The sequence below is a fragment of the Enhydra lutris genome, unplaced genomic scaffold (genome assembly GCF_002288905.1).
Source record: "Enhydra lutris kenyoni isolate GAN:26980312 unplaced genomic scaffold, ASM228890v2 scaffoldscaffold12, whole genome shotgun sequence".
NCBI classification, from domain to species: Eukaryota; Metazoa; Chordata; class Mammalia; order Carnivora; family Mustelidae; genus Enhydra; species Enhydra lutris.
Genome location: NW_019154096.1, coordinates 62,930,803 through 63,002,025, shown reverse-complemented (window position 1 = coordinate 63,002,025; position 71,223 = coordinate 62,930,803). Strand labels below are relative to the sequence as shown.

The window sequence follows — 71,223 nt, the reverse complement described above, 5'->3', positions numbered from 1 at the left end:
CTACCCCCTCATCAGATCACCAGTTTTGAGCAATTGCATGTCCTAACTGCCTCCATGCCACCCACCCGTCTCCGTTCCCCTGGATAGCACCCTGGGGCAGTCCCTCGGGTTCCTGCAACAGCCTCCTAGCCTTCCCCTAATCCTAAGTCCTCCGGATGGCTCCCAGCACCCTCCATGATAATCTTGCCTGCCCTTTATTTATTTATTTATTTATTTATTTAATTTATTTATTTGACAAACAGAGATCACAAGTAGGCAGAGAGGCAGGCAAAGAGACAGGGAGAAGCAGGCTCCCTGCTGAGCAGAGAGCCCGATGTGGGGCTCGATCCCCGGACCCTGAGATCATGACCTGAGCTGAAGGCAGAGGCTTAACCCACTGAGCCACCCAGGCGCCCCTTGCCTGCCCTTTACGACTCTGTCCACCTAGAGTCACTTGCCCTATGCTCTCCGCCACCAGCCATTGGCTCCTGCTCTTCTTGTGGCCGGAAACACTCCTTTGTCAGATTCCCTTGGGTGACTCCCAGCTGATCTTTAGGTCTCTCTATTTGGGAGGCATTTTTTCCTGCTGATTTCCTTGCCCCATGGTTTCTGGCTCAGGTTGAGATTTGTCCTCCTGTGCTACCTCTGATTATCTGAAGGCATCTTCCTGGGATGCTAGTTTGGGGTTTTTGAGACCAAGGTTTGTGGGACAGAGAGTGGTTTGAGATGTTTGCAGTAGGAGTGAGTGAGTGTGTGCGGGGTGAGAAAGCTCAGCTATCCCGGTACAACCCTTCCTCTCTCCTGGGTCAGGCCTATTCCTCCCCCATGGAAGCCTCTGACCACTTCAGCCCCAGTGATCTTGGCTTCCCCAGACACCTTTGTATATAATCAGTGCCACACCACTTAGCCCTGATTTCTTCCCTAATTGTGTTAGTTATTGTTTCTGGTTCTGGTCCTGGACTGGAAGCTCCCAGAAAAGAAGATTTTCATCAAAACCTTTGTGTTCCCGTCCAGCAGGACGGAATATAATGGCTGATGGCTGGGTAGCTGCTCACAACCCTTTGTTCTGGCTCGCTGGTAGCCCGATGGTGGCCATCTGTCCCCCTCCCTACAGCTTCTGAGAGGCCCTGCTTCAACTGCTCCCATCCTCAGCTGCTGCCTCCCTACATCACACTTGAGCTTCTCATGGCTCCCTCCTTCCTGTCATTCTGGTCTCCCCCCAGATGTCACCTCCTGCAAGACCCTTTCCTCACTACCCACCCTGTTCCTTGGTGACTCTCTAGAACCGCACTCTGCTTCATGTTCTCTAGAGCATCTGTCCACTTCCTCGAAGTATCCATTGATGCGTTTCCTTTTTTCTTATTTTCTGTCTACCCTCCCCCATGTCCTCCAAATATAAGCTCCCTGAAGGCAGTGTTTAATCTGTCTTGTTCGCACTATACCCTCGGGCCAGACACTCTTGCCAAATGGATGGATGAGCCAGTAAATGCCTAAGGAATTGGCTGTCTCTGAGGTTGATCCAGTAGGAGAACCCTTTTACCAGATGATTAATTTTTGGTCTCTGGGATTATGGCCTCTTGCTCTGCAAATTCAGGAGACTTCTAGATGACCTCTTGTTTTCTGGGAGAAAGTGGACTGTTTACTAGAAAGAAAAACAGCAACACAAGGGAGAGAGAATGACTACTGGGTTGTACGCGGACCCGTCCATCTGAAAGGCCAAGGACGGTTAGCCATCTTTCTGCTCCTAGCTTCTCCAACCTCCTGGGAAGAACAGAGGCCATGAAAAGGCCCTTCCTGTGGCCATATTTGCTGGAAAACAATGAGACACGTTTCCCAGCTGACTCACCAGGAAGAAACAAATACCCCTCTGTGGGTCTCTGAGCCTCAGACTTGAGAATCCCCTGAAGAATGTTAAGGGGGTTTAATGTTTCTCAGCAGAAAGTGCTTTAGGAGAAGGGAAATAGGGACAGAGGGAGGCATTTTCCTGTATCCTTTTTGGACTTAACAAACAAGGCCTGTTCCTCAGGAGAATGTCTTGTTCTTTTTTTCTTTTTCTTTCTTCTTCTTTTTTTTTGGCTGCAATTTTCATGCTCAAAGCCTATTATTCAGTGTGTCAGTGTATGCCCAAGGGTGCCTCTCCTCCAGGCCAGGTGCAGAAACTCTTGCCCATGGTTGCTGTGTGTTCTGAAGAGTCCTTAATGGGATCCACTTGGAAAAGACCCCAAAATGGAAGGGAAAAAATGAAAACATTTTGTATTTCTGACATTCAGAGGCAACTCTCCAGGTTTTTGCTTCTCTCATGTGTATATATATTATGTTTTTCTTGTATGTATTTATGAAAATTGGGACCAGATCTATACTATTTTTTCACTTGATAGCATATCATAAGCAATGATCAAGGTTCTTTAAGAAAACTTTTTTGTTTCCTGACTGCAATATAATATACTTTGGTTACAGAAAACTCAAAAATAAAATGAAATTAAAAAAAAAAAAAACAACCCAGCACACTGGGTTGCCTGAGTGGCTCAGTCATTAAGCGTCTGCCTTTGGCTCAGGTCATGATCCCAGGGTCCTGGGATCAAGCCCCACATCAGGCTTCCTGCTCTGTGGGAAGCCTGCTTCTCCCTCTCCCATTCCCCCTGCTTGTGTTCCCTCTCTCACTGTGTCTCTCTCTGTCAAATAAGTAAATAAAATCTTAAAAAAAAATAACAGCACAGGAAATAAATTTTTTAAAATCTATAATTTCATTATTTGGGGATAATCGCTATAAAGTGTTTACCTAACTATTCTTTAAAAATATATTCTTAAAAACATAATTACTTTTAAAAGCCTACTCTTAAAAAGATAAAAATGGGGCTTTATTGTACATTCAGTGAGTTCAGGGACATCGTCTATTATAATATGACTATTTAAAATCAAGGATAGTTCATACATTATAGGTTCCGTGAAACCTATTTAAATCACCTTCTCCCTGTGTTTCTCTACTATGAAGCCTGGAAAGTGAAAAATACTCAGATTCCCTTACAGCTAGGAGTGGCCATATGAGTTATTCTGGTCAATGATATGAAGGCAGATACTCAAGGAAGGCTTCTCTTCCTGAATGAAAAATGATTAACCTAAAAAGAGAGGATTTGAAAAAGAAGACTTTGCCATTTATACTTCCTTCTTTTTTTCTTCTTGGAAAGTGGATATGATGTTTGGGGTAGGGCGGCCATTTTGAAAACATGAGGACAAAATCCACAAAAGACAGTATAGCAAGGAAATAATAGAAACTGTTGATGATTTTCATGACAACTTCTCCAGCTCTGAGCCGCCTACCTTTGGAATTGTTACTTAGTGAGGAAATACATGCCCCACACTCGTCTAAACCACTATTTGTGAGTTTTCTGTTACGTGTAGCTGAATGCCTTTTTAACTATTTGAGATGCATCTGAAATCCAGCATTATGAATGTCTGTCCTTTATCTTTGCTCCATGTAAAATTACCAACTCTCACATTAGAGTTGGTGGGTCTGTTTTAACAATAATATGCCTAATCCAACCACGGACCTGTTTCAGATGTTCATTTCAGTGTGAGCTCATAACATCTGGCTATATTCACGTTATCATTTTTTAAAAAGATTATATTTATTATTTTAGAGAGAAAGAGAAAGAGGATGAGGCAGGGAGAGGCAGAAGGAGGAGAGAATCTCAAGCAGATTCCACACTGAGCGTGGAGCCTGGTAGGGGGCTTGATCTCACAACCCAGAGATCATGACCTGAGCCAAAATCAAGAACCAGACATTTAACTGACTGAGCCACCCAGGTGCCCCCTCGCTCCATCATTTTTATGTAGGTTTGTAACTTTGCTGTTCCCAAAACCTCTTCAGTGACCAACTCACATCCACAAGTCAAGGTCTGAACTCTATATTTCAACATAGCTCTATATATCAACATAACACAGTGTTGTGTGAGTGGTAGATACTCAATAAATAACAAAGGTTTTATTGTCTAATTTTAACTCTGATTTCTTGATTATAGAACATGTAAACAATTCTGAGACTATTGATTTAGATATCTTTACGGGACCCACAAATACAAAATGATGCTTGTTTCTTAAGTGCTAGGCACAATAGTCAACAGGATACTGTCATACTATTTTGTTTATGGAGTATTTTCAGCTGCCCATCACTCTTCATTTGCTTATTGTCACCAACACCTTATCTCTGCCCAGTGGTAAAATTCCTTTTGAAAGAGAGGATGTATTTCAACAGACTTGAAAATGATTAGTGAGGAGGCTTTGATACTGTTCCTATCATCTCATGATTGCAAAGGGAATGTGGTTAATTAGTTGCCCTATGCTCGGTGTACCCAGACCCTTGAGGGGCTGGTGTTCTTGCCTGTTTGAGCAGGTGGAGCATCAGCAGGGAGCCTCATGGCCGGGCAGACAAAGAGGGAAGAGAACAGTATGGTTGCCCAATGAGCCTTTGAAATCGATCCAGACTGTGGTTCCAAGTGCCACTGGGTACTTGGCATGCAGTTCACCTTGGTATGTAATTGGTCAGTGGTTAGGGTGGGGGGCAGGAACCTTGACCTCTGCTTGTCCACTGCAACAGCAGATTGAGAACCAATTGCTTAATGAGTGTCTTCAGCTTGTCTTCATTTACCTGCTTCAGCCATGGGGACCCGCACAATGAAGAAAAAGTCACTTGAGACCATAGCTTTGTTGGCTTCTCCCCAGTGGGAGGCCAGAGGGCCAGAAGCCAAGGCCTCGGTGAGTGCAGGAGTCTACTAGGCCTTGGCCTCACAGCCAATCAGATAAGTCACTTGAGCAAGAGAAGAACCAGAACCTCCAGTGGCTGAGCTCCAGGATGGAGAGGTGCCAGAGGAGAAGGTAGGGCAGGAGAGCGAGCTCTGGGTTAGTTGGAAAGAGTAGAGGAGAGAAATCACTGATCTCTTTTATTCTCCTTCATTCTCTAAACTCATTTTCCTTAAGAAGAAAAAGTTCAGGTTTAATGGACCCTCCCTTATGCAAAGATCACATTTATGAAAACACCATTAGGTCATTTTTCTATAAGGAGACATTAGAAAAGGGTCCACAGGAAGTGAAGGAGGAAGATACTGTGTGGGTGAGAAAGGATAATAGATGTTTGCACATAAAGAGGTTTGGAGATTGTTTGGGCCACCACTTGCCTTTACTGAAGTGAAAATGCCAAGGGAAGAGTGGCATACCCAAGGTCACATGGTTCTGGGTGTAAGCTGGCTTCTTTTCACCAGCCCTGGTGATCTTGTCCTACATCCCTTCTAAGCCTCCTTTTTTATTTCCAATGGGAAATGGCTGCCCACTCCCCTTCAGCCTCTGGGTCCTGACTCCTGTGCTCTGCAAGGCCCTTCTCGGTTCCTCTCCCGTCACCTGCCCAATGATGACCCTCTGCCCAGGGCCAGGCCCCATGGTTGCAGAAGAGCACGTAACATGAGACTGGGAGTGTGCTGGTGTACAGCAAGGTCAGCCTTCTCCCTTCTTCAGCATCCTCTTGCTTGTTGGGGAGAAAAAAAATATCAGGAAGCAATTGGAAACCCAATCTGGATGCTTTGTATGTATTAAACGACGTTGCAAACTGTTTGATGGCAAGGACATTCTTTAGTCTCTCCTGTAAATCCAGGACCCTGGCATGCCATGGGTGCTCATTACGAACTTGTTGAAAAAAAAAGAATGAATGTCTATAAGAAAAATGGTATGATTCTCAGAGTAGTCAGAGGAGGGTCCCAGAGAAGGTAGAGCCTAAGGCAGGCTCCAAAAACATGGCTACCAGTGATGCCTTTATTTATTTCCCAAATGTATTTACTGAATTATTTATTGGGCCAGGAATTCTTCTAGGTGGGGAGGGAGTTGCCACTGTTTACACAGAGGTCAGCGAAGGCTTCACTAACGAAGCGAGAAGTCATGTCTGTTCTATGAGCGATCGCAGTGCCAGGGGAGTCCTACTGAGGACCCTTCCGCCCCCAACCCATCGCTTCCTAGAACATTCTTTTTCCTTCACTTCTGCACATAGACATCCCAGTGTGAATCGGGCTGGCTGGCTGACAGCGCTGGGAGAGTGAAACAGTGGAGTGCAAAGGTGTGTCAGCGACACCTGGGCCAGGTGACTCAGTGTCATGAAGCTTTGAACCTCAGGCCCTGACTTTCCCTGGAGTCTCTTCCCTAAGAGCCAGTGGCCTCCAGATGGCTCATCCAATACGGGGCTCTCTTCCAGGATGAAGAAGTTGTGGACACATCTGTGCTTGTGAGCAGTGGGAATCTGGAGAGTGCCAGCACATTCTGCATTCTAGATGAGAAGCTGAAATCTGTTCGAGGACAGCATCTGCCTGGTCTGGGAGGGATTGCCGAGCACTACTCTGTCAGGCAGCTGTGAGGCTGGCAGCCACACAAGATCCCCAGGGAGGTCAGAAACAGGCAAAGTCATCCTGAGGCACGTGCTCCAACCTGAGCTGGGGAATGTTCTGCTTAATGACGCAGAGGACTATTTGTGTTCTGTGGAAATGATTATGTTATTAATGAGTTTGGGGCTATAATTTGGATATACGTAAAGAGGTGATCCTGGAGACTGGGGAAGTTGAGGTGACTACCGTACATGTGTCTTTCCTATGGAGAAGGTCCATGGCTATTGTCAGATTCCCAAAAGGGTAGCTGATCCCAAATGCGGAGTCCATCATTCACTGTGTGTAAGGAAACTTGGCTTCTCAGGGGTAGGTGTCCATGTGGGCCCTGCTTTGAACAGACCCTTGCTGGGAGGGAATCTAAGAGAGCTTGCAACCCTGTTCCAGCATCTGTGTGGTTCAGCAGGGGAAAGATCAAGACCTGTCTCCTGGCTCCAGCCCAGGGCCCGGGGAGCCCAACCTGTTTCCTGTCAGTGGAAAAAACAGCAGACTTTTATCTTTACAAACTAAGATGGTGAATCCCTACTTTCCATGAGATAGGAATAGGTCAATAGAAAATTCCAACCCAATTATTCCTGCTTTGGAAAATCATGATCATTTTGTATGTAATGATTTAACTTATTGTTACTTAAATATTATTTTAAATGGCTGTTTTTTAGCCCCATATAGGTACATTTTGCATTAGAGAGGATGGTACATATTTTAAAACACTTCTATATGTATTGTCATTGAATCACTGGCCTCAGTTTTCTCCTTTAGGAGTTATGGGGACTGAACAAGTTCAGAAGGAAATGATAGACATCACTTTATATACCAGCCCCACTTGATCTATAACCCTGTGTTAAGAAGGATTCTGAGGCCTCCGGTGAGCACTGTAGGAAGAGGCTTCCTGATTGGGACACTCTGCCAGGAATGTAGGAAGAAGGTTGTTGGTACCCTCAACCTCACAATGTTTGTTATCTTTTCCAACCATAAGATTCCATGACTGTAGGGCAAGGGTCAGCAAATTACAGCCCTTGGACCTGAGGCAGTCCCCTACAAGTTTTTCTTTAAATAAAGTTTTATTAAAACACAACCCCATTGCTTTTACATATTATCGTGTCAGCTTTCGCCTACATGGCTGTTGAGTAGCTGTGACCGACACCATAAGACCCATAAAGCCTAAAATATTTTCTATTTAGCTCCTTATAGAAAAAGGGTGTCAACTTTGTTTTAGGGCACTCAAGACATGTTTTTTAAATGTATACATCCAGGGAGGTAAGTGTTAACAATGATTGAGACAGTTCCATGGATACAAACACATTGGTTTAACGTTTCATGGAGCAGGCAGTCTCTGTTCCCATAGGGCCAGAGAATGGCACGATGGGGTAAATGGATAGAATAAGGTATAAGGTATAAGACAGAGACAAATAGAAAATGAATAAGGGACAAGAAAGTAAGTGTGAGCCCAGAGTTAACTTCACACTTGGTTCAGTGGATATATTATGTTCATTTATAGGGAAATGAATATCATCTAAGATTGTGTTTGCTGAGGTGGCACCTTGGACAGGAATATCTCCATCCGGGGCCTAGAAATGTCTTTCAACCTCAGGAAGACTTATTAGCCTTATTAAGCAAACAAGGCAGCCCGACGGAGAGGTCCTTGCTCAAGATCACAATGCCATGTACAGCCACCTAGTTCTCCCATGGGCCCCAGTTCGTTCCACTGCCACTCCTGGCTTCACAGAAGAGAACATCTTAGTCGAGGGCAGAATTCCCTTCATTGGTTCTAAGGTAAGAATTTCACACCACGTTTTTGAATGTAAACTGGGAGGCCAATGGATTTTTTTTTTTTTTTTTTAAATGTGCAAGAAAGGGAGCGTGGAAGTCCCCAGCTGCTGGTGGAGTTCAGGCACTTTGACTGTTCAACAGTTGGAGCTTTTCTCCAAAAAGCAGGTGCTGAAACAGGAGTAGACATGCAGGGGATTTGTTAGGGGGAAATGCTTTTGGAGGATACAGAAGGAGGGAGCAGAAGTAGGTAGGCCTTGGATGGCGATGCTGGTCTGTGCCCTGTGAGGGGAGAGAGGGGAGGAAAGAAGAGCTTCAGACCACAGTGCGGTTCTGAGAACCTCACGGCTGGGCTGATGGAGCCATGTCACAGGGGCAGAAAAAGACTGGCTCTAGTCTGCTGTCATGCCCAGCCACTGACCGGCAGCAGCCTACTGAAATGCGGCCTCTGCTGACACGTGTCATGGATCCAAAATGGCAGCATCCAGAGGATGTTCATCAACTACATCCCTGTGGCAGGTTCTCTTGAAAGGGAAACTGAGTGACACATCTCTGTGCTGGCATGACACACATTGCATGACACACATTGCTGGCATGACACACATTGCTGCACACCCTTGCCAAGTGCTGTTCCAGGCCTAGAAACTATTGGGATCTGAGGAACATTGTTCCCATACGAGGGAGCTCATGGTCTAGCCAGGAAGAGTAATCTGCGCACCTGGACAAGGGAAAGTGCATTAAATCATGGAAAGATAATAAAGGAGAGCAATGGAGCAGTCTGAGGTTGCCAGGAACAGTGTGTGGTAGTGGTTCAAAGAGGCATCCTTGGAGGAGAGCTTGGAATGTTCTCATTAGGCATGATGAGGATAGGCGTGTGTACTGGGTGTTCTGCCTCAGTTCAGCCCTGCCCGTGCCCACGTGTCTCCGCCACCTACTCAACATTTATTGAGTATCCGCAAGTACCAGGCTCCGTGCCAGGGGCTGGGATTGTGTGGGTCCCTGGCCACAAACAAGCTGAGGACATTGAGGGGCCTTAGAGACACGGATGAGTCATTTAGAAATAACATCTACAGAAATACGTGTGGGTTTGTGTGGGACTCCTCATGACTGGAATCCTGCTGCTGTTTACAGTGGGGCACCAACAATGTGTAAATCCCGGTTTCTCTCCCTAGGACCTCTAGAGTGGTGTCTGGAGATCTGTGTGCTTAGTAAGTACCTGGAGACTTCTGATAAAGGCGTCCTCTGACCACACTTTAATTACTCTAGGGAAGAAAGAGCGAGAAACCCACAAGCCACTTGGAGGATTGGCTCTTACAGTCTATTTAGAAACTTCGGTCACTGTGAAAGTAGTAGTAAGTAAATGTATGTGAATGTGTATTTTGTCTACATGATGAGGAAAACACTGACAGCCCCATGGCTGAATTTATCCTGAAAATCTATGGGGACTTCTTGGCATGAACTGTCGTCCAATTTTTAAAAGTTTTGGGGATTTCACATTAAAGTTCATATTTCCATCCTCTCTTGAAGATAAAGAGATCTGACAACACAGCCTCCATTTTCCCATGCAATATTTGGCCAGAGATGATGTCCTTAGATGGGATTATGTACCCTCCATTTGACCTCGGTCCCCACCACTCCCTAGTAATTATGCTTAACTCATTTTTCTCATTTATATTACCTGTCTGGTGCTAAGATGCTTTTTGGATATATGATATATTAGACCATCTCCCCAACTCATTTGACAAGTGTGTGTATCTCTGTGTGTGTTCCGTCCTTAAGTAGTACAGATAGAGCCCAAATTAAAGAGGGTTTTTATTTGGCCGTGACACAATCATCAATGGTATGTGTCCTTAATTGGGCACTTGATTAATGGAAGTTTTACGGATCTCTGGGATGAAAGACCCTTCCCAGGACCAGGTACTCAGAAGATGGCTGCAGTTGGAAAACTTCCCTGGTCAAAGGAGCCATTTTCTCTACTGAAGAGCTGACATAAATAGGAAGACTGTCCATCAGCCAACTATTTAAGGTCAAACTTTGACATAGCCTTGAGGAAATGAAAACTAAAGCCACCTGCACCCTTCTCTGAAGGCAACAGAACAGAGACAGCTAAAAGCAAGGAAGCACACACATGAATATGTGCCCAGATATGTCTTCCCACAGATATGTATGAATATGGATCTAGAGGCATGTATGTTATATGTCAACATATACATGGCTTTGGGAATGCTAGAAAAATCCCTGAAGGGAGAATGGGAGTAAGTGGCAGCTTGTAAGAGACAGAAAGGAAATGAATCTAAGAACTCTCTCTCTCTTTTAAGATTTATTTATTTGGGAGAGAGAGAGGGAGAATGTACATGCTCACGCTGGTGGGGGGAGGGACAGAGGGAGAGGATCTCAAGCAGACTCCCCATGGAGCACCCCATTTCAACATGGAGCTGGATCTGAGGACCCCCAAGATCACAACCAGATCTGAAGCCAAGAGTCGGATGCTCGACAGACTGAGCTACCCAGGCACCTCCTAGGAACTCTCTTATGAGTGCTAATGTGAAATCACAAAAAGATCATTTGTGGGTTTTGGAGTCAGATGGCCTTAGGCTTAAGTTCCAGCTTCACCACATATTAACTGTATGACTTCAAGCATTTTAGTAAACCTCTCTGAGCTCTACTATTTCATTCTCTGAAATGGGTGTACATATTCCTACCCTATAGGGTTTTCTAGGACCTGACCCATGGTAGATGCCAATAGATACTGTTTCTTCTCACCAAGTTGAACCTACTGATGGGTCTTGCCTTGTTTTGCCTCCTGGTGCCCAGTACTCTCTGGTACTCTGAAGTGGGAGCAGATCTAAAGTTACCCTTTCATTTTCCATAAGTGGGTCTTGTAGACAGCTTAGAGAAAGAAGGGACCTGGTACTAACTTGGAACTGTTTCATACTCAGAGAGTTTTCTTTTTAATTTTTTTTTCTTAGAGAGTTTTCTAACCAACTCTTTTGGGCAGTGGTTTTCCTGGTGTGTACTATATTCTGCAAATGATGGGCCCAAGGAAACCAAATGCAGTATGCATGATTTTGGTGCAATGGGTCAAGACCTAGGAGCCTTGAGACAGCTGGCTGGTTCCAGACTTCCAGTACTTTCACGCCCCTTCTGTCCATCCCATGTTCTCTACTCCCAGGTGAGAAGCCCTTTGCATGGAATCTCCACTTCGGAGTTGAGCTGTGGCCATGCCCATCACCTGTGCTCTTCTGGTATGCCAGGCCTCCTTCTCCCCAGGGGGATCCCACTTTGCCCTCCTGATTCCAGGAGGATCCCTCATGGGTGGTGTGCACCAGGTCTGTGCTCTTTGGTTGGGGCTGGACAGGTGATCAGAAGCTGGGTGGATTCTGTAGCTCTGACCCCACTCTTGCTATCCCTGGTTCCTGTTTTTCCCATCCCATTCCACCGAGCCTCTGTTTGCATTATTTATCAGACCTTAGGGATTGGATGAAACATTGTTGGCCACAGGACAAGCTGGGAACATGGTCAGCCTTTGAATAGGACTCTCCCCACAGTCTCTCTGTTATTTCTTGCTCTTCTTCTCTTCATAGTCATCTTTCCTGTCTATCTTCAGACTCTGGCATTCCTTACTCCCCTGCGAAGCATGGCATCTTCTTCCCTTGTCTCTCCCTTACGTGCAGTGCCTCCTCCAAGGTTACACGTCCTCCCATCTGAACAACCGGGACTTCAACAGCTCTCAGTTAAATGTTAGCAAGAAAGTAAGCTGACCTAGCCCATGTCTGGGAGTCACATATTTGCCTTTCAGTTATCAATGTGTGGCTTAGTAGGTCTGTGTCTTTAGAAATGAGATGTAATCTTTCTGGGTTGAATGTGCACATTTTTAACGTGCATACGATAACATCTATTTTGTTGGGCTCACTGTCGTTTTCTTTTTATAAATAATAAGGAAATTCTTTTTTATTTCTTTATCCTTTTTTGTCTCCTTGAACTGTACATCCTAGAAGCCAAGACTGAGTATGTATGAAAGATTAAAGATCTGTCTTGTGTGTGAAGAGCCCAAGTAGAAAAAACATAGGACTTAATTCTGGCTTCAATTTTTGGATGGGTGACTTTTGGCAAGTTACTGAAACTTTCTAATTTTTTATGGTATCATCTTTAAAATGACAATAAAAATAATATCTCCCTCATGCCTAGGATTGTGAAGACAATTATATACGAGGGAATGTGTGATGGTGCTTCTGCACAGTAAAAATCTATACAAATATCAGAGTCAGCTACTGCTGGGGTACTCCAACTTGTGGCTGGAGAGCCCTTTGAAGCCTCTCTGACCTGCTCTCTGACCTGCTTTGTCGCCTTCCTTCTCTTCTGCTATGTGGTTGTGAATTTGTGGGCAAAGGGAAGTGGAGGCATGTACATGATTCTCCATAGCAGCACTATTCCTAACAGCAAAAACGTGGAAACCTTCCAAATGTTCATCAAGCAATGAATGGATAAACAAATCATGACGTATTTTTGCAATGGAATATTATTCATCCATAAAAAGGAATGGAATGGACCTTGAAAGCATTATGCTAAGTAGAAGAAGTCAGGTGCAAAGGCCACATAGTGTTTGATTCTATTTACATGAAACGTTCAGGATAGGCAAATCCATGGGAGACACCAAGTAAACCAGTGGGTACCTAGAGCTGGTAGAGGTGGGGATGGGGGATGGGAGGCAGAATGACTGCTAATGGGGAGGCGTTTCTTTCTGGGAGGATAAAATGTTTTAAAATTGACTCTGTTGCTGGCCACACAACTGTGTGAATACACTAGAAATTGTTGAATTATATAATTTAAATGGGTGAATTGTACGGTATGCAAATTATATCTTAAGGAGGCTGTTATATATATATTTTTAAAATGGGGCGCCTGGGTGGCTCAGTCGGCTAAGCATCTACCTTCAGCTCAGGTCATGATCCCAGGGTCCTGGGATCGAGCCCCGCATGAGGCTCCCGGCTCAGCAGGAGCCTGCTTCTCCCTCTCCCTCTGCCTGCCATTCTGCCTACTTGTAGACTCACTTGAACTCTCTCTCAAATAAATAAAATCTAAAAAAAAAAAAAAAAAATGGAGATAAAACCTTGCTTTTCCTCTTTTCCCCCCATAGTTGGAGCCCTGCAGGGGACCCACTGACTTGCGTCCGCTTCCTGCTCATCACTGCTGGTTTCCCCCTGTCTGCTTTGGACGGGTCCAAACACTCTCTAACAAGCTGCCTTGACTGGCCCCTTTGGTTTGACTGCACTGAAGACTAATATCAAACTCCTGCCTTCTGTGCTGTGAGAGTTTCAAAGGACAGGGGACTCAACCTGGTGCTCCTTCCCAAGCCCATCTCCTGCCCCCACCTGCGATTACCTCAGTGTCTGATAAGGTAGATACAAAATCCATCTCTATTGCATAAAGTGTTGATGGAGAAGGTTGGGGTGGAGGTAAGAGGAAGTGACTGCTAATGGGAAGGGGTTTCTTTCTGAGGTCCCTTGAAATGTCTTAAAATTGATTGTGCTGGTGCCTATGTGTTATTTGCATAACAAAGGGATACTGAAGTTCCTTTACAGAAGGGTTTCTTTACTTTCCTTAGGGCACGTAGAACCTTACAGGGACCTGGCAGAGTTCTCCCACTGATTCCTTAGCAGCTGCTTAGCCGAGAAGGGGCTGAGGGACATGTTCAAAGTCAGAGGGCTACAAGGCTGCCTAGCTGCCAACACCCACCCTCCTCCCTCCTCGTGATGCCTCTGTGACCCCACAGAGCACAGACAGCATGTGAGGGGAAAGTGGTGGGGAAGGATGAAGACTACGGAAGCTCTAAGTCACTGTCAAGGAAATGTAGGCAAAGCATCTCCAACACGTGACAGCAAGTCCCTAGAGACTCCATGGCCTCTTTGGGGACACAGCCAACAAGCTGCTCCTCTGGTGCCAAATACACTTACCACCTCCCCCACCCCCACGGTGACCCAGCCCTGCTCAGCCCCACTCAGGCTTGCTTTCTTAGCAGCAGTGAGAACTCTCTTGGCCTTGGCAACATGGAAACATCCAGGCTGGGAGCTGAGCGCCCCACGTGATTGCTCAGGATACTCTGCTGCAGGGCTCCCCACACCCTGTCCCCCCGCCCCTTCCCCTTCCCCCTCCCTGCCGCCCCTCCCCGCTCTGCCGGGTCAGGCTCCTCCACCGAGAATGAGGCTCTGAGCTCCCAGCTTCACTCCCTACTTAGAAAATCCCCACCAGGCAAAGCCAAAAAGACACCACTTACGGCATCATTAAATTATAACGAGCCCTGAAACTCACTCCAAAAGCCCGGGTCTGTTTGCCCTTGCGGTCCGAAGGGAGCAGGCGATTGGTTGGCCCTGTTCGCCTCGCAAGCCTTATCTCAGGCTGGTTATTATTTGATTAAAGAGGCTTCCTCCTCCTCTGGTGTTTCAAAACTGTGCTGGGAGGGTTTGCTGCAGCCTGGGGACTTTTTCTGAGGTTACTCCCGAGCACTCAAAGTCCTTCGGCCTTCAGCAGTACAAACAGACAGCCAGACGCCGCCACACACGGGGGCTGTCTTCCGAAAAGTTTCCATCAGCTTTGCACATCAGCTGGTTGAACATAATTCTTCAAACACTACAGAGTCAAGGATACAGGTATTAAAGGTAATTTTTTTGGGGGGGGCGCCTAATTTCTTAGGATGCCATGACACTCGAAATGGGGATATGGTTGGAGCTCTGGGCTCAGAGTGGAAAGCAGGAGAGGCGGAGAAAGTGGAAAAAGGAAGTGCAAGAAAAAAAAATTCAGAATCTTGGAATTCTACAGAAAGGCAAGGCCAAGGGGTGAGTTATTTGCAGCTGGAGAGAGGTGTGAGCACGATCAGCAGGTCTCATTGGCATCTGAGCGCTTTTGCTCCCATGAAGCCCTTCCTGAGGTCTGTCCCCTTGGCATGTCCGTCATCCTCCCCACTGGCTCAGAACCCCAAAGTCCTTACAGGGTTTTGGACGCTGTGTGAGCAGTCCAGTTGCTTTAGCTTGAAACTTATCCGATCTGACTTGCAAATGGGACATGGCCCTCAGAGGGTCTACTTGACGCGCCAATCCTCTTGATGCTGACCGCAGAGAGGGGCAGAGTGGGGCTGAGCCCCGCATTTATGAGAATTTCTTTCCCACCTTGCAAAGATCTCTGTGTGCTGTGCATGGCCTGTTCTCATCCGGGCCATGCCCCCACCTCAGCTGGGCGGGTAGGGGACAAGTCCGAGGACTTCCCCTGCTACCCATGCAGGCTGGGCTCCGTGGGGTGCCAGCAGGGGTTTAGAGACCTGGACCGAGGATGAGGACAGGAGTATCCTCTCTCATGGTGAGGTTTGGTTGGAGCTGGCCAAGGAGGGGAGGAGAGGATGCAAAACAAGAAAAACATTTTATTTTGCCATTAAATAGAAAAAAAGGCTTTTGGGGTAAATTGGTATTAAAACTGGTTTTTCCCTCCACATGTTAGATGACTGCGTCTCCTCTCTCTAGTCATGGCAGTTCTTTTAACAGCCAGATGCTTCCATTCGGGATGTCTTAATTCTGAATGGGCTGTGTCCAGGTTGTTTGTGCTTTGCTGGCGTGGGATGGGATGGGATGTTGGCATCACTGCCCCCAAAGCTTCTCCATGGGATGGAGAGCCCTTCTTCCTGCTGAGGACTCTGCCACCCCCCAGGAATTTTCTCTGCCCAGGCCCCCCACTGGATTTCCTGACACTCTTTAGAGTAATGGTCAGAGGAGTTCATCAAAGTAAATCCTGATTCCCCCTCAAAATTTTAAGGGAAATCACAAGAGGGAGGACAAGCTCAGAGCAGGGGGGCTGTACCTCTTGGACCTGATTTCTTTCCTGCTCCTTTGGGAACACCTCCACCCTTTACCATCGTCTGGATGGTGTGGATCTTCCTCTCTCCCCATTCTCCATCTCTGTCCCACCACATGGGGACTCGTTCTTCGCACCCACCGTGGTGTCCTTATTTCATGCTCTCCTTTCTGCTTGGCGCACTCTCCCCCCTCCCCTGCCCCCTGCTCTGGCCAGGTCAACACATGACTTGGGTCTTTGAGTAAAGGCTCTTCCTCTGGTACTAGGTTCGGGTTCCTTGCACTTTGCCTCATCGGATCCCTAATCGCATTGTCTTATGATTGCTGTGTCTTCATCCATGGCCTCCCCTACACCGGCAGCTCTGTGAAGCCAGGGGTTTTACACTTGTTGACTCAGTTCTCATAACATGCCTGTGAGGTGAGTGTCAACCCATTTAACAGACGGGAGAGCTGGATTAAGAAACAAGTTCACCGGGTAAATGGTGGGCTTCAGAACCCGTGCTTCCACTCCTGTGCTGCGTGCCAGTCTGGTTCTGAGTGAGTCCATGCGAAACAAATGACTAGTGTCAGGGTAATGAGCAGAGCATGAGGCAATGCTTCCATCTGCTCCGCTGAACCGTTCCCTCCACTGAGAGGACAGCTCAGGAACCACAGTGCAGGTTGTGGGCAAGGCTTTGAGGACGTGAGGACGTGGGAGTAAGTGGGCACAGACCCTGACCAGAATGGGTCTTCGTTTCGAGCTCTGTCCTCTGTGTCAGGATCGGCTTTCCCCATCAGTCTCTTGCCTACCTTTGTAGCCAGGTTTAATCCCTTCTGGGCTCCATCCTGGAGACTGAGAAGGGCTCCAGATCAGGAATTTGGCCAGCCTTGAAGGGGGTCCTTCAGGAAACCATCATGGCCAGATGCTTGGAGTCCATCAGATGTTGTGCTGAGGGCTCTCCTGCCAGATCTCATTCGTGAGGGAGGGGGTCAGGATCATCCTGTGTCTTAGAGGAACAGACTAAGGCTGGGAGAACCAGCTTTCCCAAGCTGGTAAGTGCGAGAGCTGAAACTCAATTCCCGATGTATCTGACCTCAAAGCCGGTGCCCTTCCCACACACCAGGGGCTTTCACACGCACTTAGCTTTGAGCTCACTGGATCCCCTCTGAAATTCCCGTCAGGCAGATAGTCCTGCTCCACTGTCTGCCTTCCCAGTTGCTGAGTGCGGATCCCCTCACTGTGGTGTGGTCCTCAGCGTTGTCTTCCCTGCCCGGACCATGGTCGAACATGGGGCTTGACAAGACCAGGGACTGTTTGGGGGCATCTGGTCCAAGAACATCACAGCCAAAAAAGCCTCAACCAAGGTCCCCAGCCTAGGGGGATCTACAAAGTCTGAAAACCTTTGTTAGAAGAGTAGTAAAACATTGGGAGGGTCATTCACTGCTGAATTTCTCTTTTTCTACTTGTTATTTATGTTGTCTAAGTTCTAGTCTTCCTCATCTGGAAAATAGGTATAACGTATCTCTCTTGGAGTTACTTGGAGAATAGATATTCTGTGTTCACTGAATGTGGGTGTGTGCCTGCCATGTGTGAGGCACTGGGATACAGTAGAGAATCAGGCAGAAGCAGCTCCCTTCCCTTGTGGAAGTTACAGTTGGATGGGGGGCAATAGGCATTAAAAAAAAATTACACAAATAATTAGTTCCCGTTGTGGTGAGAAAAAGAACAAAGGACCTCATTTAGATGGGGGTGGCGAGCTAGTCAAGAAAGACTTCTCTGATGGACCAGTAGCATATGAGCACCTATCATGCCTCCAGAATGTAGTAGGTGCTCAGTATGTGTGACCCTGGCCAACTTCCGGCAAGTCTCTGGGACTCAGAGGCTGTGAGTCTAAAGTGTGTGTGATGGGGGGTGGACTGAATAATTCCTCAGGCCGAGTTGCCCCTATCCAGTATTTAAAATTCCCTTGATCCATAGCAAGATAGAGACAGATTAAAAGAGACTCTCCTGACTCCTTGTCCAGTGCTCTTCTACCCAGCCATCTCCATGGATGGAGAGAGTCCAGGGCATTGGAGTCTAAATCAAGGAGGCCAGGAGGAAGACTTGGCTGATTCTGTCTCCTGGAAGTCTCTTTCTCTAGCACCTCCTTCCACTCCCCAGCTACAACTCAACATCCTTGCTCCCTGGGGGGTCACTCCTTCTAGATGGAAATCCCTCAGCCCCTTCCCAGGCCCAGAAAACAGGTTCTCTGTGTCTTTGCCCTCCAGGTTCCTGCATGTCCAGCTTGGATGATTAACCCTCCTGTGGCCATCCTCTCTGATGGTGAGATCGCAAGCACAGGCAGGCTGGGAGGGGGAGCTGTGAGTTGAGGATTTGGGGAGGGGCCCATCATCTTCCTTGGCTGCCCATGAGTGCTCCCAAGGCGGCCCCCTTCCCCCACCCACACAGCCTACCCCAGGAGCACCATGTTCCTTTTGCATTGCACAGAGTGTCTTGTGTAAGCTCTCTGGCCAGGGTTTCAGTGACAGCCCTTGTGAGGAGCTGGTTAGCATTTTTTCCAGACAAAGCCAGAAACTGGGGGGTGATGGAAAGTCTAAGCTTGCCAAGCATGATGAGAGGAAATGATCAGTTTCAGGCTCCTGAAAGAATGGTCTTTAATTCTCTCCCACCTTCCCCATGTGGGACCCTGTCCCCTTGTCCTCCAGGGGCATATCAACTCTCTATCTCCTCTTCCTTACCGGGGGCCACACTCTTGCCTTCAGCTGTCTGTTAGCCGATCCCTACCTACTGTTTGCTGGTCATAATGCTTAGTAGGACCTCCCAGGGACATCAGTGTTTTAGCCAGTGATGCCTAAGGGAGCAATAATGGCAGGAAGACAGGCTATAGGATTGATCCTTCAAAGCATACCACTGTCTTTATATGAACTCAGGATTTGAAAACCTTTCTTTGGTGGTGGTGGTGGGGTTGGTCAAAGAAGATTGGATGGATATTGAGAAAGGAACAAAAATGCTGTATAATAAATGATACATTACCCCAAGAGCATTTCCAAAGAGACTTTGAGTAGCAAGTTGTACCCTGAGGCAAATCCTCCCCAGTGGGTCATAAAAGGAAAGTGACAGGATATTTGCAATGGAAAGCACACCCTCCCCATTCAGTTCCCAGATCTTGCAGCCTTGCTGATCTTACCAGGGTGAAGCTGGCTTCTCTGGCCATGAGCAGCATTTTAGGTGTATAATGGGGCTCCAAGCTGCCATGCTGAGCCAGTGGTAATGAAAATCCTCCATGGCTTCTGAGTCCTCTCCCCTCCCCATGCTCCCCATGCTCCCCTCCCCAGCTCCCCATGCTCTCCTTGCCTCCAGGCACTTGCTTCATGAGCTTTGCATTTGACCTCCAATCTGCCCTATGGGTCTGGCAGGAAGTTTAGCTGCGGCTGGCTCTGTGCATTGAGCTTCAACCTCTTGCCAGAAATCAAATCGGCTAAAAAACAAACAAACAAACAAACAAACAAAAAAAAGCAACTACCCAAAATGAGTTTTCAAAGAAAGCAACATCATTTCCCCATGACTTCTTCTGCAGAGAGGAGTGGTTGCTGTGGAACTTAACCAGAGGGCTGCTTGGTAACAGCACAGATGAGGTTTGCTTTTTGTCAGTTCCAAATTATAAGTGACTGTGAGGAACAGGGACCTGGGAAAATGGAAAGCCTTGGGACTGAAAGCTCTTCTCTGACTTGGCAATGGGAAAACCAGGGGGATCAAGCAGCAGGTGGTGGGCAGGAGATTGGCTGCTCTACACCCAGCCCCGGTTTGGCCCAGACAGTTCAGGGACACAAGAGAGGTGCTGAGCCTTCACTCATCGGTCCCCTGGCATCTCCCCTGGCATCTCCCCGGGGCGGTAGCAGTTCTAACCCCCATCGCACTCCCCTTGGGGCTCATTTTAATGATCTTGTGGGATGATGCCCAGGGTGAGCCTGCTGGGTAGGATGGAGGTGGGGCTCTCCATCCATTGCACCAGCCAGAAACAGCATGCATGATTAGACGATAGAAAATGTGCCCTCTAATCGTCACATTGTCTAAGTTCACGAAGCAGCACTCTGTGTTCCTAGTGCTTTGCCATTGCTCCTTGGAGTGCCCTCTTCCTACACTGTCACCCCTGCCCCACAACTAATTAGCTCCGTGACTCAGGGTAACGAGGTACAGCCCCTGCTCTCAAGGAACTCAAAGCCCAGTGGAAGAGATGGGTAATTAAACAAATAATTTAGGGTAGCATTACCACATGGAGATTGCCATCATAGAGCAGAGAGGTTTATTCTAGGGGCAAGTTCTATCCCTCCAACCCTACCCCTCACCCCTCCTTGTCCTTGCCCTGCAATACCTTCCCTGTTCAATCTGGGTCTCAAACCTAATTCTTCTCCCAGCAACTCCAGTGGCTATTCGCAGTAGCCATATTCCAGACTGCAGACCAGTGCTGGTCTATGATGTTTTTCTAAGAACTAAGGACAAAGTAGCCGGTCTTTAGTACAACTGTGTGTATTTCCTTGGAGGAACCTGCTTTCCTTCTGAGAGTCTATCCCTCCTGTTTGTCGGGATATTGAGACATTCTTTCTTATGAGATGATGATGTTTGTAGGTTATCAATTTATGTTGCATTTAATTTTCATATTATGACTGGGCAGAAAAAATAGCATCCATTGTTTACTGCACAGTGATAGTTCAAAGTCTGGGAAGCATTGCCCAACAAACTGCTTGTCATCAAGGTTAACACCTATGTCCAAACCCAAGTGGGAGCCCCTGGCATGTCTTTCTTCGTGTCTGATTTCTCAGTCTGTAGCCAACTGGCCAAGCTGATGTATTCAAATTCTACTCATTTCCCGGAGACACTTAGCTGGCCGTGGCGGCCAAATCCTTAAATAGACACTCCTGTTTTCTTGTCGTCACAGGCTGCTCTATGTTTAATGCCTTGAGTATCCAATTTCTGGGCCAAACTCATGAAAATCTAAAGGGGAATTACCCGTCTCAGAAAGCAATTGCAATGGAAATAAAAGCAATTCGTACTCAGCGTTATCAGGATGTTTAATTTTTCATTGAAATCGCAAGATAAAAGTTGATCTTGTGTTAACCCAGATCTCCAGCTTCCACTGAGCTGCAGCTTAGAAACTGCTGGAAAAGATGCAAGTACTGTGTCCCAGAGCAGCCTTTCAGGGGCTGTCCGTCTATCTCATGAGGTTAGGAAATCTTGAGGTCGAATGGTCTTGTCTAGCTAAATGAAGTCCCATACTGCCTCTGGTTATCCCACCACTGAAGATATGGTCCAGGGCATTGGAAGTCCCCACAAAAGCTTGATGGATAGAGGAAAATGCCCATCAAGCAAACCAAATCCCAATTAACATCTGTGGTAAAGTCCAAATTCTTGGGCTATGGTTGAATGTTTCTATATTAAAAGTTATTTAAGGGACACCGAGGTGGCACCAGCCTTGGTTGGGCACCACCTCTTGGTTTTGGCTCAGGTCATGACCTCAGGGTCCTGAGACTGAGCCTCGTGTTGGGCTCCATGCTGAGCGTGGAGTCTGCTTGAGATTCTCTTTCCCTCTTCCTTTGGCCCTCCTGTTTGTGCGCTCTCTCTCTCTCAAATAAATAAATCAATCCTTAAAAAAAGATTATTTAATATAAGCGATTCATGCTGGGCTTAGATAATTTAGCTATAAGGAGGGTTTTCTTTTACCACTCTGCAATGTTGGTTTTGCTCTGCGATGGTGGATACAAAGGGAGACTCTCATGTTTGAACTGAGTCCTTCTTGAGGTCAAGGATGTGTCTTGTGCGTGTTATTGGTGAACACACTCTTCTCCTTCTGCCGAGGTCCCCTGGGACCTACCCCATCTCTTGGCATGTAAGATGCCAAAAAATTATTGTTGGTGGAAACAATAATACAAATGACTCTTATCTTTTGGAAAGAATCAGTTTCTGGCAGTTTCTACCTTGACCTAATGTGACCACTTAATCACTCATATTTTTCACTTGCTTATTTGATTATTAGAAGACAAATTTTTTTTGACTTGATAATTATGTTTTGGTTTGCAACCCTAAGAAGAGGAAAAAGGGGGAGTAAAACTGATGGGCAACTAAGGCCTCCAGTGAGCACTCTGCCCTCCCAGCCTTGGTCCCAAGTTTTCTGGAACCTGCCCCGGCTGCTTATTCAGGGTGTCATCCAGACTTGGGAGCAACAGGCTCGGTCCACTTACTTGTATTTGGTTTGCCTGGGCTCTTTGGCCGACACAGTCCTTTCCACTGAACTCCTCCCACTTGTAACGGGCAGCCCTCTGGTTGGTCAGCAGCTTGAGGTCTGGCAAGAACAATGTAGAAGGCTTAAGGGTGTTTCTCATCATGGCTTTGCCATCAATCCATTGTATGGTCCTGGGCAGGTCATCCTTCTCTCTGGATCATGGTTTCCTCATCTGTAAAACACGTTGGATTAGATCAGAATTTCTCAGCTTGACCATACTGACATTACGGGCCAGATCATTTTTGTTGCGGGTCTGGCTCTCCTCTGCATTGTAGGATGCTTAGCAGCATCCTGGCTTCTACCTACTGGTTTCCAGTAGTACTCTTCCCCTCTTTTGTGATGACCGAAAGTATCTCTAGACATTTCCAAATGTCTTCCTGGGGGCAGAATTATCCCCAGTTGAGAACTATTGGATTAGATTGACCCAACTGGATTGAGTTTGAGAAACCACATTGAGTTGTTAATCTCTCCTGTTTTATTGAGCACCTACTGTATACTAGGCACTATATTTGGTTTTGTATCCTAAATATTTTTACAGATATTCCATTGAGTAAGTGCCATCTACTTCACAAAAATCTGAGTAAGAGCTAGGCATTGAGATAGAATGAAAAAAGAGAATCTCTCTTTGGATTCTTACTAGCCTCATCTCTAAAACATCAACTTTACACACGGTTGTCAGGACCTAATGCTTAGTGTATATAAAGGACCTTAGATCATAGTAGACATCCAATAATTAAATTCATTCTCCTTTCTTACCCACTCCCGAGACAATCAGATCTGCACAAAACATTAACTTTATCAGCCTTGCTCTGCCATCTCTAGACATCTACCCTTCACCGATCACGTGCTGCCTCCCCTCTCCCCAGTCAGTCCAGTACTGATATGTCTTCTTAAAAAATCTCAAACTGGGGGGCACCTGGGTGGCTCAGTGGGTTAAAGCCTCTGCCTTCAGCTCAGGTCATGATCCCAAGGTCCTGGGATCGAGCCCCGCATCGGGCTCTCAGCTCAGCAGGGAGCCTGCTTCCTCCTCTCTCTCTGCCTTCTTCTCTGCCTACCAGTGATCTCTGTCTGTCAAATAAATAAATAAAATTAAAAAAAAAAATCTCCAACTGTTTGTTTCAAGGAGAGCCCTCTCACTGCAGTCTCTTCTATTACCAGATTATTAACTTGGTCCATTTTTGAAGGAGTAGCCTCTCTTTAGGGAAGAAAAAGAGTCTTCAGAGTCTGGAGAATCACCAAGATTTGCAGAGGCCATTGTTTCATGTTTGCTTTGCCTGATGACAATAAGGATCCAAGGAAGAGGGAGCTCCTGCTCTATGAGTTATCAGCACTGCCTCTCTGGGGCCAGTGGGTTGGGGCATGGGTTTTAGCATGGGTTCTGAGTGTCTCAAGGGCAAAGACCATGCATTGGTCTTCTGTGGGAGCTCCTGCACCATCTCCTCCAGGGAAAACATGTTGGTGTTTGCTAGCCTGACATGGCGAGAGGCATCATGGTGCAGTGATAAGGATTTCAGGGCAATGGAGTTGGAATCTGTATTTTCCTTTCCAGTCAGATCCTGACCAGCGGCTTTGGGGAACATGTGGACAGTGTAATTCTTGGAAAAAAAAAATGGTTCAGGCTCAAAGCCCAGCTCTGTCGCTTCCTCTCTGTTTCACCTTGGGATGCTTATGTTATTACTCGGAACCTCAGCTGTTGTATCTGAGAAGTCTGCAATCACAGGGGTCCCTTTTCACAGGGAGGTTGTGAGAATGAAATGCTAGAAGATGTGGACAGTATACGGTACAATCCTGGTAAATATTAAGTGCTCAATAGAAATCCACTTTGATTGAAAATAGGTATCATCTTAAATAGTAACTATAAACAATAATAACTAGGACAGGTATTAGACAACAAAAAGAGGGATTTGGGTGGTTGAAAAAGTAGATATGAGATTGACTTGTTCCATTGCTCATGAGAAAACGGGCTCAGAAGGGGAAGCGAAGGGAAGGGCTCCTAGGTTACTGGCAGAGCTGGGGGGAGGTCTTGCATCTCTAGATTCTCCTTCACATGCTGGTTCTGCCATGCTGGGTCTGCTTTCCTGTGTTAAAGAAATGGAATACTCACTGACACCTGTGAACATGGTCAAGCAGACTCTTCAGGACTCCCCAGAGGCATGGGGACCATCACGATGGGGCTTTTTACAGTGGGGAGGACAGACTGGGCTTAACTCCAAATACAGCACTGGCAGGGAGTGGGGAGGGGTCAGCAGATGGAAAAGTATTAAGCGGAAACGGCAAGGGTAAGGGAAACTCTGACTCAACCGACCTAACCGGATTCTTCACCGAAGACCGGCTGGGGTGGTCAGGCAAGACCTGTAGGCTGCTGGAGGGTGCCGAGCCTGATCAGATAGCAAAGTCAGGGACCTGGTGAAACTGACGTAGCAGTGTTCTTGCTAAAACTGGATTTTACTAGGAGGTGCACAGATGGTCTTAGGAGAAGGTCCAGGAGACCACCTAAAGTTTGAATTCTTGTCACCTGCCCAAATATTTAAAGCCCATGTTTGGAAATTACATACAGATTGGGGAAAATGTGCCTGTTGGTGTAAGCACCATGTGCTGTTCCTGGAGGGAAACTTTTTTCCAGGTAAGAGAGAATGAATATTTGTTTAATGGGTTTGTGATGACCTAGGGTTGCCCGAGAGAAAAGCAGAGTGTGAGAGGAGGCCGAGCACCCCCAAAACTCCCCGGCCACACTAGCCTGTCCTTCTGTACAGCCCACCACTATAGAAACTACTGCCTTTGTCCCTCCATCTCCCACCTTCTCAAAGTTCAGTCCTTACCTCCCAGCCCAGGCCCAAGGCACTGGTGGGCTGATCTTTTCTTTTAATGGTGACATTCGGTCTCAAGAGCTGCTACGAATGACCATAATATAACTGAGCACAAATTGTGTTCCCCTTCCCAGTAAAGTACAAGAGATTGCTCTGGCCTGGCTCCGAGCTGTGATTCATAGCATATCTTTCAACTCTTGCCAATAACCATAAGCTTGCTTGAGAAGGAAAGACTGAAGGTTTTAGGCTCGCTGTTGAAAGAGGAAGAATTTTAACAGAGTGGCTTTCTACACTTGGTCCTTCAATATTGACCATTTCGGGGTTTGCTTGCAGTGGGAGGTTATGTGGTTCTGTTCAGACACTGGCATCACGTCTAATTCATGTGATGCAAAATCAGGTATAACTACATGTGAATGGAACCTTAGTAAAAATGGAATAACTTAATTGAATTAGCTTGTACTGTACTCTAAAATGATGGTCATAGTTCAGTCAAGAGGTTGAATCAGTAGAGTCCTATTTCCTATCAGAACTCTATCTCTTATTCTACCTTTTCCTGTGTAAGTTAAAACTTACCTGAAAATGGCCATCTTTCTTATCTAAAGAGCTCTCAGCAGGCACAGAGCACATATTTTAATGTTTGCCTTTTACTCCCCTCCTCTTTCGTTTAACCCCCTTCTGGCATAATGTATCATCAAATTATCATTTAAAGGAGGGATCTGGGGGCGCCTAGGTGGCTCAGTGGGTTAAAGCCTCTGCCTTTGGCTCAGGTCATGGTCACAGGGTCCTGGGATCCAGCTCCGCATCAGGCTTTCTGCTCAGCAGGGAGCCTGCTTCCCTTCCTCTCTCTCTGGCTGCCTCTCTGCCTACCTGTGATCTCTGTCTGTCAAATAAATAAATAAAATCTTTAAAAAAAAAATAAAGGAGGGATCTGGGCCAAATCCTGCCAACCATTTGTTTTGCAAATAAAGTTTTATTGGCACACAGCCACATCCATTTGTTTATGTACTGTCTATATCTGTTCTCATGCTACTATGGGATTATGAGTTGCATAGTTGTGACAGGGACCACATGGCCCCCAAAGCCTTAAGCATTTACTAGCTGGCCCTTTATAGAAAGAGTGTCTGATTCCTGATTTAGAGTATGAGTGTTGGAGTCAATCAGGTCTTGGTTACTTGCTAGCTTGTAACAAGCTAGTTTTAACACTGGAAACACTGGCAGAACCTCTCCAAAACCTAATCTGTTCTATAGGGATAATTGATAAATACCTACCATGGAGGGTTGGCGTGAGAATTCAGTGAGATAAGCATTTGTGTCTGGCACAGAGCAAATGTTATCCCTGAGCATTCATTTCTTTGGCCCACAAATGTATATCTAGTGGTTTCTGTGGGCTAAGCTGGTGTTGGGGGGCAGGGGGAGGGGGAGGATAGGATAGGATGGTGGGGTGGGGGGGGCATGGCCATGGCAGAGATTGACATAGAAGGTCCAGGCCCTACTAGAGCTTACATTCTAATGGGGGAAGAGAGGAAACATAAAGAAAATGAATCACAGATTATTATCAGATAGTGATAAATGCTATAAACAAAATAAAATAGGATGGCACAGAAGAAAGTGACGAGGCAGGGAACACAAAGTTGCTAGCCAAGCTAAGACCTGAACATAAGAATGAGTCAGCCATGTACAGATCCAGAAAAAGAATGCTCCTGATAGCAGGAGCAAGTAAGGAATCCCTGAGCCAGGGATGATTCAGGATGGTTTAAGAAGAGGGATGGCTTTGGGGACCAGGGCTGTTGGGGAGAGGAGGATGGCGGAGGTCAGCAGGGGTAAGAGCATGCTGACACTTGTGGGCCTTGAGAAGATTTTAGAAGCAGAGGTGCAATCTGAGACCATAATGGAGCAGAAATGAAGTCCTTGGCCTCATTCTTTGACCTTTGTTGTAAATATATTATTCTTCCTCTTTGGTGTCTGGCATTTGTCACTGTTGGAAACCGGAGACAGAAAGGGGTCTAGGGAGTCCTCATCAAATGGGAAACTTTTGGTTGTGGCAAGCCCATCCCACCCTGGCTGATCCCAGCTGCCTCACTTGGGCTCGTCTCCTTACAGTAACCCTGACTCACCCAAAGATCTATTGGCCGATGCTATTACCTCTTTGAAATTTTTCTTATCAGGAGGCTTTAATGCCTCTCCAGGCAGAGCACTTAAGGTGAAAACCAGTTAATGTAATCTTAAAACACTCTAAAAAATTTCCAGCAATATAAGACCACCAGATAATCATTTTGTCCCTAGGGTCACTCAGAATTCACAGCTCAGTTCCCATAATTAGCATTTCTTTTGTGTCTGAATCGTTGAACAGGCGTGAAGAGCCCCAGTGATAATATTTTGCCTGCTGGACGTTTTAAAAAGAGCAGAACCATAGATACAATCAGTTACCCAAAATGCCTCTGGAGTTGCTGATAATAATAGCCATGTGGCATTTTCCCAGGTTCAAAGCCGTGCTGCAAACCTAGCTTCCTTAAATTAAAAATCTACCTTTAGTTTACCTACCTTTATTGGCTTTGGAAGACTCCTCCTCCTCCTCTTCATCCTCCTTCCTCTTCATCCTCTTCCTCATCACCAAAATCCTTTATTGGAAAGTACTTACCGGGCTAATAGTAATTAGACTTCCTTTACAATGTACCAATACGTGTTTCTGTCTCATCTTGCCTTTAGACATTGTTCAAAGAACAAGATCCAGAATGGGGCTGTCTTCCAACCCATGCTTTCAAACACTGATTCTTAATCTGGAGTCCATGAATGACCTTGGGCAGGGTAGGGGGGTGGAGGGTGGGTGATGAACCCCCTGAAATCAAATGTGAACTTCTACATGTACCTTTTTTTTTCCCCCTCAGGAGAGGGTCTAGAGTTTCATCAGATTCTCAAAGTGTTCCCCTGACTTTAAGAAGTGGAGTCTTTAAGACTTTAGTGACAACCCATAGCATAGTCATCGAAGGAAAACTCTGTACAAATGTGTAAGTGGAAAAGGGAAGTTGTTGGGGTTGGAGCTGGGGAAGCCCGTGATTCTGAACTACCACACTGATTGATTACGAGCCTAGATCCTATGAAGCCTCCCAGACTAGACATTTTCCCAGAAACTCTTAAGATAATTGCGAACAGTATATATTGGCCACTATACACCAGGTGCTGTCTAGCAGGATCTTCCATATTTTAACTTTTAGTCTTCACAGCCACCCTACAAAGCAGATACTATGACTAGTCTTGCTGTACAGATAAGGGAAATGAGGCACAGAGAGATTAAAACCATAGATTGAGTTTGCATTTAACATTCCAAGACCCTCCATTGTCCTGGATAATGTATCTTGTCAAGCTGTAATTAATGGTCTAGAGTAATTACCATTTCGGACATGTCTGAATGGTAGCCATGTTGTAATCTTCAAGCGCATGCCTAATTAATAATAGGATTCCTATAGGTGCGTCCTCCAGTTTTGTGGATAAGAAGAGATTGCAGGTCATGTGCAGAGGAGAGCCAGCTGACTACTCTTATAATTAGAATTTGTCTAAGCGTCGCTGTGGTTCATAAAATGGGGTTACTGAGTATGTAGATAATTTTACTGTAACTATTATCACCATTAAAAAATTCCTGCCATGTACCTAAGGCATGCCATGACACTGTAGAGCTTAAAGTTAACTAAGCCTTCTCTCTGAGAGGTTACAATTTCCTTCATTCCAGGAGGGGATCCGCTTATGGGGCTTTTGATATAATTCATGATATATTTTCAATAGTTAATGAGCAGGTGACCTAGAAGTTTATGGACTATCCTCTAAAAACATCATTTATAATTAACCTAGAGAAAACCAACATTGTGGATATGAAGGTTTACTTAATCCCATCTATAACCTACAGGGGTTACTAGGAATTCTACAATTCATGGATGCATGCTAAATTTACATATGTGTGCCAGTGATTTAGGGAGGGTAGGTTGGAACCCTGGACCAGAACTGACAGCTTTTGGAAAAAGTAACTATAAAATAACTCGATAAAGGGGAAAACTGTTTTGCCATCTCCTAAGCAGAATTGGATGTACAAGAGGAATGCATGAGGTGTAAGTCACCCAGTGAAGGGTCAGCCTCAGTGACCTGTGCAATCAGCGGTATAACCAAGTGGGACTACAGGAGGGGATTGTACCCTGTGACTTGGGATTATGGAAAGCCTATCTTACAATATCTTACTTCCATGTCAGAGATCATCCTTGTAATCCATCTCAAATATTTTATGGGATAATATGATGACAACCGTCAGAAAAGATTTGGTAAAAATCACAGCCAGTTGTATTATTTTGCTTTTTCAGGTTTTGCTTTCTATCAGGTAATTTAGAAAATTGGAAACTGTGTTGATAACACTCTTTGGAAACCTTTTATTTTAGGAAATGTGTAAGTAAAAAGCTAAAGATGGTTATAAGGGGTACATTTGGAACACCCAACGTTTTCTAAAAGAAAATCTTGGAGCTTCTGTGTCCCCACAAGTAATAAAACTAGACGTCTTGAAAAATATTCTAACTGGAGATTTAGTTAAACTTTGTGGATCTTCCTGATTAGATTTAATAAGTGAAGTTCTAGCTTACTTTGATCTCATTAGAAAATGAATAATTTAAATGCAAAGTAGTTTTGCTTCTCCTTGTCCTCTTCATGAAAACTTTTTTCCTTTTTGACAAAAACTGATTCTAAGGAGGAAGTAGAAATAAGTCTCTCTCCAGCCATTTCTAACTTCCAGGTATTTTCAAATTCCCCCCTTCAAGTGTCCTGGGCACACACGTGTTTGCCTCCCAGCCTCTGCTTTGCCTTGTTCTCCATTGCGGATCCTCACCCATGGAAGACCACCACCCTGGCGTGGCTGGTCACCACTGGAGACCAGGGCCCTTATTCTCCCTGGTGTTTATGTTGTTCCCTCTCCTCTGACCCAGGAAGGGGGAGGATGGGTAATCTGCTTCCTATCTCTCTACCAAGCTTGAATACATGTTTCTCTAAGACCCATAGAGTCCTGAGCCCCTAAGACTCTTTGGTTCGTTATTGTTCCTGGAATACTTCTGTTCTCAAAGTTATACCTGTCTACAACTATTAATAGTTGTAATAGCCACTCACACTCTCCTTTATTAAATAAGTAATCACATCTTGTACTTAGACATTCAACGAACAGATCTTGAGCACCTGTTTTGTGCCAGGCACTGTTGGGTGCTAGGAAATTGAGAAGGGAATGGGAGAGGTCAAGAATTTAAGAGGGACAGGTGGACGTTAAATGGCTAATTCTACAGCAGAGTCTTCAATTATAATTGTGATAAGTCCCATGGGGGAGAAGCATCTGACAAGGGGTCTGACTTAGTCTGGGGGTCAGTGAGGGAGGTGGGAACTGAGCTGTGTTATGAGGCATGGATTGTAGAGAAAAGAGGGGGTTGTGGTGGGGACCACTGCCAGCAGACAAAGCAGTATGTGCAGGAGAAGGGCAGAGCCATCTTACTTAAGGAACTGAAAACAAACCAGGGTGGCCAAGTCAGAGACAAAGAGCAAGTGGGAGGAGATGAGGGTGGGAAGATTAGCAGTCCAGGTCTGAGACTTTTCCTAAAAGTCTCTGTCGTAAAAGTCCTAAAAACTGCAACAACAATAGAACAGATTGTAATCACTTGCAGTGGGGATCAGGCAAAGAAATGGGAGTGTTTGAAATGCTCAGTGTTGCATTTTCAAAGGTCGGTTCTGGCTGATGTGTGGGATGTCTGCATGGGAAGCAGACATGAGGAGCCTTGGTAGGAAGTTTTGTGTTTCCCAGGGAGGATGGTAATGGCCTGCATTAGGATAGTGCAGATGGAGAGGAGGTAAATGGATGGTGGGTTTAAAGCTATTTAGAAGGTTACATTGCTGGAAGTTGGTATTGGATTAGATCTAGGAAGAAGTTAAGAATGACTCCTGAGTTGCTGATCTGCTGAGAGAGTAGGGAGTAAGAATGATGGACGACCTTGAGCCGGCAAAAGTTGCCAAGAAAAAACACCCAGGTAGGGAGAAGGAAGTCCAGGAGAGCATGGGGTTGTGAAAGCCGAGGAAAGGCCTTGCCCATTCCACTAGAACTTGAACTTGCTCAGCAAGCCATCAGTATCTGATAATCTGACATCATGCAGATGGTAGTATAATAGCAGAAGGGCTCTGGGTAAGTCTGAGCACTCACCATCTGGTCCACATGAGGATCCCTCTTCCAGAAGACAAGATGCTTCATGTCCAGCTAGCATCTCAACTCCACAAACCACCAGGACCATATCTTCCAGAAACCAACAGTGATTTTCAGAGAGGTGACCTAAAGCAGTGTTTAGGAACAAAACTACAGGTTGCCTTCAGAAACGCAACAAAAGCACAACAAAGGCAAGCTTTTATGAGGTCATATAGGGTGGTCTGACCTGTTAAAAGCTCCTAAATCTCTTCATTCCAGATTGGGAATTTTGGTTTATCCATCCCAACCAGAAGGTTCACTGAGATTGTTCTGATAATCGTTAGCGTTGTTTGTTAATGTTTGGGCATCTTGTTTTGGACACATGATAAGATTACATTTCCTCATCTACTTGCTTCATATAGAGCTCCAGCTAATGAAATTGCAACTCAAGCCCTGTATGGATTAAGAGCCAGTAGGTGCTTTATACTCTCTGCTCTTGGCCTCAGCAGATAAGGAAGTATGTGTCAACATGGAGCCTCCCTCAGTGACCTTCGTGAGCAGAGCTTCTATAATAACCCGCTGTTTACATGTAGCATACACAAGAAATAAACTTTGTTGTCTTAAGACTCGGAGACATTTGTTACTGTATCATAACTTAGTCCATCCTGACTGATACAGAGACACTCTTTCCAGAACAAAGTAACCTTAAGAGTTCCTATGAGTTCCAAAGATTTTAGGACAAATTCTTTGCCAGGGTTTAAACTCAAAGAATTAAGATCTCTCTTTTGTTTCCAAAGTCTCTTCAAGAGGAGACCTATTGACAATGATAATAATAGCTACTATTTAATAACTCTTAACCATGCAACAGGTGCTATGTTAATTATCTTGCATACATTATTCCATTTAATCTCAAAAATAACCCAATAAGGAAGTGGACATGAGCAAATCCACTTTAAAAATGAAAGAATTGAGGCTCAGAGAGCTTAAATAACATGCCCAGGGTCACGCAGCTGGTAAATGGCAGAACCAAGATTGGAATCCAGGGTGTCTGGCTCCAAAGTCCTTGCAGAATTCTCAGACATTCTGCTGGAAGGATTCAGGGTTGTTTTCCACTGATGTCCTCACTCACAGCTCGGTTCTAATGCCAACCCCATCTGAATATCTTTATAGAGTGGGGTTTGACATTAAGATATGCTTTTCAGACCTGGGACTCGACTACCCTAACTGCAGGCCCTCACCTAAGCTGGTTGAAAATGTATGTTTTGTGTTTGTGCTCTAGAATCAGATAAATCTGAATTCAAATGGTGGTTCTACCAGGTCCTGGAGTCTCCTAACCTCTCCGTATGCCTCAGTTTCTTCATCTGAAAAATGTGGGTAATAATTGTTCCTGGCTCATGGGGCTGTGGGGAGGATGGGCCCCTTGTTTTTTTGTTTGCTCTTAGATCCATTCCCCATCCTTTCCTGCTCTATTTTATGTCTGGGAGGGGAGTGGTCCCTGCAAACTCATTCCTTAGGCTTCTTTGCAGTTTGTTTCAGCCAATAGGAGGGGCTTGCTGGTGGAGGGAGAGCAGAAAGGGGGGGAAGCCAGGGAGGGTGTCCCTCCCTTTTCAGGTGGCATCTTCAGCCATGGCAGCCCTGTGGGTTGGAGGACCCGACCCTTTGGGGTCCTTCTAGGCAGCCCCTCTCTCCTTGGTCCTTGGTCCTAGATGTTGCTTAGGTGGCTCTGGCTCCTGGTTCTGTCAATATTTTACTTTGTTGCTCCAGCCCTAGGGTACTGATCTGTTGTTGCTAATCTCTGGGCTGCCTCAGGGTTCCCTTTTATTCTTTCAGCTCTTCCAAGACCTTTCTAAGATGGATTCTGTGTGAAAATTACACTTTCGGTGGTCTGGCCTGGCTTGTTTTCCAGGTTGTGTCATGATTGATACGGAGGTTTGCTTCAGATAGTACTTTGCCTCCAAAGTACTTAGAACACTGCTTGGCACATCAGAAGTGCTCAACCAATGGTAGCTTACAAAGTGTGCCTGCTTTCCTCTTCCCTAGATTCTCTGTGGCCGGTTGGCCCCAGGCAGGCCCTTGCCCACATCCTAGCTCCTGAGTCACTGCCTTCTCCTTCCAGGTTGGCCAGGTCCCAGGATTCATCCTCCTCTAATATTTATAAAGTAAAGGGCCTGTGAATTCCTCCATGACATTATTGATACATGTCACAATGTTATGTTTAATTTTTGAAATTTCTTACGGTGTCTTGAAAAGCCCGGCTTTATCTGGCCCTTCTGGCTTCCCAACACCTCCCTCTGCCACTTTCCTACTTATTCCCCTCCTGTCCACGCCGCTCACTTCTGTCTCCCAGCGCCATCCTCCCACAGGGTTTTGGCATGTGGATGTCCCGCTCCTTGGAAAGGTCTTCTCTGGGCTCCTGTCAGACATGGTCCTTCTCACACCACAGTCTTGGCTTGGCTGCTCCTTCCTTAAAGAGGCCCTCCCTGACCACCTTCTTTAATGCTGGTCACCTCTGTTGTCCTCTGTGACAGAGGCTGTTTGGAACTTCACTGTACTTTTCCATAGCATGTCTCCCTCCTGACCTGCCAGAGGCCATCAGACTCAATACCACCTGGGCAGATCCATGTAACATCCCCATATCTCCATCTTGTATCCTCAGGTGCTAAAAAGATGGGCACAAAGGGGGCTCTCAGTCAGTATGTTATGAAAGAATGGATATCGAAGTAATTGCATGTCAAGGGTCCATAGAAGTCCAATAGTGATCATTCTTGGGATTTGCCTCTTCTCCCTTATGGGCACCTGTGTTGTGCAGAACGCCTGACAGCCAGTTTCCTTTGCCACTGTTCCTTGCCCAGGCCCTGCATGGTATGTGAGCCCCATTCCCTCCACAACACACTTGGCCACTGGGATCTTCACAGAGGCTTCCAAGACTCTAGCCTTCTGGTCCTCTTAGTCCTCCCATGGTCACCCTCCTTCTGCAGACTGACCACCTCCACTGGCCCTGCATGAGGCACTTTCGAGTAGAATCCAGAACCAGCTCCCTCAACGCTTAGACCCTTCTCGGTGCTTGGGCCACGCAGGTCCCTGCCTGCTTCTCAGACAACATCTTCTTGCACAACCCACAGGATTGTGTCTTCTTACACAACCCACAGGATTCCACAGGAAAAACAAAAGGCTCATTCAGGGTTTGTCTTCTTGGTGACCAGCCTGATCAATAGTTTCTCATTTTTTGACTTTCAGTAACAAAAAGGCAGATACTTGCAATCAGCCTCCCTTAAGGGCTTGGGGAATCTTGAGATTTTAACCCGAGTCTGGGTGGATGCCTTGGGAGAAGGGGAAAAAGTAACTTCCGTTTCTTAACCATGAACTTAATAGTTGTAAAAAAAAAAAAAAAAAAAATCAACTTGCAAGCTAATTTCTTAATTACCCTGCTCTACTAATTCTCTGATCCTATGCCCCAGATCCCCTCTGGATCTAGTGCCCTGCCCTGAGGCACAGCTAATTGCTGAAAGAAATTCTGGAACCCTGCCTAGTTCCTGCGGGTTTTCCTTCTTGGCCATAGAGGTGTGGGGGGTTGAGTCCTGTCAGGTAGCCCATTCTGTAGGAGATCCCGGCTGAGCAGCCAACCCCAGGACCCCTGGATCATTAACCTGAGTCCAAAGCAGCTGCTTAACTGACTGAGCCACCCAGACACCCTCTTTGAATACTTTAAAGATGCCACTTCCCTGATTTCTTGTTTGCAAATTTCTGATAAGAAATCTGTCCTCATTTTATCTTTGCTCCTTGGTATAGTGATTTTTTTTCTCTATGATTTTAAGATTTTCAACTTACCACTGGTTTTAAGCAATTTAATTGTGATGTTCCTTGGTATAACTTTCTTTATAGTTCTCCTGAAAGTTTGTTGGGCTTCTTGGATTTGTGAGTTTATAGTTTTTATCAAATTTGGGAAGTTTTCAGCTACTATTTCTTCAACTATTTTTTTCTGTCTCCCCTGACCCCTCCTCATTCCCATATTTCTCCTGTCCTTCAGGGATTCTAGTTATGTGTATGTTAAGCTCACTGATACTCTGTTTGTATATTCAGGCTTTTTATTCCTCTGTATTTCACTTTGGATAGTTTCTATTGTAGAGTTTTCAGGTTCTTTAACGTTCCCCCTCCTGCCTTCTCCTTCAAGGTTGGCCAGGTCCCAGGACCTGGGCTTCTGTTTTGATTCATTCTCCTCTAATCTTCATAGGGTAAAGGGCCTGTGAGACCCAGTAATGTTTAATCTGCTATTAGTCCCACAGAAGTGTAGGGATGTGTGTGTTAAAAATCTCAGACAATGTTTTTATGATTTTTAGGTATTTGCTTTGGGTCTTTTTAAAGATTTCCCATATCTCTACTTCTTTGTTCATATAGAATACAGTTACAATTTTTTTTAATGTCCTAGTTTATTAATTCTATAATTTCTGTGACTCTTTCAAGTTTGGATTGTTTTAAAAGGTCACCTCTGCATTTTGAGATGGACTTAGAAGTAAAAAGTTCAAGAAAAGGAATTCTTGTTTTCCTTCCTGCTCCTTTTTTAAAGAAAAAAAATTTTTTTAAGGTTTATTTATTTATTTATTTATTTATTTGACAAACAGAGATCACAAGTAGGCAGAGAGGCAGGCAGAGAGAAGGGGAAGCAGGTTCCCCATCAAGCAGAGAGCCTAATGTGGGGCTCAACCCCAGGACCCTGAGATCATGACCTGAGCCGAAGGCAGAGGCTTAGCCCACTGAGCCACCCAGGAGCCCCAAAGAAAATTTTTATTTATTTATTTGAGAGACAGGGAGAAAGCATGAGTGGGGCAAACTATGAAGGGAGAGAGATAAGCAGACACCCCACTGAGCAGGGAGCCTGATTTGATGAGGGGGATCAATACCAGGACTCCAGGGTCATGACCTGAGTTGAAGGCAGATGCTTAACCAACTGAACCACCCAGGTGCCCCTCTGTTACCCTTTCAATTGATTGATTTTTCTCCTTATATGGGCTATTTTTCCCTATGTGTTTTGTTTGTTTGTTTGTTTGTTTGTTTGTATGCCTGATCATTTTTGATTGGATGCCAGAATTTTGTGAATTTTATCTTGTTGGGTGCTGGATATTTCTGATTTTCTATAATGCTGTTGTACTGGTTTTGGGACACTTTGTTCTTGGAAATGGTTTGATTCTTTTGGTGCTGGCTTTTAAGATTTATTTGGTAGGACCAGAACAGTATTTACTCTATGATCATTTTTACCCCACTACTAAGACAAGACCTATTGAATCATGAATTATGAGGTTTTTTTTTTTAAGATTTTATTTATTTGACAGAGAGAGAGATCACAAGCAGAGAGAGAGAGAGAGAGAGAGAGGAGGAAGCAGGCTCCCTGCCTAGCAGAGAGCCTGATGTGGGACTCGATCCCAGAACCCTGAGATCAGGACCTTGAGCTGAAGGCAGAGGCTTAACCCACTGAGCTACCCAGGCAGCCCCAATTATGAGGTTTCTGATCTGAGTGCCAAGATCAGGTCCTATTCCTGGTCCTATATAATCACTGGGTATCTTTCCACTCTGATTTGTGGGAACAGAACTATTCCCTGCGCTGTGCAAGCTTTGGTGATTGTTCTCGCCCTCTGTCTGGGTGGCTTTTTCCCTGGCCACGGGTAGCTTCCTCACACTCACACAATCAGCTGAAGACGAACAAGGCCTTCTGTAGGTAACCAGAGCTCCTCTTTCACTGTATAGTTCTCTTCTCTCCGGCACTCAACCCCCAGCTCCCACTGTTTTGCCTTTCCCCGTCTCCCAGTTCTATTTCCTCAACGCAGGGTGTCTGTTTAGCTCTTCCTTGATTCTCCTCTCTGCACTGGCTTCCTGGCCACTCTCTCAGGCGGTAAGCAGAGGCAATCAGAGTGCTTACCTCATTCATCTGCTCTCCCTTATGAACCACTGTTCTGCATTTCTGCCTATTTATTTACTTTATTTAGTTGTTTTAGTAAGAGAGTAAATTCAGTCAATGTTGTTCCATCTTGGCTGGCTAGACTGGATTAATATAAATGATTGTTATTCTGTTGATAAAACAGATTGCTGTGTCAACTGTTTCCAAAACAGTTCCCATCAGGTAACCTGAAACATCTTGCACAGCAATCCACATCTCCTGCAAGTACAGTACATCCTTGTGCAATGTGTGTTACAGAAGAGTTGCCTATAAATAAGGTCTGTGTAAGATAATCTGATTTTTCCCTCTGCTTTCCATTTGCATTCCTGCAGTGCTCTCTCTACATCATTTCTCATCACTTTTTCTTTAGCTATGACTTCAAACTCTGAGACTTTCCTTTGTCGCCCCCCCCTTTTTTCTTTTTCGCTAGGGACCAGTAATCTATACACAAAATGTCATGATGTTGGGGGATTAGAATTCATCGCATTCTTGTCAACACAGTCCTTGAGTACTCAGTGCTTAACTCAGAGTTAAGGTCTGTGTGGGGTAGAATAGAGGCAGGCTTCAGCTTTAAACCAGCTCAGTCTTTTTTTTCCCCCATATGAATAGCTACTTCTACAGTTTTGGATTGTTTTAAAAGGCCACCTCTGCATTTTGAGATGGACTTAGAAGTAGAAAGTTCAAGAAAAGGAATTCTTGTTTTCCTTCCTGCTCCTCAGGTTCAACAATATTTACTGAGTGTTTATTACAACACTGCTATTGTATTAGCTAAGAGACTGAGACAAGTCACTGACATTGATGATTTCATAACATTATGGAAGAATGACATATATTGATAAAGACACAAGGTGTGGCACTGCAGTAAATCTGTGAGATTTCACAGAAGGGTGTGATTACTGAGGGCTGGAGAGATTAGGGTAGGTAGGCTTGGAGACCTAGTTCAAGAGGGAACTATGGAATTTAGGAAAATGTGGTGTGAGCACAATTAGGAGTATGGGAGCCCATGGTTTGAGGAGAGACAACCAGAGAGGCTGGAGTAGGAGCTTCTACTGGAGAACAGTGGGGGAAGTAGAGGAGGTCTTATGTGCCAGGCTTGGCATTTGGGCTGTGAGAGCTCTGGATGATTTTTGATGGGAGGACATGGAAGGTATGTTTCCATGAGAGGGTTAGGGTTGATGTGTGCAGAGCTGATGAAGACTGGTGGCAGGGGTGTGAGTTCAGGGACTATATTATGACTTAATCATCTTTGTATTCCCATCTGCTGGTTCAAACTTAATGCTTGTTGCTAAGGTGCGTGTAAAAGGTGATCCTTTGCTTTCCAAATTACTAATATTCTTGATAATCACTGGCCTTGTCATGGCATGACGAATATTGTGAAAGAACTTCTTTGTGCCCCATGAAGAATTAAAGGTAGGCAAATTTGGACTCAGGCTCTTTCAAGCCTCGTTTCTCTTTCAACTCATTCTGTTCCAAGGCACTCAGCCATTGTTACAGAAATTACACAACAGGGTCGCTCCCAATCCCCACCTCCCCCAACCCTAAAAATTTCGGCATATTCTTACAAATCTCCTAAGACAGACCACACATGCACACGGGAACCAAAGAGCCCAAGCGAACACTCCCAAAAGAGCCTGAGGCCGGGACAGACTTCCAGATGTGCGGAATCGACACAATGTAGCCCGAGCCGCGCGTGCACAACACCTTCACGTGACTCAGCACCGAGGCAGAGTAACCGATTAGGCACTCACTCTCCATTATTGCCCCACCCGGCCCTGGCGTGCGCAGGTTCCACGCCGATCCGCACGCGGAGCCCGGGAGCACCCCCTCCCCCCAATTCCGGCGCCCACGGCCTCTCCGATGCTCCGCTCACTGGCGGGCGCCGGTTGCGTCATCGGGACGCGACATTGCAGTAGCACCGGCGGAGACTTGAAGTGCCGGCAGCTGCAGGAGCGAAAGCCGGAGCTGGCGGAGCTGTCGGGTGCAGACCGCGAGGGCGAGAGCGGCTGCGGGACGCTGCTCGGGCCCAGAGCGCCGCGACAGGTGCGTCGTCGCCCTCTCCGCTGGACCCGGCGCCACGCCGGCAGGTTGTCCCATCTCCCCGGAGCTGCAGGACCCCCCCCCCCCCCCGAGAAATGGGCCCGGCTCGTGCTGGATGGGGGTCGGGCTGCGGCATGGGTTCCCCTGGGCGGGACCGAGGTTCCTGTGGACTGAGTAGCGTACGCATCTGAAGGCATCGTGGGGGCATTGGCTTTCAGGCAGCTGGGGCTTGTGCTGGGGACAATCCCATGACACTTACCCAATGACTGGCCTGAGCGCACGCCGTGTGCCAGACTTTGTGTTAGGCGCGTTATAGGTACTGTCCAGCCCTCCCAGCAACACCAGGAGGTAAGATCTATCATAATATGCCCATGTTCCAGATAGGGAAACCAAGGCGTAGAAGTTAACCAACTTGTTCAAAGTCAGCACAGATGGTCAGCAGTGGGGGATTCGAACTTGTGGATGTTTGGCCTAAGAGCTGATCCCCCTATCTCTGTTCCTTTAAAAGCCCAGAGTGGGTTCCCCTCAGCTAATAGTCTGGCGCGTCCAGATTTCGTTTTAGTTCTCGACCTTGGATAAACGCTGTAGGGAGGGAGGAGCGAACCGTGACTTCCTATTGGCACCCGACTCTCCCTCCACTACTCCCATCGCTGGGGCCAGCAGCGACTTCTTTTTCTCAGGCAGCAGTGGAGCTCCCCCTGTTGTAGCTACATTCTGCTTGTGAAACTGATAGCTGATTTATTTCATAATAGTGAAGAGCTTTCAGGCCAGGTGCATTGCTTTGCTAACCTCTCAACTGGCCTATTATGTTAGGTTGATGTCATGTTAATTTGTTAAGGACGTACTATATGGTTGTGCTGAGAATAGTAGTTACCGCAGCAAACCCATATGGGAAGTAACGCTGTTACCCCGGACGTGATCTTTCAGAGTTTTAAAGGAATAATTTAAGGCAGGGTGAGAAATAGTCACAAGCTAAAGCAATTTGAGAATTATGTTAGGGGGTTTTTGTATTTTAGGTTAATCTCTGCTTTCTTTAGCAGTTCACTGTTAATGAACATTTTCCATTAGGGTACGAAAAGCCTTATTGAGAATGATGAAAACTTTTAAATCAGATATTTCAAGATGGCGTGGTTTTGATTTAGAACTTCGTAGGTGTATTAAAAGTGCAAATATCATTGCACTTAAGGCATCGCAAGAAAACTGAGAGTTTAATTCACTTTAAGTGGGAAACTCTAAAGGTTCCCTCTTTGCCTTCACCATTTTTACACTGCATATTATGTATGACCAAGAATTCCCAGCACATAATTTTAAAAAATTATCTACTTGTGCACATATACGTAACTTCTACTTAATTAAACACATACCTTCATCCTCCCAGGAACCTCCCAGTTGTTAATGGAAATGAAATAATTCTTTGTCACCTACCTCAAATAAGCTGTTATTTACCCTTGCACGTTCGTGGCTATTTTATTCAGGAAATCTAAAGTTACAAATTTTGATTAAAAAAAAAAAATCAGAATGGTCTACCAGAGTTGCTGAGTTTAAACACATCAAAGTCTGCTTTTACACGTTGACTAAACATGGTACACATCCACCAGTAGTTCATTTGATATCGTATGATGGATCAAAATAATGTTGAGGTCAGAATTTTGAGTTTTGGTCTTTACTCTCTGTATTAGTCATTAATTTAAATGGTGTATATTTTTTATAGCACATGATTTGGGAGTTACCTTTTGTGACATGGATGAATCTGCACTGACCCTCGGCACAATAGATGTTTCTTATCTGCCAAATTCATCAGAATACAGTGTTGGTCGATGTAAGCATGCAAATGAGGAATGGGTAAGTTTAATACAGGTTAGAAGCATTCAACCTAAAGATGTTTGTTTCAGTATTGTTTATGAAGGTAGCTGGAAGCGACATAATATCAAATAGAGGTTAATAGTTAAAGAGACTTCCTCCAGCGTTAGAAGATATGTTTATGGAGCCTAATATTTAAACATTCTTAAGGTATTTTGTTAATTGGGAAGAAGAAATTGGGTGGGATATTTAAGCACAGTGATTGTGTTAAAAAGCAAAATACTTTGCAAAGAAAAAAGAACCTACTAGGAGTTGTTTTGGGTAGTATACTTATAAAGATACTTTCTGTGTCTATTTTCTGTAATAAGTATGAATCTTGTAATGGAAATAAGGGTTTTTAAAAAGATAAAAATAGGAAATTTAGTATGAAAATCAATTCAAAGGACTTGCATTTTGTATTTTTTTTTCTATTTTGACATAATATGTCATGTTTAAAATATTTCTTGAACACTATCTACTTTATATAAAAAATGATGGGAAGTTTTGGGATTTTTTTTTACTTATTTTTGAGAATGTTGTTATCAGTGGGATATGAGCAACTAATGAGCAAGTTGTTATACACAGCTTAAAATATTTTACTTTGAATAAAAAACAAGGTAAACTTACATAACATTCCTTTAGCCTGACAACAGAGTTTAAAGTTTAAATCATAGAGTTTAAATCCTAGCTGTATGTATTGTCCAATTAGGGTCAAATTCTGCTCCTTTGTTCTAAACATTTTGCTCATCGAGTTCATTAGCTGTTCATATCCCAAAGCTAAGGCTTTGTACTACTTTTGTGGGAGTCTGTGGTTGAAGAGGAACAAGATTAACTGTTAGCATATGGATCCAGGAGTCTGGTTTTATTCATCCTGCTGCTTTCACGGGCTTTTTAACGTTGCTCAACTGGTTTTGAACCTCTGAGTGTGCAGCAGTCCTTGCTGGCTACTACTGTTCTTAGGTTCTCAATTTTTGCTTATGTTCCAAGTTTTGTTTCAAGTGTTGATGATGTAGGGGAGTAGTACCATGAAGGAAAATCACTCTGAGAAACTTACTACCAAACAAAACCCAAGTGTAGGTTTCTCTTATATCTGAAATATCTTAGTTTTCGAGATCAGGTGGACAAATACGGTTCTCTTGCCATTCAAACACTTTTTTCCCCCATTAACATTTTTTAGGGTGAGTGTGGTTTCAGACCTACTGTCTTCAGATCTGCAACCTTAAAATGGAAAGAAAGCCTAATGAGCCGAAAAAGACCATTTGTCGGAAGATGTTGTTATTCCTGTACTCCTCAGAGCTGGGTAAGAATGTTACTGCTTATTGACCTTTAATAAACAGAGTGAAATTCCAACTTTGTGTGAATTTTATTATTGGATAGCCTTAATGAACTTAATTCATTTTTTGAACTTCAGCCCATGTTTATAAACCAAATATTCCAAGTAGTGATGTCGACTTAGTTTTTTTTTCCATTCATTTACTCAGTAAATAGTGGTCAAACAGTTGATGCTAAGTGATAATTTGGTTCTTTTTTAGTTTAGTTTGTTTGTTTGTATTTTTAAGATTTTATATATTTGAGAGAGAGAATGGGAACACACTTGAAAGAGGGAGAGAGGACGAGGAGGGAGAAAGCAGGGGGAGAAGCAGGGAGGCCAACAACAAAGGTTTATTTTTTCAGGTTAGTATGACTTCAGAAGAGCAGATCTTACTTTTAGATCGGTCTTCTTTTTTCATTTTTTATTTTTAAGTTCAATTAGCCAATACATAGTACATCATTCGTTTTTGGTGTGGTGTGCAGTGATTCATTAGGTGCTTAACACCCAGCGCTCATCAATAGCATGACTTCCTTAATTCTAAAGAGTTGGTGGGAACCTTTGTATAACTTCTAGATGCTGAACTTTCTTTTTTTCTTTTAAAAGATTTTATTTATTTATTTGACAGAGATCACAAGTACGCAGAGAGGCAAGCAGAGAGAAAAAGGGGGAAGCGATTCCCCGATAAGCAGAGAGCCCGATGTGGGGCTTGATCCCAGCATCGATCTGGGATCATGACCTGAGCCGAAGGCAGAGGCTTTAACCCACTGAGCCACCCAGGTGCCCCTAGATGTTGAACTTTTGACTCACGGTTAAAATCCTAGTGAGATGAGCAAGAGATAGCAGGACAGAGTGAAGTTTTAAAGCTGTGACTTTGCCCCACTCTCCTTTTCCTCAGTTTCTGTTAGGGGGGATGGGTAGGGAGGGTGGGTGTTTGTATTTTGGTGAAATAAACACATGTCATGCAAAATCTTCCACATTACAGTGTCGTATTTGAGAAGAGTCAGTTGGATGGAAGGCAAGCCTCTGCTGGTAATTTGCTAGGGGGATGAGTTAGCCGAGGAATGTAGAATCGAATTTGGCTGTGTTCTTGGGCAGTACAGTTACCTTTTAAAAGGTATACTTGGATGTTAATGCTTTCTCTGGGATGGGCCAGTTATCAGGACAGAAATTCTGCCATTTGAGTGCCTTTTATTTATAGACATTATATGACCTGTGTGGATAGCTAACCGTGCTGTGTGAATTTTCTACTCAGGGTCGGCTTGGCAGGAGGTAGAATTCTGAGTGCTATAAAGGGATTCACTAACTTGGGAAAGATTTGTGTGAGACCCAAGCAATTTATGTTAAATATTCTGGTCTGCTCAAGAATGTCTAAATTATAAATATTGTTCCTTTTAAATCACAAGTGCCTTGTTGTGGGAATTTGGTAGAATTGAATGACCACAATATTTCTAGTCTAAGAATAAGGCCAGTTCAGATTAGTAGGCCAGTAGAAATACAATTTTTTTTTAAAGATTTTATTTATTTGACACACAGAGAGAGATCACAAGTAGGCAGAGAGGGGTGAAGCAGGCTCCTCACTGAGCAGAGAGCCGGATGTGGGGCTCAATCCCAGGACCCTGAGATCATGACCTGAGCCGAAGGCAGAGGCTCAACCTACTGAGCCACCCAGGTGCCCCAGAAATAAAATTTAAATAAATGATCATATGGCTTTTCTTTTTAGACTGGTATCTTATCTAATTTTAATTTCAAATACTTAAAAGATCAAAATAATACCTTGACTTTAATGTGTTCTTTTTTTTTTTTTTAGAAGATTTATTTATTTTAGAGAGAGAGCACACGTGCATACATGCATGAGCATGGGGGAGGGGCAGAAGGAGAAGGAGAGAAAATCCCAGGCAGATTCTGTGCTGAGCACAGGGCCCAACGAGGGTTCATCCCAGGACACCGCAATCATGACCTGAGCCAAAACCAAGAGTATGAAGCTCAACAAACTGATCCTCTCAGGCGTCCTGACTCTAATGTGTTCTTAAATCAGGAGAGAGTATAGGAAATTATCTGGTGGTGGTAGTGGTGGCAGGGGTGTTTTAGGGTGGGCACAAAGGAGTTGTATAATAAATGATTTTTTGTTTAAATACAGTACCTGATGGGGTTGAACTTGATCTTAAAGTTCTTTCATGACATGTTTATTTATAATAATTTTAAACAGTACTTTCATAGTAATTTTTTGATATTTGCTACCCTTTCCCCTTCTCTGATATCCTGTTTCCTCATCTTTAAAGAGATTCCACGTAAATATTTCTACATCTTCTATTGAAGGTACATTATGCTTTCCCAGGATTTATTTGTGGAATGTTCACCTTTTTGTCCACACTGATAAAACTACAGACTTTCTCTTTCCAGAAGAGCTATCTCTGAGTTATCCTTTAAGGTTTCCTGTAAAGAGAGTGACCTTTAGCCATACATTTTCCAATTAAGTAAACAGTCATTTTAGAGAAATAAAGACTGTACTTTTTCGACCAAGATGTAAATTTGAATATTAAAACTGCCCTCAGCCTCAATTTTCCTGTCTGTAAAATGGGGATGATAATTATTGTGTCAGGATTATTGCTATATTTAATAACCTAATGATAACTACATGGTACTTAGCATGCTATTTTTGCATTTGGAGAGCACTGAAAACTCCAATATTCCCATCAATGATTTAATAAGCTCTCTGTAGCTTCAACTCTTTTGGGTTAGAGGTAGGGAGTGAGGCAGGAAAGGGAGGCAAAATTTCCTTTGCAAGGTGGTAAGCCTTATTTCTGAATTTTTGACCTTCTTTGAAGACTAAAAAATACTTTTCAATAAAACATAGTTTATCTTCATCTCTTAGATTTTTTTTTGAAGCAGTCCTTAACTTTTTACTTAATAAAAGTTATCCAGTAATGTGAGCTCTTCACCAGCCATCCGGTCATATACTCATGTCTACATTTATTTTGTTTCATGTAGGATAAATTTTTCAACTCCAGTATCCCATCTTTGGGTTTGCGGAATGTTATTTATATCAATGAAACTCACACAAGGTAAAAAGAAATTTCTTTTATTTCTAATACATCACAAAAGAATAACTACAATAATCAATGGCTATACTCTAAGAGGAATTTCTTCATCTTTTTGTGAATTAATAGAATTGAGTTTCTGACACAAGAGGTGTTATCTAAAAATCAGAAGTAGCACAGCCCCCTGAGAGATCAGTTACTATTACTACTATGTAATTATATAGTAACTATTTCATGAGAGTGTAGATATCACTTATAGCTTTCTCTTTTTATTTGCATATTGATTTTATATCTGAAGTGTGCCAAAACGTGATAAAGATTTATCTGAGGAAAGGGTAAGTTCAAATGTCTTATGATCTATTATTATTATTTTATGCTTAAAAATTGAAATCAGCCTAATCTATGGAGTTTTAGAAGATGTGTTCCTGTAGTGAGTAAATTTTTTTTTCATTTTATTACTAGCTTAAGGCTTTCTTTAGAATTCTTCCAGACATCAGGCACTTGGGAATGGGCTGTTAGGCATCCCAGTGAGAGAAAAGAGGCTTTGTTTTATGTGAATCTAGGCTAAGGGATAATGGATGGGGGAGGGGAGGTTGTATGTATGTCTGTGAGGCAGGAGAGAATGACAGCCAAAAATACTGCCTGTTCTTATAATTAATTCTAAGAGTGAATGCCTGGAAAAGGTCAGCGGTAGGTTCAGGTGATGAGACATGCTTGAAATTTTGTGAAAATTGATCCAAGAAGTCAAATACTTAAATTTGAAGGCTTTCTGCTATTACTGATCATATTTTGGTGATGAGATCGTAAATGAGCCTGACAATACCTGCGTATAACAGGTTTTTTTTTAAATAGAACCAAAGTCAAAGGACTCATGTTTTCCTATTCCCATGCTACCCTTCTCTCTCTGTCTTAAATTTAAAGGAGAGAAGAGAAATTCTAGTCCCCTGATTTTTTTTCCCCATTTTTTGACTTAAGAACCTAAGAAAAGGGATCTCATAGAGTGTCTTCTTGTTTGTGTAAGTAGCCATTTTATGTATGAAGCCACAGGGTCCATTTCTTGTCCGTAGATGAAGGCAGCTAGGAAAACAAAGCCTGCACTGTACGGTCTAGGTGATCTGAAACCAGTCCGAGTGCCGAGCTGCCCTGTGTAGCTGAGCTGGCTACTTCGCTTATCTGTGTGTCACGTGAAGCAAAGCCTAGATACTTTGCCGCACACGTACACAGCTTTCAATCCATTGCACATGGATTTCATGGAGAGCTGGGACTTCACACATTCCAGTAACTATTGTGAAAGTGTTCACTCAAGGAAGTATTTAGAATTAAACAATTAACATAGTGGGTCAAGTTTGCAGAGAATTGAGTCAAGGGAAAGGAGGTAGAAAAAGAGAATGTCAGGAAAAGAGATGAAGGAACTAGTGATTCATCAATAGTTCTTCCCCCAATTACTTTTCCTTAACTGAAGGCTTTTCAAAATTCATGAATTTATATTTGAAATCTGTCCATTTGAATGTCTTTATGGGTGAAATGATAATGAGGCATTACGTAATCATTATATATGTTTTCAAATCATTGCATATGAAGGTTTGTGACATTGTTATTCTGAGGTCTCTGTCCCCAAGCCCCCATATAAATAACATAGTTATCAAAACCAATGGAATAGGTCCTATCCATTAGATATGTCAAATGTTGGGGGGAAGAATGTAAGAACTTCTGGCTTCATAAGCCCAGTGTACAAACGTTTAGACCATGCTTTAGTTATCCTTGACTCCTCTCAACTAATCAGCTTTGTCAATTCAATATGAGAGTCAGTGATGACCTTAGATTAAAAAAAAAAATTACCTTATAAAAAAATTGGCCCTTCATTAGGAAAGACTTCTGAATGCTCTCTTTATAATTCATAGCTCTAAGTTATATAGCTTATGTATATAGCATTCAACTTACTTGCTTTTAAAAAAAGTATTAATAAGACATTTTTCTTTTGCTTTTATGTTTGGTTAATTATTTGGCAGAGTAACACCTTTCAAACATTTTAGTACACAGATTCCAAGTTTAAATTTTAGTTGAGAGTACATGAAAGATACAAGGAATGCAATTGTCTGCATAGATCATCCTGAACTACTAAGGAGAATTTGCTACAGGAGAACACCAAATTTCAGGAATAGATGAAACAAGGCTTTGCTTTTACAGCGGGGAAACTGCTGAACAAGTCAATCAATTTGTTTTAGGTCTTCCTAGACTACTTCTGTGCTAAATCTTTTTCACGTTGCAGGCACCGAGGATGGCTTGCAAGACGTCTTTCCTACGTGCTTTTTGTTCAAGAACGAGATGTCCATAAAGGCATGTTTGCCACCAATGTGGCTGAAAATGTACTGAACAGCACTAGGTAAGGGTGGGGATACTGTTAAAAGGGAAGAAGCAGGGATGAGGGGGGCAGGAGAGGGGGTAGGGTAGGAATTGCCTTCCTTTATTAACCTTTAGTTTCTCTGGGACTCTGTTTCAAGAGGATTCCCATTTCCAAATGTTAAATGTTAAACTTCAAAGGAAAGGTAGGAGAACAGATGGTTTTGGGAAAAGCAATCTTGTTTTTTGCATTAGCGTTTGAATGGATTAGTCATATGTGAAGGTGAGTTGGAATTCAGAGATGCACATATTTCCAGTTCTCTGTTAAGTTTTCTGTAATATGAATGTTTGGGACATTGTGTTTCCTGTCATTACAGCCAAAAGAGAAACACATTTGATATTTCTGTCAAATAGTTATTGAGCACCTAGGCACAAATTCTTGTGCTAGGAAATCCTTACTAGAAATTTTAAGAGAATAAGATTCTGTCCTTGCTCGCAGATTAGCTTGCTTACAAGTGGGAGAGTTATCCGACTTGAACTCACGTGGAGTGGGGAAATAAATCATTCTCAAGTTTAGGCGCTGGGCTGTGGGAGTTGGCATGAAGATCAGTCTCTGATCCGCCTCATTAGTGTTGCCGTGGTAGATGTCTACCTGGATTTGGGGAGCCAGAGGCCGGAGTGGTTTGAAAGACTGCTTAGAAATGGAGGCCCTGTAGTGTGGCTGTTGAGGCCCAAACAGTGGTGGCATATAGTAGGTGCTCAATAAATATTTATTGAATGAATGAATAAATAGTTGATAATGGAGATTTAATAATCTTTTCAATTACTTGTAAAAAATTCCTGTCCAGGTTGAAATAAAGGTATTAAAAGAATAAGCCTAGGGTGCATCAGTGTCCAGTAGAATAGTCTTTTGTATTAATGACTTAGGGAGCTATGTAGGGTTTTGCTGTGTGCTGGTCTAAAATCAGTAGCAACAGAGGGAGAAAACGTAATTATTTGAAACCCTTTGGGTTATCGTATATTCTGTTTTCTAGATAAAAACCTCCAACTATGTTTCATTCCATCCAGATGTTTTGACTAGCAACTAGGACATTAAATGATTTAAGGAGGTTTAACCTCATGTGTTCTTCCCTAAGTCACATGGAAAATTTACAAAACTAGATTAAATCTTACCTCTTACTTCACTGCTTATTGCTCTGTGTTGTTTTATCTTGAGATGTGCCTTTCTGAAATTACAGGGTTTATATGGAAAAACACATGTAAATATTTATGCCTCTCTTTGATCCTTTCTAAAGAGTTTTACATATCATTCTATTAATAAAGTCACCATAAATGAGTAATACATTAGGTCTTTAAAAGAAAAATCACACCTTACTTTGGCAGTGGATTTTGGTTAGATACCTCTGAGTTATATACCTAAAGGGGTAACTTTTCATTCTCTCCCCTCTGCTAGAGTGTAACTTTGTATCTCCTGCAGAATATCTGGAACATTCAAATTCATGTAGCCATTACCCAGTGAATTTGAGTTAAATTTTTTTTTTTTTTTTCCTTAAAGCTGCCTTCCACATTCCTCAGGGATTCACTGATTTAGGAATATAGTATCCTTAGTATTTATCAGGCCACCAAACAAAACATATCTAACTTGAGCTTATTTTCATGTTAATCACATATTAAGAAAACATATTTCATTTTGTGGTTTATAGCTATGATTTAGAAAATACTGAATGCAGAATGTAGCATAGAGCCAGTTACATTGTCTTTCTGTTTTCCGTTCAGAGTACAAGAGGCAATTGCAGAAGTGGCTGCTGAACTAAACCCTGATGGTTCTGCCCAGCAGCAGTCAAAAGCCATCAGTAAAGTGAGAAAGAAAGCCAAAAGGATCCTTCAAGAGATGGTTGCCTCTGTCTCACCAACGATGATCAGGTACTCAAAGGCAAAGCAAAAAGCTTTAAGTGATCCCATCCTGTTCTGAGCAAACAGGGACTGAACCATTGGACTTCCCTAGCACAATGGTTTTGGTCCAAAGGAAGTTTGGACATATTCTGATGTGAAAATTCCTTTTTATTTTATTTATTTTTAAAAATTTTTAGAAGATTTTATTGATGAGAGAGGGAGAGAGAGATCATGAGAAGGGGGGAAGGGTAGAGGGAGAAGCAGACTCCCCGCTGAGCAGGGAGCCCAGTGTGGGACTTGATCCCATGCGGGACTGGATCCCATGCAGGACTCGATCCCAGAACCCTGAGCTGAAGGCAGACACTGAGCTGAAGCTGAAGGCAGACACTTAACTGACTGAGGCACCCAGGTGCCCCAAATTCCTTTTTATATTCTTGTTCAGCTTCTGTGGGAAGTAGCCCTATGGTAGGCTTTAAGGTGCCTTAATCTTTCTTAACTGATAGCAGCCATTGTATGATTGCTGACATCTCTCTAGACTTGTGAGCTAGGCTTCACATATCCATATCTTTTTTTTTTTTTTTTTTTAAAGATTTCATTTATTTACTTGACAGATCACAAGTAGGCAGAGAGGCAGGCAGAGAGAGAGAGGAGGAAGCAGGCTTCCTGCTGAGCAGAGAGCCCGATGCGGGGCTCGATCCCAGGACCCTGGGATCATGACCTGAGCTGAAGGCAGAGGCTTAACCCACTGAGCCACCCAGGCGCCCCCACATATCCATATCTTAAACGGAGTGGTTTTATACTGCTTTCTGCTCGCCTAAATACTCGGTTGAGATGGTTGATGATTTACTTCTGAAGTGTAAAGGGTGCTGTTTGAGTGAAATGTAAGATTTTAGTTTGTAATGAATAGGTAAATAGAAATGTAAGATTTTGATCTGTAATAAATACATGTATCTATGAGGATGCAGGTGAAAGTCAGTTCTTTAATCCAGTAGTTCAGGTACACAGACATACACACACACTAAGTTACTTAAAAGCGCTTTTAAGTTGAAGGTTCAGAAACTTAAGTAGACAAAAGTCAGCTCTCTCTAAATGTATGTATGTACATTTAATTTTTCTTTTTCATTTTTTTTTTAACTTTTTAGATTGACGGGATGGGTGTTACTCAAGCTGTTCAACAGCTTCTTTTGGAATATTCAGATTCACAAAGGCCAACTGGAGATGGTTAAAGCTGCAACTGAGGCAAGAATTTGTGTGATCTGTCATTCTGTTGTTCCCACGTTTCTGGAGTGAATTTAGAGTTCTTTTGTATGGAAGTGTTCTCTTGTGTCCTGTGTGCATCCATCCTATTTGGAAGATTTCCCCCATATGACAGGAGCACAGTAGCTGGGCATTTGGGGAAGGGTGAGTAAAGAGGACCCACCAGTAGTGTGCTGGATTCCTTTTGTAAGTTACTGCAATAACTCTGAAATTAACTAGAGCAGTTGGTATTTACAAATGAAGAAGTAAAAGCACAGATAGGTTAAGCTTTCCCAGTCATGGCTAGTGAGTGACTGCCCAGGATTTCAAGCCAGGCCAAGCTTGACTTTAAACCCTCTGCCCTTTTGATGTGATCAGGGCTGTCCCTCAGAAGATACATAAAGGCTGCTTCAATTCTTGGTTCCCCAGCTCTTTTTTTTTTCTTTATTGTGGTGGTGGTTGTTTTCAGCGAAGGAAGTATTAAATTGGAAGAAGTTCATATTACTGGAAAATGTTTTTAAAGAATGAGTCATTGATCAGCCAGTGTTTGAGAGATTCTAACCAAAAAGGAAGTTGCAACGTGTGATTGAAGTTCACATTTGAATTTTAAATTTGGCATTTTTTCTTTTACCAGATGAATTTGCCACTTATATTTCTACCAGTTCACAGATCACATATTGACTATCTCCTGCTGACTTTCATTCTCTTCTGCCATAACATCAAAGCACCATACATTGCTTCAGGCAACAATCTTAACATTCCCATCTTCAGGTAAGACCAGTTTATTTGGAAATTTAAGGTATGGAAAAGATTATATTTTGAATTTTTGGTGTTTTCTTTATACATTTTGAAACATAGTAAAGATGACATTAGCTTTTTTTTGTTTTCATTGTAAAAGTAATGTTCATTGTGAAAAATCTAAAAGGTACCAAAAGCATTAAAACTATCTCCGTTATTTTTGTATTTTATGAGGGTTACTTGGTGAACTGTGAATACCTCAACTTCATGGGCAATATTTACCAAATGGCTAAAAGGCAGTTAGAAAGACAAGATAGCAAATTACTGTGTCAGGCGTGGCAGTAGGGAAGGTGAGGGTCGGGTATGGGTCACTGTGGCGGCAAAGAGTAAGTAAGAACAACCATATTGTTAACTCTGACCTAATAATTGAGTAGCGCTAGAAACATGTCACCACTATAACATGACAAAAAAGTGTATTTCAGAGGTTTTCAGGAGAATGCAGTGCATTCCTTTCAGAGGAAATAGTAGGTAGAGAGGCCGAGAGATTCAAATGCATGGTACTGTCAGGAAATGGCAGATGATTCCGTAGGGTTAGAATGCGGGATGCAGTGGGAAGGGTCAGAGGCTAGAAGTGGTCATTGCATACAGTGTGAGAGCTGGTTCAGAACAGTTTTTAAGCCAAGAGTTTAGAGTGTATCCCATCGTTGAAAAATGGTCTGCTTTGCATTTTGAAAAGTCATTCTGCATTGGAGGGTGTTAGAGATATTCTGACTCTATTATAGCAGCTAAGGCAAAAGATAATGAAGGCTTAGATTAAAATCTGTAGAGATGCTCCTGGTGAGGAAAGCGTAGAGTGGGAAAGTGTTTAGTAAGTTGAGTTTATAAGATGAAATGCTAGTCCAGAGACGGGGAGATGCGGGAGGAAGGGATCTGGGTAGATAGAGGGGCTGATCTCCAGCGGGGAGTGGGTGAGGCGTAGATTGAGGTGGTTGGAGACATCGAAGGTTCAAATTCCAAAGCACAGAGCAGCCGTGACGTCAGCTCTGAGCAATAGGGAGTACGAGGAGGATGGATTTACAGTAACTGGAGGGCGAGTGGCTGGAGGGTGTGCACGTAAGGTCTCGCAAAGTGGCCATGATGACTTGTGTGTGCCGTGAAGTATGAGCCTCAGCCTCACAGTCCAAGGAGCTCCTTCCTAACCCACTGGCTCAGAGCTCTGCGGATACCTGGACTCACGGGGATGGCTGAAGGGAAGGCATTGGTTCGTGTCGTCAGCTGATACTTACCCTGCTGTGCTTCAGGCAAGAGTGAAAAGGTTACGTAGTCTTTGCCTTCAACTAGTTCGTAATCTGGGGACTATAGACAAACAGCTATAATGCAATGCAATACACCCCTATGGGGCAGACATGCTTCTCTAGGGACGAGAATAACTGTGTTTACTCTTGTGGGGGCCTCTTCCCAATCCTGGGGAAACTGGGAAGTTGCATTAGAAAGTCACCAGACAGTTGGTAGCAGGCATAGACTTAGAGCCAAGAGGACCATTCCTTTCGGGCTTTAGGGAGGTCCTGCCCCATAATATAATAGGTTGCCTTTCCTGTCATCAGAATGACTCCTGTACTCATTCCCTCCAGGTTCTCAGCTTACAAGTGCTTCTGGAGGGATCACTTCGAAATGGATGTTAAAAATCGATAAGTTCTCATAACCCTTCCCTTTTCATGAGCTCTGTGCCAGTCGGTGCTTAGCTCATCCGTCCTTCAGATGCGACAGTTGATGACCTGGCCTGTTTGTTGGCAGCTGTCTTTTCAACCACTTTTCAGTTTCTGTGGAAGGTTCAGCTCATTCATTATGAACTTTTCTGTGGTTCTGCTCTCAGAGAGTGATAGAAGATACTGAAATTATATAGCGATATGATATTAATACCACTCTATGTGAAAAGCATAAGAGGAGGCTCTGAGTTTGGAAAGGTTGCCTTAAGTATTATAAAGTTTCATCTCAATATCAAAACCTGTCACTGTCATAGAAAGAACCATGGGATTGAAAAAAATCATCTTATCCCTGTGTACATGCACATTGAAGCACATTTTTGTTTCATGTTTTGGGGAAATGGTTATGCTTGGTTTTGGTTTGATAAAATTATCCTTGTCTCAGAGACACTGTCTAATGGTACTTTCTTGAGAAAACTTCCCCAAAGGACCTTTTGTAGCATCATATTCGTTTTGTAGTAAACGCGAAAGGCAGATTTCAGGATGTCTTACAATCAGTGTCCTGAGATCCTGGACCGTTTTAAAATTTAGCAGTTTTTCATCATCCTCTTAAAATCTGTAACCCCACCTTTGCAGGGTGATATATTGTACAGACTTCTTTCAGTTTGGAACAGACATTAGTAGAGCTTCAGTGCATGAGGTGATGTTCTAAAGGCTGATGAGTGATGCACATGATGGAAACATGTCAGTAACATGGAGAATGGAGAAATAGTGACATTTTCACTGTCAGCAACTCAAACAACACATGTGGTTTATATTCCTATGGCTTCTGTTTTGAAGTAACTTGGAATTTGAGTATTCTTACATTTTTCTTTATAAATAAATGATGCATTCTTCAATTTATAGTACCTTGATCCATAAGCTTGGGGGGTTTTTCATACGACGGAGGCTGGATGAAACACCAGATGGCCGGAAGGACATTCTCTACAGAGCTTTGCTCCATGGGGTATGTACGGTCTTTTGTCATCCTTAAAGCTGTTATAGTAGTTACCATAGTAGAAAGAAAAACAGACTTGACTGAGATTTAAAAAAGAAATAAACCTTATTGTCTATGTAATTATTGTTTGGGTAGGAAGTTGATGATTATTTCCTTTATCACCGAAACATAGTATTGGAGGAGCTGGCTTGTTATTATTCACGTTGAGTAAAATATTTTGTCAGTGGTGAAGTTAACAGGTTTTTGTTTAAGATTTAACTTTGCTGGGCTTATTCTAAGGAGGGAGGTCTTGCATTCCAGCTTATGCTAAGTTGGGCAGTCTCGAATTCATGGTTTACATTCTCCTTATACTCCAGCATATAGTTGAACTACTTCGACAGCAGCAGTTCTTGGAGATTTTTCTGGAAGGCACGCGCTCTAGGAGTGGAAAAACCTCCTGTGCTCGGGCAGGACTTTTGTCAGTCGTGGTAGATACTCTGTCTACTAATACCATCCCAGACATCTTGATAATACCTGTTGGAATCTCCTATGATCGTATTATTGAAGGTCACTACAATGGCGAACAGCTGGTAAGAGCACTCCCTTCCCAAACATCTTCTCCATTTTCAAGTTGTTTTGCTTTTAGAATTTGCTTTTGGAATCAACGAGGCAGTTTTAAGACAATTTAAAGCACTGTAGGAAGCATGGCAGAGTGGGTGTGGTGAGTAGCTTCTGTCTCTTGTGTCCATCTGATTGCTAGTGCTGATGTGGCGTTTTCCTGCACATCTTCTATATCCATTCATCTGTCGGTAGCTACGTGGGCTGCTTCCATACTTTGGCTGGTGTAAATAATGCTGCGGTAAACATGGGGTGCATGTAACCCTTTGAACTAGTGATTTTGCATTTTTGGGGTAAATATCCAGTAGTGTCATTATGGGATTGTAGGGTAGTTGTGTTTAATTTTTTGAGGAACCTCCGTGCTGTGTTCCACATTGGCTGCACTAGTTTGCATTCCCACTAGTGGTGCAAGAGGGGTCCTTTTCCTCCCCATCTTTGAAAGACTTGTTTCTTGTGTTTTTGATGCTAGACGTTCCGACAGGTGTGGTATCTCGTTGTAGTTTTGATTTGCATTTCCCTGATGACATGTCTGTGGGCATCTGTATGTCTTTTATGGAGAACTCTCTGTTCATGTCTTCTGCCCATTTTTAAAAAAAGATTTATTTATTAATTTATTTGAGAGTGAGAAGGTGCATGGAGGGGTTTGGGGAGGGAAAGAAGAAGAGGGAGAATCTCAAGCCGACTCTGCACTGAACATGGACACTGATGTGGGGCTTGATCTTATGACCCCAAGATCGTGACCTGATCCGAAACCAAGAATCGGATGCCTAACTGACTGTAGCACCCAGGGACCCCTGCCCATTTTTAATTGGATTATTTGGTTTTTTGGGGTTGAGTTGTTTAAGTTCTTTATGCTTTACATACTAACACTTTATTCTTTTTGTTGTGTATGTAGTTTGCAGATATCTTCTCCCATGCAGTAGGTTGTCTTTTAGCTTGGTTGAATGTTTCCTTTGCTATGCAGAAACTTTTTATTTTCATGTAGTCTTAATAGTTTATTTTTGCTTTTATTTCCCTTGTCTTGAGACATATCTAGAAAAATGTTGCTGTGCGGTGTCAGAGAAATTACTGCCTGTGCTCCCGTAAAGGACTTTTTATGGTTTCAGGTCTCATGTTTAGGTCTTTAATCCATTTTGAGTTTATTTTTGTGTATGGTGTAAGAAAGTGGTACAGTTTCACTCTTTTGCATATAGCTGTCCAGTTTTACCTTCACCATTTGTTGAAGAGAGTCTTTTTCCCATCGCACATTCTTGCCCCCTTTGTTGAAGAGTAATTGACCAAATAATTGTGGGTTTATTTCTGGACTTTCTGTTCCATTGATCTGTGTGTCTGTTTTTGTGCCAGTATCATAGTTTGCAGTGATTTTTTGTGAATGGCATAAACTGTGTACTAAGTGAATTAATGTAAAGTGTTCTGGTTTTCATTGACCAAACTGCCTCTTCCAATAAGAAGATGACATCTTTTAGCATTTTTGCACGCTAAACATTTTATGACAGGTCTCAGTCAATGAATATTTTTCTTCTTTATTTAGTGTTGTTCTTTATTTAGTGTTTTTCTTTACACAAACCTCCAGCTTCCATTAAAAAAATAAATGGCAGGTGCCTGGGTGGCTCAGTCAGTTAAGCATCTGGGTCTTGGTTTCGGCTCGGGTCATGATCTCAGTGTGGTGAAATTGAGCCCTGCGTCAGACTCTGCACTGGCTGGGGAGTCCGCTGGAGATTCTGTCTCCCTCCCTCCATGTGTCTTCCCCACACATGCTCTCTCTCTCTCTTTCTCAAATAAATAAATAAATAAATAAATAAATGCATTTTTTTGGATAACAGAATACCCGTTAGCTGTATTTCTTACCATGCTATTCTTTCAAAATTGGAATTTAGGGAAAACCTAAGAAGAATGAGAGCCTTTGGAGTGTAGCTAGAGGAGTTATCAGAATGTTACGAAAAAACTATGGATGTGTCAGAGTGGATTTTGCACAACCATTTTCCTTAAAGGTGAGTATCTGTTGGAAGGAAGCAGTGTTACAGCGTTGGCAAGCTCTGGTTGGAAGATGTGGGCTCTGTTCCTGCCTCTGCTGCCTCCTCTCTGTGTGACCTTGGTTTCTTCTCTGAAGACTATGTCAAGAATAGCATTTCCTAAATTTTCCTACCAAAGTATGCGTATTGACAAAGGATAGTATATGTTTGTCTTTGGGAGCAGCCAGGGTCAGCATTTGTTGCTGTCATTTCTTTTTTAGTTGATGAGAATTCTGCATATCGCTTTATGATGTATGTCGGTATTTTATATTATATTTTAAAATTCCCTTTAGGGAAAATTTTATAAAACTTACCCCTAAAATCTGGGTAACATTGACCGTCTAGGATGATGTTCTCCTGAGTGGAATCCACACGCACACATTCAAAGGGAGAGCGCCATTCTTGTGCAGAAGCCTGGCGCTGGGGGTTCCCTGAGGTCCTGGCGGTTTTGAATTCCGAAGATTTTCAAATTTGTGAAGGAGAAGGAGAAGGAGAAGGATGAGTAAGGGAATCGGGAGCCTGTGATAAGGAGCAGAGGTCCTACTTTTCCTTTTGTTCCATTCTTAGTTTTACTTCTAAGATCCTAACTGCCATGCTACGTGCTTTCTGGTCTTCCATGCTTTCCACTTTGAGGAGCCTCGTCATTTCTTACCACTTCATCTTTTTTAAAACTACCGCACAACTTCTCTATATTGTTATGATTTGCTTTTGGATTGAGGTTCTTTTGAATATTATGTGACCCTCAGGTCGTCAGAGTTCCTTTGAAAAGCATGGTTGTGTTGCTTCTTACTATATTGGGAATGTCAGATAATTTTGTGTAGATGTGAGAGAAGTTAAGTGTTTTCCTTTAACTTTTAAATAATTTTGTTTAAGGGATGCCTGACTGGCTCAGTTGGAAGAGCACGTGGCTCTTGATATTGGGGTTGTGAGTTCAAACCCCACGTTGGGTGTGGAGCCTGCTTAAAAAAGAAAAATTTTAAAACTTAAAAGAATTAAAAAAATACATAATTTTGCTTAAGCATCATTGTCTCATCTTTTGTATCATCATCAGTCCTTAGATTTCATGCTTGCCAAAATTCCGGGAGTCGTTTTGCACTTCTGAAGGTAGTTTAGGATGTAGAAAGTACTCCTGCTCTGTAGCATGGCTCATTTTATAAAGTGCTCCCTTTTTACTGTTTGAAGATTGAATTACATTTAATATACATAAGCAAAACAGGGAGAGTTAATGACTGTGTTGTGTTCCCCCTTCCTTCCACCCTCCCCAGGAGTATTTAGAAAGCCAAAGTCAGAAACCTGTGTCTGCTCCGCTCTCTCTGGAGCAAGCCTTGTTACCAGCTATAATTCCTTTAAGGTAAGATCTGTGGAAATTTTTTATACTAACTACACTGTCAGATACCTGTTATTTCTGGCATTGCGGAGAAAACTAGGTTAAGTTTATGAAGAGTGGGCTCCTTCTCATCTGCACTTCCTCACTTTGGGTAACTTTTCTCTTGGTCTGATAGAGGACAGTGAAGTGACAACATTTTCATATCAGTCTGGAGGTTTTTGATTATTTGCGTTATAACATCTTTTTGATTGTGTGAATCAGGAGTTCTTATTCGATTTATGCTTTTGGATGTTGGAACTAAATTCCTTCTGGTAGTAGCTTAGGTTATGCATATTGTACGTAAGTGTAGCATGTAAAAGAGTTTTCCCGTGTACGTTTCCCAGAACTCGAGTTAAATTGTAACTTAGAGAAATTAAGTATTAAGCCCCTCCCCTAATGAGTTCAGGTGCCACATTTTTAGAAATGTTTTAAAATGAGGTATCTTGGTTCATGCAGTTTTTTTGGCTGGTGGCTTTTTGGAGGTGATGTACCAGTAGATTATTTGGTCCTAACTCAATAAAATCTTTTGGTCAGGAGAGTGTATTAAATATGATAATGTATATCATGGAGGAAAATAATGCATTGAAATAATCTATTTGCGCTTTACATTCAGAATATGTAGTAATTGAAAGTATTTAAGACATTTATATCTTAGTTCTAGGTAGTTTGCTTCTAAAAGAATGTGGCTGTAGAGTCTAATTAAAAAAAAATCTTTGCAGACCCAGTGACGCTGCGGACAAAGAGGCAGACACATCCACGAACGAGTCCAGAAATGTAACAGATGAGCCCTTCCGAAGAAGACTGATTGCAAATCTAGCCGAGCACATCCTCTTCAGTGAGTACAGTACCAAACCCTTCAGTTCTGCAGCCCAGATCCAGCATGGTGCGGGGCACACAGCCTGGGTTTGGAATCTGCTGGAGTTCGCTTCTGCTGCTTCTCCTCCTACGATGCAGGGGCGATGGGAGGGTGTTAGAGGGTGATGCCGGCGGGGTGGGAGTTTGAAGTAAGCAATTGAAACATCGCTCGCGGTGCCTGAGAACTCAGAGCCACTCGTAGGGTCAGTCTTAGGCTTTTTAAGAAAATAGTCCTGTCAGAATGATTTATTGCCTCTGCTGTTCATGAATTTGTCTCTTTGAATTAATGAGTGGTGCGGCATCTAGGTTTATAGTTGTGTGTCCGTTTTCCTGCTGACCCCACGATTGTTTTTATCCAGCACATATCGAGGGGCTGTTCTGTATGTGTAAAGCTTCGTTTCAGTCGTGGGGACTCCCCAGGGAAGAGCTGGCAGTTCCACCTGAGCCCACGCTCGTCTGGGTGGCGTAGCTGGGCACAGGGAATCCAAGCGCAAGTGAGCCAGAGCAGAGTGAGCTGTGCGCAGAATTAGCTTTCTCTGAGCCCCAAATGCCAACACGTGTCATGTCGTAGAATCTGCTTCAAAATCGCGTGGCAGTGGCTGGCACCTTGGTGCACAGCCCAGGTGGGCTGTCCTTGCCGTCGCCTGTGCCTCACTCCCAGGCTGGCCAAACTCTCCGCACTTGCTGGCGACTCCATCATGGGGACATCTCACCTCCTCTGGCTCCCGCCCCTCCAGCTGCTCCTGCTCCCGCTTCACGGGAGGTCGGGGTGTTCTTCCTTAAAAGCACCTCTGTTTGTTTCTCTCTACCCAGGTAACAGGAATGTGGCTGTCTGGTCTCTAGAAGTATTTTTTTATGGTTTTTGTGTTGCACTGTTTTCCATTTATAACACAAACATTCATTCATGTTTTTAAAAAACTATAAGTATTCTTCTTAATGGCTATGAATATGGTACTTGGTACTGTTTTTCATTTTTTTAAACACTGGAGACAATACTCAATGTGAGTGAAATATTCATGAATTCATTGTCATCTCAGAAAATTCACACATGGTGTGTTTATTTCAGATTATTCCTTAGATGTTCTCGTATTTGATTTATATGATTATAATTTCTACAAATTCTGAGTATTGGGTTATGGACTACAGTACTTCTCAAATACGTCCTCTCTCCTCCATACCTCCAGCCTGGTCATTTCCTCCTCAGCCCAGTGAACGACACAGCATTTTCATCTTACCAATGAGGAAGCTGCGGCATGGGGGTTGAAGTCTTTTCCCCCAAGTTATGAAATTAGGCCACGTAGAAATCAGATTTGAGCCCACATTTTCTGCCTTCAGATCGGCTAGCCCTTCTCCCACTGTGCCTCTGTCCTCGGGTGACGGGGACTCTACCCACAGGAGAGAGCAGTCGGGGTAAAGCCAGAGCCTGGAGCCAGGAGTGAGCCCAGAAACATGGAACTGGGAGAAGTGGGAGACCCCGTAGAACTGCCAGAACAGGCTTCTATGTTGGGTCTTGGTATTTCCAGGAAAGTGTCTGTTGGCCATTGAGTGACTAAATTCCACTGGCCTGTTTGGAAAGTGGAGCGTCTTAGGCTGGATACTGGTACACGATGCTGATGATCTCTAATGAGGATCTGTTGGCCAGAACGTGGGATACTGTTGTTGTTTCCCTTCCGTAAATTCTAGTTACAGGAAATGTGGTAGAAGTAGAGGTGTTTATAGTTGTAAATACTCCCATTTCAGATTTAGGTACTTTTGGAGACTTTCCACTGTGTTAAAAAAAGGGAACCTAAAGTTCTGTGCTTGCCTTCCAGCTGCTAGCAAGTCCTGTGCCATTATGTCCACACACATCGTGGCCTGTCTGCTCCTCTACAGACACCGGCAGGTACGTCTGCCGTGTCCCTGCGGTCATGGGGGAAGTGTGCGAACGCCGTGTCAGCCGGTCAGCTACTTGGTCACAAACGGACATGGTCCTGTCCTGACTTCTGCTTTAGAGATAAGCAGTAAAGGAAGCCAAGCACCCTGCCCACGGGGGCTTACAGATCTGATGGAGGAATCTACGTGAAAAAAACTCCAAGACTGCGTCACATAGACAACAGTAGGACATTCTTGGAGTCCTACAGTTCACGTAAATAAGGCCTATTGCGTTGATGTGCAGTAAGAGTCTGACAGCTGATCACAGCTCTTGGACTTGTATTTCGGGCCATATTCCCTTCATGAACTTGACTAAGTACTGGGATGGAAAAGACTGTATCTGTGCCATCCACAGTCATGTTCTCAGTAACAAACGTAGTGTCTACGTGTGTGTATACACACGTATGCATACATATACATACATGTTACATGTGCGCACGTATATTACATATATGTGTAGGCATGATGTGAGTAGTTGTCAGATAAATATTTAAAATGAGGGAAATTGGGGCACCTGGGTGGCTCAGTCAGTTAAGTGTCTGCTTTAGGCTCAGGTCATGATCTCAGGGTCCTGGGGTCAAGCCCCACATCAGGCTCCTTGCTCAGCAGGGAGCCTACTTCTCCCTTTCCCTGCTTGTGCCCTCTCTCTCTCTCTCTCTCTCTCTCTCTCAAATAAAATCATTAAAAAATATATAAAATGAGGGGAATTACTGCTAAAACATAAGCATTTCTAACTTTTAGATGGCTTCTTCTGCCCTGTGTAATCTTAGATGCTCCTGTCACATGTTGTGACCAAAGCATTCTTTGGACATGAATATCTTGACTTTCTGAGGACCAGCTTTTCACCAGTTTTCTGACATCCTGTGCCCTAATACTCTGGCCTTTTTACTCTCTGTGCCAAAAGCAGGGTTCCTGGAAAGCCACGGCAGGAAATAAAATCCTCGGAATGGCTTCTGGGCCTCTTGGGAGGCAGGTTTTCCACTGTCATGAGACCATTTCTGTCTGTTTCTCTAGGGCATTGATCTCTCCACATTGGTGGAGGACTTCTTTGTGATAAAGGAGGAAGTCCTGGCTCGTGATTTTGACTTGGGCTTCTCAGGGAACTCAGAAGATGTCGTCATGCACGCCATACAGCTGCTGGGAAATTGTGTCACCATCACCCACACCAGCAGGAACGATGAATTTTTTATTACCCCCAGCACAACTATCCCGTCAGTCTTTGAACTCAACTTCTACAGCAATGGCGTGCTCCACGTCTTCATCATGGAGGCCATCATAGGTATGGCCTGCCCTGCAGCAGCTTCACGGGAGGGAGAAGGGCCTAAGCACATGGTAGTGTCTGTTGACTGCGATGATAGCCCCTTGTTGGAAGGGGATGTGTTGCTGTAGTTTTCTTTTTCAAATGCAAGTGTAATCTGCTGTATCAATCTAGCTTATTTTTTACACTTACTCATCAAGGAGTGGTTACTGAATTACTGTTGGCCTAGTATTACACTTAGTCCGAGGAGGGGAGGGAAGGTGTTTGGCTGTCAGGAGCTGGGAGTCTGAGGGAGACGAGAAAGCGTGCATGGCAGTGAAGTGAGTGTAGGGGGTGAAGAGGGAACAGGGGAGGCAGAGCGGGCGGGACCGAAGCCTCTGAGGAAGGGGTTAGAGAGAGCTGGGATCACATGGAATCCTGAGGATTGAATCCTGAAGGGATGTACTGACATTTTTCTCCAGTGAATGCAGATAATTCTCTTTGATGTATTCACGATCTATTCAGGTAATCCACGTTTTCTGAGCCAGCTGAAGTTCTCTTGGAGGAAAGGCTGTGGGCTTCACTGATGCTTTTCTCTCCTTAGCCTGCAGCCTTTACGCCGTTCTGAACAAGAGGGGCTCAGGGGGGCCTGCGGGGCCGTCCCCCAGCTTGATCAGCCAGGAGCAGCTGGTGCGGAAGGCCGCTAGCCTGTGCTACCTCCTCTCTAACGAAGGCACCATATCACTCGTAAGTGAAGCCTCCTTCACTTACGAAGGAGTGTGACCTGTTGTCTTTTTCTTGAGAATTTTTACAAAATTTTCATGAAAACATAAGCCACCTGTGTTTTTCTCTCAGACAGCGTTTGGTCTGTTACTGAGGCTGTACCTTCTATTCCTGAGTCTCAGTGACTCTTGGGCCAATATCTTGTTTGCTGTCTTTGTTTGCCGCTGGGGTCACTGCTCCAGTGAACCCTTCATGTGGTTGTGAGGCGTGACAGGACGGATTGCTCAACATTCTCCAGAGTCAGATCCAAAGTTACTGCGCTCTTTCTGTACGGAAGGCACTGGGTCAGAGGCCTGTAAATAGTTAACATGCCCAGAAGATAGGAGCCAGAAAACAGTCTTAAAAATCATCTGTTCAACCCCTTGTCACTTTACAAATGGGAAAACTAAGGCCCAGCAGGACCGATGAGCATTTATTTGTATTCAAGCACTTTTAGACATTCATAATGAGGCATACGTATTAAGCAATAGATTCTTTTCCCTCAAAATCATCAACAAATAGTATTCATATTCTACTTAAAATGTAATACTCTCTCCCACTTATTTGAATGTGTCCGGGGACATTCAGTTGTTTTGTTGTCATGATTGTTTTGTGAGGATGGCCCTCCACAGCGTTCTTTGCATGTGGTATATTGTCGCCCTGCTGGGGAATCTGTTTTGCATGAGCCTTGAGGGACAGGGCGGGATGGGGTGGGTGGATGCAGCTCCCAAGATTGACCTTGTCCTTTCCCTGGGTCATTTTTGAGTTATTTGAATATTTGTTCCCTCCTTCACCACCGCTACACACAGTGTTTATGGTAAGGCAGCATTTGCAGAGAAACTGTCTTGCGGAGGAAGAGAAGTCAGCGGCAGCAGGGCCCAGTGAGCGGTCCTTCTGAGGACTTGCCCCCAGCGGGGGAGACTTAGCTCGGGGCGCCCATGCAGGTGGAGCCACGTTGGGCGCTCTGCCAGACACAGAATGAGGGCTCTTCTTGGGCATTGCCCTTGACCATGCATTCATCAAGAGGGTGGGCCTTGGGAATCTTAGGACTTAACCAGTCGAACGAGGTAGCTGATATGGAAGCATTTGGCAGTTACCTTGTACAGCAGTTTTCTGTCTATAAAAAGGTCTGTGATGGGGTGCTTGGGTGGCTCAGTCCATTAAGCATCTGCCTTTGGCTCAGGTCATGATCCCAGGGTCCTGGGATTGAGCCCTGTGTCGGGCTCCCTGCTCAGCAGGGAGCCTGCTTCTCCATCTCTCTCTGCCCCTCCCTGTGCCCACTTGTGCTTTCTTTCTCTCTCAAATAAACAAAATCTTAAAATAAGTAAATAGATAAATAAAAGGTCAGTGACATTTTTATTTAAATGCCTTTTCTTCCCAGCCCTGCCAGACATTTCACCAAATTTGCCATGAAACAGTAGGAAGGTTTATCCAGTATGGCATTCTCATAGTGGCAGAGGTAAGAGGACTGGCTTTCCTTCATTTGCCTTTATTTGGTTTGCTCTTCCTTATCTTTTCTACCAATTATTTTAACCAGTGTTACAACCGATTATTTTAGCCAATAATTACATTTGGTATGTAGTCAAGTCCACATGAAGAGAAAAGAAAAGTAAGAATAGGGAGAGTAAACACCTTTGGGGATTATTTTCAGTATTTTGGTTACTTTTGTGTAACTGGTATTGTCTAGAACATATCTTAACTCTGTGACACCTGAAAGTTTTCATTCCAAGAGATGTTTTACATATCCGTGTGCTTGTAGCTTGTATACACACAGTTTTCTCTTTTGAGATTATAATTTTTATCGATTTAGTGTAGTAAGTATGGCCTGGGGAAGTAGATATCGGCTTACAGGGCATCTTTATTTGCCCTGTCTGGTAGCTCCCCTCGCTACCTCTTCCTTTCCTCCTTTCCTTCCCCACTGTCTCTCGAGTGACTCTGAGTTTGGAGGCAGAGGTGGGTTGACACCGTGAATGGCTAACAGAGAGTAGGGAGGCAGGGTGAGGGTCTTCTGGCCTGACGTCAGCCTCGCGAATGTTCGTGTGCCCGCACATGTTTATTTCCTGTTCGCCATCTCTTTGGCATAGCAAGATGACCAGGAAGACATTAGTCCTGGTCTTGCCGAGCAGCAGTGGGACAAGAAGCTTCCTGAGCCCTTGTCTTGGAGAAGCGACGAAGAAGACGAAGACAGTGATTTTGGTGAGGAGCAGCGAGATTGCTACCTGAAGGTACTTCGGTGAAGGGCTCTGGTGGGCGTTGCAGGGAGGAGTCGAGGTTTTTGTTGTCCCTAGTTGACGAGGTTCTTAGAAACTGAGCCTCTGCCGACTTATTCACATTTCTGGCCCCTACGAACCGACTGGGTTAATAATAAAGACACTCATGTTTGAGGTGAGTGAGTACCCCCGTTGCTCAGTATGGGTGCAGGTAATGGAAAAGGACACGGAAGTGCAAATTCAGGAAGGTGAACCTCATGAGAGACCCTTCCCGACCCTCTCATCGCCATCCCAGGGTGCAAACCTGTTTGCCTACACCTACGCTCCCTCCCGAAGAGGCAGGACTGTGTTCAGTCCTCACTGAGCCCAAGGAGCAGCTGCGGGGGAAGAGGGGAGAAGGAGAAGAAGGGGAAGGAGAGGGATCCCTCCCTCCCTCAGCGGCCACAGCCCATGGCTCTTTCCGAGTCCTGCTCGGTCTTGCCGGCCCTCCCCAGATGGCATACATTGAACCATTTGCCTTCAGTTAAAACAAATCCCATCACAGGAGAAACTTTAGGTTTTTTATAAGATGGATTGTCCTTGATTTGTCATTTTACAAGTTAATAATGACTCATTTTTTCTGAATACCTTAAGTGGATTACTCTGTAACACCCCTGATTTACACACACACACACACACACACACTCAGGAGGTGTCACTTCTGGAGCGTCCACCTGGCCTTTTTGGGTATGACCAGCTGTGAGTTGGGGCAGTTGCCTTGCGGCCGTTCCGCAGAGGGGCTGATCCGAGCGTGCCTGTTTTGGGTGGGGGCAGTGAGAGCCCCCTCTGCCACCCGGCACCCCGTCACACCCCACTGTGCCAGGAAGTGAGCCAAAGGCCAGGTGGGGTGACAGCAAGTGAGTGCTGGGGAAGACTGAGGTGACCTTGGTGGTCTTGCCATGTGTCTTCTTTCACACTCGAGTGAAACCTGGGAGGGTCCGGCCTGGGGACCCGCTGTGTTCAGTGATGACAATGTGTCATTCAGGTGTGCCGGTTTCTTCCGGGCAGCCGTTCAGTGACTGCAAACCTCAAGCACTGTCGAAAACTGACTCCCATAAAGAACCCGTTGCACAGCCAGGGGCCTTTCCAGCAGAGGGTCTGTGGCCGCGGAGCGGTGGGCTGCTCCGTGCGGAAGGTGCTGCGTCAGCGGGCTTGTTCTCTCCTTCTCTGTGACCTTGTGCCCCGGCCTTGCGCCCTCAGGTGAGCCAGTCCAAGGAGCACCAGCAGTTCATCACCTTCTTGCAGAGGCTCCTCGGGCCCTTGCTGGAGGCCTACAGCTCCGCTGCCATCTTCATCCACAACTTCAGTGGTCCGGTCCCTGAGCCCGAGTACCTGCAGAGGCTGCACAAGTACCTGGTGGCCAGGACGGAGAGGCGCGTCGCCGTGTATGGTAGGCCTGTCCCCGCTCCGGCCCCTTGTAAGAGCTGAGCCTTTCTGGATGACGGGAATCTGCTTGTGTAGGCCACTGGGAAAAAGTGCAAAATTAGCCCAACCGCCAACTTTGTAGGCTCCCGTTCTTGTCTGTTTCAGGATGTTCTAGAAGCGGAACGAAGCAGTTCTATACTCTTGGGTGTGGCTTTTTTCACTTAACATGATAAGTGGAGTCCTGCGTGTTTGTGCGTGTGCATGTGTGTGTACTCCTGTTGCTTTAGAGTGTTCCCCCATATCACTGTTTACGGCATCCGACGTGTGACCCTTGTTGACGGCTGGGGGGTCAGGGTGCCGGCACTCGAGAGCCGCAGTGGCTGGTGCAGCCGTGAACGTGCTTGAACGCGCCGGCACGACCCTGTGCCCTCTTTGCGCTGGGCCGTGTGTAGAAGTAGCAGGCCTGTGAGCGCCTGCGTGGGCCCGCGGGGGGCTCCTGGGGGGGGGTGCCATTCTGCACCCCGGCAGCGGCGTGTTTCCAGGGCTCCGTGTCCGGCTCATGCTCGGTCGTGTCTGCGTGATGAGAGGTGCGACCGGGGTGGGAGCAGTGTTTCTCTGCAGTGATGGCTTAGGACTGAAACTGCTTGGAATCAAGACATTTTAGAGCCAGAAGGGATCTCGAGATAATTTCTCTCTAGACATCTCTCCATACCCATATAGACCCCTGGAGTTCTGGATTTCTCTCTAGATAGCTGTCGTAGCTCCCACAGCTAGTGAATGGGCACACCCGGCTGCAGGGGCTCTTTTCTCTGCCCTCTAGGTTTGTGCTCTCTCCAGCTCCGCTGGTTAAGGTCTCCTCCGTGTTTCACTGTGCAGCCGAACAGAATTTCTACCCACGGTCTTGTTCGCTTCTCTCAAAAACCGTTCAAGACGGGTGTTATAGGGGTTTCTCCTTCTCTTCCTTTCTCTCATTTCCTCCCTCCTTCTCTCTCTCTTTTCTTCTTGCTCTTTTGGTCTTAAAAGATGACAGAATAAGTTTAAAGAAACAGTGGATCCTTTGAGACCTCCCAGCATGCCAGTGATAGGGGCGGCACTGGACCCCAGTCTGCTGACTGGCTCAGATCCTCTCCAGGGCCTCCCACACTTTCTTACTGTGGGTGCTGGGGGTTTCATGTTTGCCGGGCCCCAGCTTTTCACAAGGTCTTATCCTTCCTCTGCAGCCGAGAGTGCCACTTACTGCCTTGTGAAGAACGCTGTGAAAATGTTTAAGGATATCGGGGTGAGTTCCCGCTGCTTATGGTAGGAAGGCACATGTTAACGTCTCTTTCTGCTCAGACCTGGTCTGTTTGAGCCACCTGCATTTGGGTGGGCTCTGAAAAAGCAGTTTCTGCTGGACTGATCATGACCACATTTCTGGGGATTGGGAGGGGGACAGGCTTATAGAAAGTGGGACACACCAGTACAGATTTATTTGAATGTTCCAGAATTTTCCTGGTTTTCACCTTCATCCCTAAGCTGTTTACATATAACAAGTGGCAGTCCATTTCAACATGCTACTACAATTTTCGGCAGGGATGTTAGTTACGTCATAGGATTTTCAGTTACTGTGTTTCTACCGGTATTGCTGGAAGTTTCCTCTGCTGTACTGTACTCCTTGTGTCATACATGACAGGAGTTCCGTGGAGGTACTCATGGCCTTTGTGAGGAACTCTTTGTGACTGAATTCTAACACAGATTTTAAAGTATAGTATGCTGATTGGACTCTATCCAAAAGAAACCCATCGCACCTGCCTCCATAACCCTCCTCATGAACCCCCACACGTCCATTTATTTAAAACCAGGATACAGTGTTAGGTGCCTTGACTGCTTTTTGGGTCTAGAACAAAGGTCAGGGTTGGTGACAGAAATATCTTCTTGTTTTGATTTGTCTTTAATTTCAACTTTCTCTCTAGGTTTTCAAAGAGACCAAACAAAAGAGAGTGTCCATTTTAGAACTCAGCAGCACGTTTCTACCTCAGTGCAACCGGCAAAAACTCCTAGAGTACATTCTGAGTTTCGTGGTGCTGTAGGTTAGTCCTGGCACCTCTGGCAAGTGGAGGGTATCAGACGAGTCCCTCGCAGGCTCCAGCCTCTGGCTCAAGAGCTGAAGGTGCCGACATGTGGACAGGCCTGCCCTGTCCTGCTGTGACGTGCTGGAAGACAAGTGCCTTCCCCTCCGCGGGGCTGTGCTTACCCCCTCCTCCCGAGATGACACAGCAGCCTCCGTGGGACGCTTGGGGGCCCCCAGCCTCCGCTTGCAACTCATCGTCAGTAGGTGACGCAACGAAATCTCAAAAAATTATTTTGGAATTTATTAAAGATTTCCCTTTTAAGTATCACCGTTAAGGACTAAATTACTGTGATGGGCACAAAAATGTAGATTCATTCTAGAACCGAATCTTACATAGTATACTTAATACTGTCGGATAATTTGTCGATACATTTTCTGATTAATGGTTAATGCTTCCTTGAAACATAATTGAGTCATCCATTCACTGGTTTTCTTTTTTTTTTTTTTTCGGTTTTATCTTCATCAATAGTAGCTAATTTTAAAGGGGACACCTTTCATCCAAAGTGCTTTACAAATGAATGGGCTGATCTAGATCACACCCAGGTATCACTGTGCTGTCCTTCGCAGTCAGATTTAGAAAGCGTTTGACAAGCTACATGAAAACACAATATTAGTTTAGGTCAGAAATAGAGCTAATGTGATCAAACAGTTCACATCAGGAGGTAGATTTGGCTGGCAGAGTTCAAGGTAAACTTGGCCAGAACACTGACTTTGAACTTTTTGCTCATATAAAAAAGTGCCATGAGTTTTAAATGACCAGCAAGTATTTAGGAATGACACCTGTTTTATGTCCATACCCCTTCCCACCCCCCAGGTGGCACCTGCCTCTCCTGGGTACAGCTGTTTCTTGGAGATTCTCCAACCAAACAGCAACTGTCCTAACTTGACTAGCCTGATAGACTGTGCGAGCGGAAAGTGCTGTGGCTCGAGGCTGCTGACCCCGGGCTCTCATGTACTGTGTATAGGTTGTGCACTACACCCAGTCCGCGTGACTGGTGCCCACTCAAGTTGTGTGGTGCGCAACCTGTGCCACGTGTGTGGTAGCCCAATTGACTGCTCCGTGGTTGGAGGCAGTTACAAATTTTTAGCTGTGAGGGAAAACCATGTTTTTTTAAAAAATGTGTATGGTTATATGCCTAAACCCTAATGCCACATGGTGGCAAATTATGATGAAAAATTGTCTGTTCATAATGGGTAGGTGCCTTCGTAGGAGCAGGGAGCATTACTGTCCATTGTGGTAACTGTGGTGATTTCATAAAGATCATGTGATATTAAAACATTTTCTGACAGCTTACTGTTTCTTCTCTCCAATGGTATTACGGAATTAGGAATTTTTCCTGGTGAATATTGCATATAGTCTTTGATTTGGAAGTACTGAGAATTAAGTTTGTACTTTCAGAAGCTTGGACTTGAAACACTAATGGCGTCTCATGAATATCCCATGTGTGTTGGGAGAAGGAAGGGGACTGACCGGTACTTCACATCGTATGAAAGATCTCGTCTGAAACTCATAGCAATAATGCTGTGCTGTCGTGAGCTTTTTCCAGTCTTCTCAGATTCTGTGTTTAAAATCTATTTGTTCTTTGTAGGAATTCATGTGCCCTTAGCCATTGTCAGTGTTGTTGCGGCTCTGGTGTGGAGCAGGGTCCCCGCCTGGTAGTGCTCTGTTGTACTAATGGGGACGGAGGAACACTTCTTCTGTTGGCTGGAGCCGTGCATGTGGGGGACCCCCAGGGAGACTTACTTATTCCCACGGTATTCTTTTTCTGGACGGCAGTCACTGCACTAGTCTCTCTCATTCTCCCTCTAAATTATAGATCAAGGATTGCTCAAGCTCTCTCTGAGTTACCTGGGAAGTCAAGGCTGGGACTGATTTCGCGTGGACTCTACTGCCTGGCCTGTGACTTCTGCTAAGGGCTGCTGTGCTAGCCTGAGCAGGGAACAATGGCTTCTCTGGCTTCATTTTTCTTTTCAGTTGGTTTGTTTCTAGAAATGTAATCAGATGCTTTGGAGAATGCAATATATGATTTGCTAGCTCTCTCGCAACTTAACTCACTGTGAGAATAAATATGCATGCTTTTTGTAATTAACTGGTGCTTTGAAAACCTTTTTTAAGGAAGAAAAAATCTCAACCAAAGTTATGCTCATCCCGACAAGCTGACCCTGAGTTAATTTTAGCACAACTCATTCTTCAGTGCCTCATTACTGAAAAAAAAAAACATACATCATCACAGTAAGGCTTCCAGATAGCACTGTTTTGCTTAAAGATTTATTCTCACTGTTTTCCAAAAGCGAATGGCTTCCATGTAAGATTATACAAACTAGGTGCTTGTAAATAATTTATTACAGTTTACTCTACTGCATTTCTCTAAAACTGAAATGCATGCCCTCCAGGGGAAGACTGTGAGTCAAATTAAAACAACAAAAAAAACAAAATCCAATAATAAGC

At 44.3% G+C, this 71,223-nt stretch overlaps 1 protein-coding gene across 2 annotated transcripts; it reads left to right on the top strand.

Annotated features, from left to right (window-relative positions):
- The first annotated feature begins 14,591 nt into the window (after positions 1-14,591).
- LOC111145178 (glycerol-3-phosphate acyltransferase, mitochondrial) lies at positions 14,592-70,993 on the top strand. 2 transcript variants are annotated; one of them, XM_022499889.1, is made up of 23 exons: positions 39,184-39,217; positions 40,926-41,056; positions 42,231-42,353; positions 45,354-45,427; positions 47,673-47,786; positions 49,520-49,666; positions 50,779-50,875; positions 51,507-51,643; positions 54,220-54,319; positions 54,667-54,879; positions 56,785-56,898; positions 58,185-58,270; positions 59,005-59,120; positions 60,952-61,022; positions 62,066-62,330; positions 62,893-63,035; positions 64,432-64,509; positions 65,135-65,275; positions 65,436-65,439; positions 66,137-66,141; positions 66,500-66,689; positions 67,885-67,943; positions 68,617-70,993. In XM_022499889.1, exons 2-23 carry the CDS (start codon positions 40,955-40,957, stop codon positions 68,731-68,733), a joined length of 2,496 nt encoding a protein of 831 aa, XP_022355597.1. In that variant the 5' UTR covers positions 39,184-39,217; positions 40,926-40,954; the 3' UTR covers positions 68,734-70,993. The 2 variants fall into 2 exon arrangements, with proteins under 2 accessions (XP_022355598.1, XP_022355597.1); XM_022499890.1 differs by lacking the exons at positions 39,184-39,217; positions 65,436-65,439; positions 66,137-66,141 and adding an exon at positions 14,592-14,818.
- The last annotated feature ends 230 nt before the right edge of the window (positions 70,994-71,223 follow it).

What these genes read in the sequence shown, in the direction of transcription:
- LOC111145178 (XM_022499889.1), top strand. Translation starts at nt 40,955, where the DNA reads ATGGATGAATCTGCACTGACCCTCGGCACAATAGATGTTTCTTATCTG. An exon ending in AGCATGCAAATGAGGAATGG is followed by an intron (nt 41,057 to 42,230) that starts GTAAGTTTAATA and finishes AACATTTTTTAG; the next exon opens with GGTGAGTGTGGTTTCAGACC. An exon ending in GCATTCTCATAGTGGCAGAG is followed by an intron (nt 64,510 to 65,134) that starts GTAAGAGGACTG and finishes TCTTTGGCATAG; the next exon opens with CAAGATGACCAGGAAGACAT.